Source organism: Cervus canadensis, chromosome 1 (assembly GCF_019320065.1).
Source record: "Cervus canadensis isolate Bull #8, Minnesota chromosome 1, ASM1932006v1, whole genome shotgun sequence".
NCBI lineage: Eukaryota > Metazoa > Chordata > Mammalia > Artiodactyla > Cervidae > Cervus > Cervus canadensis.
The window spans coordinates 7,690,992-7,759,757 of NC_057386.1; the positions used below are offsets into that span (position 1 = coordinate 7,690,992).

At 55.4% G+C, this 68,766-nt stretch overlaps 3 protein-coding genes across 8 annotated transcripts; 2 read left to right on the forward strand and 1 right to left on the reverse strand.

Annotated features, from left to right (window-relative positions):
• The first annotated feature begins 1,124 nt into the window (after positions 1–1,124).
• On the forward strand, positions 1,125–6,476 carry SPHK1 (sphingosine kinase 1). 4 transcript variants are annotated; one of them, XM_043461628.1, is made up of 6 exons: positions 1,125–1,262; positions 4,063–4,260; positions 4,594–4,746; positions 4,842–4,936; positions 5,030–5,145; positions 5,432–6,476. In XM_043461628.1, exons 2-6 carry the CDS (start codon positions 4,251–4,253, stop codon positions 6,234–6,236), a joined length of 1,179 nt encoding a protein of 392 aa, XP_043317563.1. In that variant the 5' UTR covers positions 1,125–1,262; positions 4,063–4,250; the 3' UTR covers positions 6,237–6,476. The 4 variants fall into 4 exon arrangements, with proteins under 4 accessions (XP_043317563.1, XP_043317547.1, XP_043317553.1 ...); XM_043461612.1 differs by lacking the exon at positions 1,125–1,262 and adding an exon at positions 2,597–2,727; XM_043461618.1 differs by lacking the exon at positions 1,125–1,262 and adding an exon at positions 2,806–3,362.
• A 917-nt stretch (positions 6,477–7,393) lies between these two features.
• UBE2O (ubiquitin conjugating enzyme E2 O) lies at positions 7,394–56,821 on the reverse strand. Of its 3 annotated transcripts, none has more exons than XM_043461567.1 (18): positions 56,342–56,821; positions 19,774–19,833; positions 19,560–19,670; positions 17,440–17,537; positions 16,871–16,934; positions 16,121–16,264; positions 15,794–15,903; positions 15,491–15,641; positions 14,815–15,287; positions 14,331–14,485; positions 13,988–14,100; positions 13,766–13,894; positions 13,179–13,268; positions 11,709–12,405; positions 11,367–11,503; positions 9,795–9,998; positions 9,633–9,690; positions 7,394–9,496 (listed from the first exon to the last, which is right to left on the reverse strand). In XM_043461567.1, exons 1-18 carry the CDS (start codon positions 56,750–56,752, stop codon positions 8,838–8,840), a joined length of 3,864 nt encoding a protein of 1,287 aa, XP_043317502.1. In that variant the 5' UTR covers positions 56,753–56,821; the 3' UTR covers positions 7,394–8,837. The 3 variants fall into 3 exon arrangements, with proteins under 3 accessions (XP_043317502.1, XP_043317511.1, XP_043317521.1); XM_043461576.1 differs by having other exon boundaries at positions 15,566–15,641; positions 56,342–56,812; XM_043461586.1 differs by lacking the exon at positions 56,342–56,821 and adding an exon at positions 31,184–32,019.
• Positions 56,822–66,331: 9,510 nt separating this feature from the next.
• On the forward strand, positions 66,332–68,338 carry LOC122442155 (serotonin N-acetyltransferase-like). Its single transcript, XM_043469582.1, has 4 exons — positions 66,332–66,465; positions 66,818–67,054; positions 67,348–67,502; positions 67,843–68,338. Exons 2-4 carry the CDS (start codon positions 66,892–66,894, stop codon positions 68,146–68,148), a joined length of 624 nt encoding a protein of 207 aa, XP_043325517.1. The 5' UTR covers positions 66,332–66,465; positions 66,818–66,891; the 3' UTR covers positions 68,149–68,338.
• The last annotated feature ends 428 nt before the right edge of the window (positions 68,339–68,766 follow it).

A 68,766-nucleotide genomic window follows, 5' to 3' on the forward strand; every position in this document is an offset into this window, starting at 1 on the left:
CAGGCCGGACACCTCCCTTTCCCTTTCGCAGCCTTCCAGGCAGAAAGCCCTTGAGGTCAAGGCAGGCCTCCCGGTCCTGCAGTTCAGCCTGGGAGCTGGAACCTCAGGAATAGGTGAAATGGCAGGAATGAATACATGAATGTTAGTCGCTGAGTCGTATCCAACTCTCTGCGACCCCATGGGCTGTTGCCCGCCAGGCTCCTCTGCCCATGGAATTCACTAGGCAAGAATAAATACTGGAGTGGGTAGCCAAGGAGATGGCAGGAAACCTCTTCTAATAAAAGCAAGTCATTTGCCATCTGGCAACCTTGGCTCCAAGTTTCCAGAGAGCTGGGCCGGGCCCAGTGCATGTCTGCTTGCTTTTTTTTTTAAAAAAAAAGAACAAAAAAGGAGGGATTCTCAAGTGTGTCCTGGGGAGGCTGCCCACAAGGAGGAGGGATGGTGACTGGGGGAGTTGGAACAGCAGTCTCTTTCACCTGTGAGACAGGTGTTGCTTGATGGTTGGTGACCGGGACAGATCAAGCCTCATGCCAGGCCTGTGGCCACAGCAGCTAGTTGCTTAATCAGAACCTGGAGGATGAAGCCTGGAGAGAGCTTCCAGATGCTTCCTCTTTCTCAGAGCGATTGAGCAGCGGGGTGGGTGAGGCAGCTCTGTGGCAAACAACACATGAAGCAGATGGATACTCAAATGCCAGCTAAAAGCCTGGGGTCAGCTGGGCCTCCCGGACTGGGGGCTGGGATCTGGGTTTGCTTCTCAGCTCTGTAGGGAGCTGGTTCAGTGGCTCAGTTAAGCAAGACCCTTCACCTCTCAGGGTTTCACTTCCCCCAGTTATCAAAAGGGGAAAAGCATCTTCCTCTTGCCCAATCCGGTCTCCTGGGCCATGGGTACTGATGATGGTCTCGGAGATGAAATTAAGCTCTTTAGAGAGGGGCTGGGGGCGGGGCGGGGTGGGCCCAGAGGGAGGGAGCCTGGAGGGAGGAGGTGACGGATGAGAATGAAGCGGGCAGAGCAGGGACCTTGGGGGTGGGGACGGGGGCTGGGGGAGAGGCGGCCGGGAGGACAGAGGAGCCTTTGTGCGGACTGGAACCGGGGCCAGAGGGCTCTGCCCTTCACCTCCCTCCCACTGGGCTCCCGGAGGCCGGATAACAACCCAGCAGGCCGCCCCGCCTCCCTCGCCGCTCAGTTTCCAGTCAACCCCGCCCCCGCGCGGCCGCACGACCCGGGGGGCTCCAGCCAGGGAGGCGGAGGGACCCTGCGGCAGGTGGGCTTTCTCACTAGGCTCGTGCACGGCCACGTCCTCGCTTCCCGGGCCTGAGTCCCACCAGACTCCGAGGTTTAAGCAGCGGCTTCTCAGGACTGATGGAAGCGCTCGGGGGGAGAAGAGGGAGGCCGCCCTCCCTCTAAGATACAAGATCCCTGGAGGCTCACGCCGCGTCCCGCGTCTTCCAGGCGCCCAAAGCCCTGACTTTGACCGTAGTCCTGGCTGGAGGAGCAGGCAGGCGAGGGAGGAGGGGGAGAGGAGGGCCCAGGCTCCCGCAAGGAGCCCCCTCCTCCCGCCGGCGCTGGCGTCCCCGCGTCGCGTGACCGCGGCACTGCGGCTGCAGCGCGGCGCTCGGCCCCTGGCGCGGGATTCCTGGGCGGGGGTGGGGAGCCTGGAGGTTCAAGATCAGACCTCGGTGGACTCCGGTCGCGGCGCTGCTAGAGGGTGATGACGCCCCGCTCCCGCTCCCCGCTCGGGTTCCTAGTTTCGCAGAGTTTCTCGACCCGTGAAAGCATCGCTGAGTCACCTTCCCGGAACGCGCTCGGGACGCTCACGACCCAGCCAGGGCTGCCCCCAGAGCTGCGCAGGGCGGAGGTGGCCACCAGCCGGCCGCGTGCCAGGCCAACGGCCCCGGGACCCACGCGTCCCAGCCCGAGCCTCTCCCCTACCCAGGGACACCTGGGCCCCGCCCCGCCAGGTGTTGGGAAACAGGGCCGCCTGGGTCCTCTCGCAAAGGGGTTCCTGGGAGCCGTGCCGGGACTTGCCTCTTCTCGACTTTCAGGGGCGACGGGAAACGAGACGTGTGAATGGGTGTCGGGTGGGGGCAGGTGTGGGCGCGTGAGCACCCTGCAGCCGGGCCTGCACCAGCCCAGCCTCCTACAGCGGTTTGATCTTTTCTAACTTTGGTTAGAAGGTTAGAAACTTGGTGACTTGACCTTGGCAACTTCCTCCTCTGGGTCGCCACACACTACCCCACAGGGAGCTTACTCGAGTGGGTCGTGGACACTTTGTGGTCCGACACTTACTTGCCGGTGATGTATGTTTATCACACCCCGTTGACACACGAGGCCCCGGGCCAGTTTGCAGCTCCCCGCTGAGCCAGTGGGGGCGACGGAGGACACGCCCCCGTGCTTGGCTCCCCAGTCCGGATGGGGTCGCCTAGGCCTGTTTACACAGTCAAGTTCCTTTCAGGTGGGTGAGGGGCGCGGGGCCTGGAGCTCCCGCTGGTTCAGGCGAACCTTGATGTTGTCCTCTGGGAAAAGCACCCAACTTTTGAGGTTCTTAACAAGGCCCCCTCCTCGGACCGCGTCCCCTCCCTCCCCCCCCTCCCCCCGCGCCGCGCTGCTGGCCCTCCCTCCCGGGATGGTTCTTCTGTCTCAGGCTCCACGGCCGTGCGGTCCAGGAGGCTAAAGTAACTCGGGGAGGATGGGAGCAGCTGCAGAGACGCCCCAGCACGGAGTGAGGGGTACCTGGCGGGGCCTGGACCTCGAAATCCGGGTGGGATTGGGGGGAGCGGGCAGCGGGGCGGGTTCCGCCAGGAGACTCTATCCAGGGACAGGTGAGAGTCTAACGACAGCCCTGAGCCACGCGCGCCCGGAGCCCCACTAGGGGGCCGCTCCGATTTTGTGCGCCGCGGCCTGTGATGCGCGTTCACCTTCGCGCGCCCGGGACGCTGCGCTCGCGGCGCGCCGCTCGTGCCGGGCCTGGGGCTCCGCGCCTCGCCAGCGGCCTCCACGTCTCCGCCCGACCGCTGCGCTCGCCTTCCTTCTGGGTCCGAGAGTCCCCGGACCCAGCCAAAGGGCTGCGCGCTTGGCTGAGCCGTGGGCGCTGACCGGGCGGGGGCGGAGCACCGAGGCCAGGGCCCCGCTGGCTTGCGCCGTGCGGGGCGCGGGTTCCACCCCCGCGAACGCCGGGGCCGCGGGGCGTGGCCAGGCCGGGACGCTAGGCACGGCGCCCTCCCCGAAGTTGAGCGAAAAGTTTGAGGCTGGAGGCAGCGAGGCCGCGCAGTCAGCGTTTACTCGGCGCTCCGGTTGCTCCACAGTTGCGAGACTGAGCCCGGGACCGGCTGTGTTCAGCCCTAGGCCACTGTGGGGAACGGAGGTAGCGCTTCCCCAGGAAACTGGACCGACTGGGTAGGGCTGGCCGCCTGCCCTGCCCTCTCGCCCTTCTTGGCTTCCTGGGCGGCCGGGGGAGCTGCCGTGCAGCACATGGCCTCCGTGCCCACTCGGCTCTGGCTGAGGGAGGCGGTGGCTGGCGGCCCGGCTCCGGCGTCGCTTCCTCGAGCGCTGCGCGCGGCGCCGCAGAGCCCGGCCCTTGGAAACGCTCGCGGCGATCCGGGCCGCTCCAGAGCTCGGGGTAGAGGACCCGGCGACCCGGCTGTTTCGGGCCGAGGATCGCTCGCCCCGAACTTCGCGCGCGGCGATGGCCACTCACCACCTGGGATTTTTTAACGCAACTGGACTCCCCTCCCCCTGGCGGCCCCCGGGGAGGGGCGTGAGGACTCGATCCCACGGAGAGAGCACCGGCCTCTGACTCATCGTCGGGCCGGAACCCGAGGTCCTAGAAAAGACAGGCTCTCAGGAAAAGACCCTTTCCCCCTGGGGGGGGGGGGTGCGGTGGGGGCTCAGTTCCAGGACCCGAGCGCCCTTGGTCGCACTGGACCTCGGCTTTCTGGACCTCTCGGAAAACTAGGCAATGCCGGTGCGCACGGCTCCCCCAGCGTGGTCCCAGGACCTAACGGGGCGCCCCCCACCTCAGGGTACCGCTCCAGACTCCACCAGTGCGGTCTCCTCTCCCTCAGATCCGGCAACCGCAGGGAATGACGCGGGTGCCCCCAGAGCCCCGGCAACGGGCGGGGAGGGCGAGCCCCGTCACCAAGACGCCCGCCTGGGCAGCACCGATAAGGAGCTGAAGTCAGGAGCCACCGCGGCGGACAGCGTCCGGACAGCGTCGGGGACCCCTTGGCAGCGGGGGCCGCGGGCCGAGGTCATGGATGCAGGTTTGTGGGGGCCTGGCGGGGAAGGCCTGTAGGGGGATCCCTTCTCTCCCTGGTGAGGAAAGTTGGCCGGAGTCAAGTGAACAAAAGAGGGGCTGGGACCCTGGAGTGAAGCCCTTTTCCCCACGAGACCAGAAGCTGGTGGGAGTTTGAGCCCAGTCAAGCTGGCTGGGTGTGGAGCGTGAAGCTCCCGCTGGAGCACCCCGCTGGAGGCCGCTGCCGCTGGCCAGGCTCAGTTGGATCAATTACCCGTGGATTTCAGGCGCCGCGTTTCCACCCGGGTGCCCGCATTGTGATCCTCAGCCCCTAGAGGCGGGTTCCGGTTTGTGTTTACAGCGGGCGGCTCCCGGAACCCGCTCCCAAGGCCCTGCCACGTGCTGGTGCTGTTAAATCCGCGCGGGGGCAAGGGCAAAGCCCTGCAGCTCTTCTGGAGCCACGTGCAGCCGCTGCTGGTCCAGGCCGACGTCTCCTTCACGCTGATGCTCACTGGTGAGTGTCTCCCCCGGAGCGGGCGCGGGGAGCATCCCCAGCTGGGGAACCCGCGACTCCAACCTCCCACCTTGATAGCCACGCCCTCTGCACAGAGCGGCGGAACCACGCCCGGGAGCTGGTGCGCACCGAGGACCTGCGACGCTGGGACGCGCTGGTGGTCATGTCCGGGGACGGGCTGATCCACGAGGTGAGGCCTTCGCAGGGGAGGCTGGGCCTGGGTCGCGGGGCCGGGGTGGGGTGGGGGAAGCTTCCCAGGCTGAGGCCGCCTGTGCTCCAACAGGTGGTGAACGGGCTCATGGAGCGGCCTGACTGGGAGACCGCCATCCAGAAGCCCCTGTGTAGCCTTCCAGCCGGCTCTGGCAATGCGGTGGCCGCTTCTTTGAACCATTACGCCGGGTGAGAGCCCAGGGTCCGAGTGGGCTTGTTTTCCCTCAGGGCCACGCCTACTGCCAGGCTTTCTTTTATGAGTGTCCCGGAGCAGGAGTGGCTACCACTCGTCTCTGGAGCCCTGAGCCTCTGTTCCGGGGTCCTCTCTCTCTGTGTGTGACTCCAGTTGGCTGTCACCCCCTGCCAACTCCCTCAGGGGCTCAGGGTCACTTTGGCCTGCCCCAGCTCCCCAGGAGGAGGAAGGGGAGGGCATGCGAGGGCTCCTGCCCTCCTCATCCGACGCCCTCCCCTGCAGGTACGAGCAGGTGACCAACGAAGACCTCCTGACCAACTGCACCCAGCTGCTGTGCCGCCGGCTGCTGGCGCCGATGGACCTACTGTCCCTGCAGACCGCCTGCGGGCAGCGCCTCTTCTCCGTGCTCAGCCTGGCGTGGGGTTTCATCGCCGACGTGGATCTGGAGAGCGAGAAGTTTCGGAGGCTGGGTGAGATGCGCTTCGCTCTGGGCACCTGCCTGCGCCTGGCGGCCCTGCGCACCTACCGGGGCAGCCTGGCCTACCTGCCCGCAGAAACGCCGGCCTCCAGGGGGGCACCCGCCCCGACTCGGGCCCCGCAGGGCCCCGCGGACACCCACGTGGTTCCCCTGGAGCAGCCAGTGCCCCCTCACTGGACGGTGGTGCCGGAGCAGGACTTCGTGCTGGTGCTGGCGCTCCTGCACTCCCACCTGGCCAGTGAGCTTTTCACCGCCCCCATGGGCCGCTGTTCGGCCGGCGCCATGCACCTGTTCTACGTGCGCGCCGGCGTGTCCCGGGCCACGCTGCTGCGCCTCTTCCTGGCCATGGAGAAGGGCAGGCACATGGAGTACCACTGCCCCCACCTGGTGTACGTGCCCGTGGTCGCCTTCCGCCTGGAGCCCAAGGACGGGAAGGGTGTGTTTGCTGTGGATGGGGAACTGCTGATCAGCGGGGCTGTCCAGGGCCAGGTTCTCCCCAACTACTTCTGGATGGTCAGTGGCTGCAGGGAGTCCCCACCCTCTCTGAAACTGCAGCCCTCACCCCGAAGGAGGTCTCAGCAGAGGCCGCCCCCAGCAGAGAGCCGGTGACTCCGTGCCTTTATCTACTTGGTTTACTCTCTGCTCAGGCCCCCCACCCCCTTCTCCCTCAGCCAGGACTGGAGAGCCTATCCACACCGCAGGTGGTGAGTTGGGAGGAGGAGGGGGAGGGAGACGCCTGGAGAAGGGTGGGAACGACAGGCTCTGCCCACCGAAGGCCAGATGGAGCGTTGGACTAGCAGCAGGGAAGCCACCCTTGAATCAGATCCGAATAAAGTGACATTCCCAGCCTGCTGGTCTTATCCTAGGGGGTGAGGGGAGCGGGGTCTTGCTTCTGTCCGGGCTCTGGAATTTAACGTGATGCCCAACCGAGGTCCTTCCTGGATAGGGCAGTGTGTGGTACCGGCCCCTGGGAAGTCATTTTGGGAGTGAGCACAGGACCAGAGCTGGTCTAGGCTGCTTTTGCATGGGGTGGGACCCTGCCCCAGTGATGATTATACCCCTTCTGGCCTGGAGCCAACTGCCTCTTTGCACAGGTAGAAAACTGAGGCTTAGAGCAAGTATGTCTTACCTAGGGCCATACAGCCAGAGAATCTCAGCCAAAAGGGAGAATGTCCCTGAGTTAGGGGCACTGGGGAAAATTGGCAAGGGGCAACAGAGGTTAAAATAGCAGACAGCTGTCCCGTTTTTACAAGGAGTCTGTTGTTTCTCCAGGGACGGCTCTGGGGCTCCCCCTGCCTCCCCTGCCCTCCTCCAGTCTGTCCTTGTGGGGGAGCGGTGGGCTGGGTTTTGAAAGGAAGCAGCAGTGAGAAGGGGCAGATTCCAGCCATCCAGAGTGGCTTCGAGCCCAGGCCAGCCGCCCCACCCCCACCCCACCGCCAGCATCTGGAAGGAGCTGAACTGGTGGACCTGGTCAGAGGCCCCTGGGGTCCAGAGCTGCTGCTACTGCCCTGCTGGAAGGTGGCTCCAGGACCCAGGCCCTGCTCAGAGGCAAGAGCACCCACCCACTGAACTTCTAGACCCTCACCTCCCGGCCCCTGTGAGTCCCTGATGGGAGATGAAGAGGCTTGGGAGCGGGCTGGGTGGGGAAGGGGCGGCTGCCTTTAGACGCCTCCCCTCCCCTGGCCTCAGCCACAGGGATCTTTCCTTCCCCTGGGGAGGGTGTGTGAGGTGCCCCCGAGAGGAAGAAAGGCGACAGAACCCAGATGAACGGCAGAGGCAGGTTTAATGGTACCACCTTATCTGTTTTGTACATTGTAATGAGCCAAACCAAAAAAAATGCAAGTAAAAAAAAAAAAGTTTAATCACACAGCACTTTATACAGATATCTTAAGCAGTAGGCATTCACATCTCCACGTGAACAATGCACCGGGAAGCACAGCCCCGCCAGTCACTCCGGGTGATCCTCAAACAAGACCCCGACTCCGGGCTCCGGTTGCCGCAGCCCCGGTCCGGCCCCCGTCCTTCCCCGCGCTGCTGCCAGCCGCGTGCTCGCGGCGGCCAGGTGTGGAGCCAGCGTAAGGCGGACAAGACACGTCATGCTTTGGCTTCTTATTTTGTCTCTTTTTTTTTTTTCCTAGTAAGAGTTAATATTTTGACTTATTTTCTTTCAACCTTAAATATTACATTACATACACCAAAAATTACATAGCTGCAATGTGCTCAGCGGCATCCTGTTCACCTGGAGCTTCACATTATCAAACGATTAGAAAACCTGTAAACCTCTGGGCCCGGCTCTGCAGGGAGAACCCTGCCTGCCACCGCTCTGCTGCATCGAGCCTGCAGGCTGTGTCCTCTCGGCCCGGGCGGGGAGAGGGCTGGCCTGCTCCGAGTTGCGTGAGCTGCACGCTGCCCCCTCCAGCATGAGCACTGGACACCGGAGGAAGAGGCCCTCGTCTGTGCTGCTGCTCCCACCTCCGGGGAACCGGGAGGGGGGCCTTAAAGCCAGAGCTGCGGTCCCCCCGCCCCGAGGGGCAGGAAGGGCAAGGCACCTACAGCTGTGTCTTCCCAGCAGCAGCTCCCTGTCCTCACCCCGCGGCAGTGCTCGAGGGCCACCACCTTCCGGGCGTTGTCCTGCACCCGGCCTGGTGCCCACCTCTCGCAGAGAGCAAGTTCAACAGGCTGGGGCCCAGCCGGGAGTCAGCGGCGGCGGCACCACTCTGGGGAGGGTGGCAGAGCTGGGGGGCGAGGGAAGACCAGGTGGGTGGTGGCGACGGGAGGGCCCGGGACACCAGGAAGCATCAGCGGGACTCGAGAGGGCGGGGGGACCGGGGCGACCGCCGCGGCAACCCACACTTCATGCAAGGCACGTCCACGCGGCCTGCATTCTCCTGTGTCAGCCCCCAGGGAGAGCCCACCCCTGCCCTGAGGGCAAGATGGCAAGGGAGGAAGCGCGGGGGCACGCTGCCTGGTACGAGGGGAAAATCAGCCGCGTGGATCCGATTTCCTTTGCCACAGGGCACCTGCCTGTTGGAAGATTGCTTCGGAATACAAATGGCAGCATCTCAAGAAACTTCCTGCGTGTCAGCAGCAAACTCACCTTGGGAAGGAGGGGGCAAAGGGCGGGGGGGGGGCCTGCACTGGGGACAGAGGAGGAGAGGGAAGGGGGGCGGCCTCTCCCCGTGGCGATGTGCCTTTCTCTGGGGCTGCTGGCTACTTGTCCCCCGCGCTCTCGGGCATGCCCGCCTCCATCAGGGCGGCCCGGAACTGCGTCAGGACTCCCCGGATGCTCTTGACAAAGCCCTTGGAGAGCGGGAAGAGGGGGAAGCCGAGGTCGGGGTAGCCGCTCTTCTCAGGCAGGAAGCTCCGGTAGCTCTTTCTCCTCTTCTTTGGCTTGACGCTGGGCGGCACCGAGATGTCGGGCGGGGCCTCCGAGGCCTGTTCCATGTGGTCCCTGCTGGCTGAGGCTGGGCCCTCCGAGTCTGAGCCCTGGGAGGCCTCCCCGGGGGCCAGCCCCCCGTCCTCAGGTTCCTCTCGGCTAAAGTCCGAGAGCTCGGCCATGGCTGGCAGCTCCGGCGAGCTGCTGTCCTTGGGGAGCCCGTTGGGCAGCGCCTGGGCCCTCTCCAGCAGGGCGTGGGTTTCCAGCCAGGACTCGATGCGGTTCACCAGCCGCCAGCCGCCGGTGCTGAAGTGCTGCCGGATCTCCTGCTCGAAGACCTCGGGCGGCCGCCGGACCAGCTGGGTCATGGACTGCACCACGCGGATGAGGGCCATCTCGTTGTAGCAGCGGCTGTTCTCGTAGCCCTCCTGCAGGCCTCGGTCGCTGTCGAAGCCTGCCTCATTGTAGTACGGCTCGTTCACCAGAATCAGACCTGCAGGAGGGAAGGGGAAGTCCCTCAGGGCCGGCCCGACCTCCACCCCCGAGAGGAGGCCAGAGCTACAGACGGGAGGTAAAAGGGGCCACAGCCAGAGTGACCGTGCCCTCCAGCCCCGCCTTGCCCACCGTACCTTGGATGGAGATGAGCACCTGGAGAAGGCTGGATTTGCTTGTCCACCTCTCTGTCCCCTGAAACACACACACGCACACACACAGTGCAGTTGATCAGCAGTGTCCCAGACACCCCTGGCCCGGCCCGCACCCACCCTCACTGTGTGCCAGCGCTGACCCACCTTTCCAATCCAGGTGCCCAGAAGGCTGACGCACACCTTCCCATTGTCGTACAGGTTGGGGTTCAGGCGGCCACTGCACTGGGAGAGGTAGCAGAAGTGGGGGGGCACGGCCGGGTAGATGTTGGGCAGCTGGATGTCGAACAGGTAGAGGCCATCCTCGTAGGGGGTGCGAGTGGGGCCCTTGATCAGGGCCGAGAAGAGGTCCTAGAGGGGGGCAGGGGGAGAGAGCAGGGAGGCTGATGCGGGCAGCAAGTACCCGCATGTGGCACCTGCTTCCAGACTCTTCCCGGGGGCCACGGGGCTGCAGTGGGAGAGGGAGCGGCCCTAGGATCCGGACACCCGCGGACAGCGACAGAGAAGCTGAACGCAGACATCTCCGTGCAGACCTACTTGGCACCTCTTAACTCCTGGCATGAAAAGGAATTTTCCAAACTGGTTTTTATCTTACCAGGTTTTTCTTTTTTAAATAAACTACTACTTTTAACTTGCATTCCTCAAAACACCACTGTGACCTAGCCCTCCACCTCCCCACAGTGAAAGCAGCAACAGTGACAACCAATAAGAGGAAAGAACATTCCAGGATGGCAAGGCTGCACTGGCTTCGAAGGAAGTAGAGGGATGAGAGGATTTGAACTCGGGGAAAATGCTCTGTCAGTCATTAAGGAGATTCTCCACACACACATCAGAGACCCAGGCTGAGGGCTGGGGCTGGGGCTGGGGTGGGGGCGCCACTGCCGGGTGAGCTGCCAGCTGAGAGTCTGCCAGGGCCGAGCGGACCAGCGCGAGTGCCGGCAGGCCCGTTCCCACGGCATCCTTCTCTGTGGTCCCTTTCTCCAGGGCTGGGCCGGAGGTGAGGCTTCAGACCCAAATTCAGGGTCTTGCACGGTGCCTGGCACAGGACACGGCCCAGCTGAACAAACAAGGTGGCAGACGGACTGCCTCGCTCTTCCTGGGACCAACAAGGAAGCACTCACACACCTCCACCAGTGTGACTCAAACACGGGCCCAGGTCACAAACAAGACCAGCAAACGGAGTGGGACGTGGCCAGGTGAGGTGATACTGTCCTGGAGCTAAAAAGCAATGAACTACATGGTTGTCACTCAACATGGGTAGGTTTCAAAATTTACCCTGTTGAGTGATGAGCAAGTTACAGATGATGACGTGCTAGCCTTGTGGAACAAATCCTACTAAAAAGCCTGTGTTTGTGGCGATGCATGAACGTGTAAACATGGAGGGTCATCTGCAGGAGAACCATGAGACTCCTGAAGTCACTGCCCGCAGGCGGGGCAGGGACCGGTCAAAGGAGAATACACCCTTTCCTGTAACATTCTAGTTTTTCAAAAAAGAAAAGTCAAGTAAAGTATTATATAATTCTAAACCAAGCTTTAAAAGGACGGCCGTCTGGTCTAGATACAGCTGTGGGAGTCTTGTTGGAGCCTCTCCTGCCCTCTGAGGGGCTGCAGGCAGGCGGCCTTGCGGGTGCCCCCCAGGCCTGCAGGCCCAGGGCCCAAGGCTGCAGCCTCCTGGGCGCCCACCCGGACGCCCGTGCCTGCCCACGCCCGCCTACTTGCCATTCTGTCCTCAAATGTCTTGACCATGATGCCGTCAGGCAGCGAGGTGGCCAGTAGTGCCATCTCCTTCCGCACTGTGCTGAAGAACTTCTTGGCTTCTGGAGGCTGGAACTCAATTTTCTTAAAAGAGTGATTTGCTAGAGGGGGAAAGAGCAGGGTCAGTTCCTCTGGTGAGGCCTGGAAACACCACCCGGAGGGGCAGTGGTGGCCGAACGTGATCCCCAGATGGGTGGGCAAAGCCACACCCCCCCCGCCCGCCCTCTTCTGGCACTGGGACTGGTGCCCACTCCAGGGACACGGTGCCATGGCCCTGGGCCTGGAGCGCAGGCCGGGCGAACTCACAGGGTGCGAACTCCAGCACCGAGAAGACCTCGCCCTTGGCGCTGGTGAAGGTGACGCCGGGCTTGCCGCCGCACTGCTGGCAGAGCACCGGGGTCTCGCTGGGCCACTCGGCCTTCACCAGCGACGGCCCCTCGGGCTTCTCCTCCTTGCGCTCCGTCTCCGGCACCGCCTCCATCTTCTCCTCCTCGGCGATGGCCACGTTGTCCAGGGTTTTCTTGAGGTTCTCCTGCAGCTTCTTGATGTCATCCAGGAACTTCTTCTCCCGCGTGGGTTTCTCAGGCTCTGCCGTGGGGGAGGTGGGCGAGCCCGTCAGCAGCTGCTCCACCGTCATGTTTTTGAGGCTCTCCAGGATCTTGATGGCCTCCTTCAGCTCCCGGAAGCTCTTCGGGGGCCCGTCCTTGCCAGCCTTCTCCATCAGCCCGGCCACGGGGGCAGCCATGGCCACGGCCCCCTGGATGGCGGCCGTGGCGGCCTCCTCACTGATCACCACGCCCTTGTCCTCCTCAGGGGCTGCTGGCTGCTCGGCGGCGGGGATGGGGGGCTCCTCTATCTTGGGGTGCTCATCCTCCACCAGCCCATTGTCCGTCTCCCAGCTGTCACTGTCGTCTTCCCACTCGTCCGAGGACGCCCCGCTGGTGCTGCCTTCCACCGAGTCGTAGTCCGACTCCTCGATCTCAGACTCGATGTTGTACAGGTGCTGAGGAGAGACAGGGCGCGGGCTGGTCAGAGGCCCCCTGCCGGGGACCCTGGGCCTCAGAGCTGATGGTGACTGGATGCCCTGAGGCCTCAGCGGCCCTGCCACCCTTCCCCCCTTTCCTGCTCTGGCCTCGAGGTTGGGCCTCTGTGCTAGGTGGTCCCTAGGCCTCTGGGAGGCACCCCTGCCACCCAGCCCAGCCCATGGGTCCAGGGCCCAGCAAATGCCAGTTCCAGCTTCCTCTCCACTGAATGCACTTGGCCCGCTGGACCGTGGCAGACTCTGTTCCCGTTCCTGGAATGGCCTCCTGGACGAAGGGGGAGCCACCCCCTCGTCCATCCTGTACTGGCAGCGGAGAGGGAAGCTGGGGTGTGAGCATCAGATCAAATGAGGGGGCACAGAAATGGAGCTGCGAAAGCCCTGTCCATTCCCTCCTCCTGATCTGTGACAGTTTCCTAGAAGTGTTGGGGGAAGGATGTTTCTTACAGGGTGCAACCTGTGCATTCTCAGCACAGTGAGATAGGGATCCAGCTAGATCTGTGAGAACCTAGACGTGCCTGGCAACCAGGAGCCCGCCGGGTGGGGCGGGATGGTCGGGCCCACTGTGGGCAGCCTCTCCGCTCTCACGACTCTCACCTGGGGCTCTGGGTCTAACACTGACCTTCCTTTCCCCAAGACCCTGCTTCCCAAAAGAAGATTCCTTCGCCAGGAAGACCCGAACCCTCGGCCTGGCTGCCAGAGTCTGGAGCTGAACCATGGGCTCCCGGGGGTCTCACCTGGGGCAGGATGATAGTCTTTGAGTTGTCAGCCCACACCACCTCCACTTTGCTGCTGACGTCCACGCGGGCTACCTGGCCCACAGATGGCTGCAGGGCAAACAGGATGGGGTCAGAGGGGCAGGTCTCCAAGGGTGAGGGCAGAGGCACGGCCGTGAGAATGGAAGCGATGTGGGCGCCGGCCAGAGACCACCGTGAGTACTGAGAGCACGACCCTCTCAGAAACACCCCCAGCACTCGCTGTCCACTGAGCCTGGTCTCTCTGGACGCTCCCCGGATGAGGCTCCAGCCTTGGGACTCTGGTCCCCCTTCCTCCTCTGCCCAGAGTCTGCCTGACCTCACTGCCATGTCCCCACCTGTTCCCTGGGGCCCAGCTCAGTCACCTCCCCAGGCCTCTCCTATGCGCCTACGGCACCTGTCACCACCCTCACGGCACTGAGCGCGGGGCTGTGCGCCCCTAAGAAACAACCCGTGGAGCCCGCGGAGCAGCTGTGAGGACCCTACAGGGGGCGGGGCGGGGCGGGGCGCACGCGCAGGCCTCCTGGCGGCACCGACAGGTACTGCAGCGGAAGCGCAGGACGCCCTACCTCGTCCTGCTTGTGCGGGGCTCCGTCCTCAGTGTTCCCGATTCGGATGACGATGTCCGTCGTGCGGAACCGGAAGTCAGGGTGATCGGCGATGTCGTAGACGCTCACGTCTTCCTCCTCTCCGATCAGCTGGGGCGGGATGGGCGGTCGTGAGCCCGGGGGGCTCTACGTCCAGCTCACCAGAGCCCACCCTGAAGGAGACACGGGGGCGCCCCCGCTCACCTCCACATCATCCCCGCTAGGCCGCAGCTTGAACCACTTCACCATGCACGTGCGGCCCACGTGGTCCCCAGACTGTACCACGCCGTAGACAGCGGGGTCCGGACAGCTCTGGACTGTGGACCCAGCGCAGGGGAGGGGTGAGCTAAGGCACCCCAGTGGGCCACCAACCGCCCCCCGCCACCGGCTGCACGTCAAGCACAGGGGCCCAGGACCCACTGCTTCCCTGGCTTGGTCAGAGGAGGCCAGAAAGGCTGCCCTGGACTACAAAAGCAGGAGCCACCTCCCAGGGGAGGCCTGATGCCAGACCTTGTGACCCTTCCTCCCGAGCTCTGCCCGGCACTACCTCGCTTGTCCACCACGAAGTCTCCGGGGCAGAACTCGTTGTTGTCCAGGTGGTGCACGGGGAAGAGGTCATTGGAGCGGATGTTGCACTCCACAGAGCCATCCTGCCACATCACATCCGCCGAGGTCATCGTGGTCACCACCTCCACGGCCACCCTGCAGGCGGGCCCGTGAGCAAAGGCCAGGGATGCTCCCTCCCCACCCGCCCTCCCTGTGGGCTTGGTAACTTGGAACTTGGCCTCAGGCAGGAGGAGACAGAGTTGCTCCCCTGCAGTCTCCACGCCCAGCGCCTCCTCCCAGAGAATCCCTCAACCCTGGTCTCGTCCTTTCCCATTCTCAGATCCTTCCATCCCACCTGGCCGACCCCGGCACCCCTGAGCCTGCACAGGGCTTGCAGACTGCGTGTGAGCCCGTGTGTGTGCGGGTGCCAGGGAATGGTCGTGGGATGGACACCCAGCCGGGAAAGAGGGTGTCCCTGAGTCTACCTGTCCCCTGGCTTGAAGTCACGCGTGATTTTATTCTTCTTCCTCTTGTGTTTCCGCTTTAAGTTCTTGATTGACAAGGGGATGCTCTTCTTGCGACTCGTGCCGCTGCCGCTCTGGGAGGAGGTGGTGGAGCTGGCGGAGGAGGTCACCGAGCTGGTGTCGTCCGTGTCGTCTGCGGCCTCGTCGTCGGCGTCCTGCTCGGCCGAGTGCAGCCTGTCGTCCCCGCCCTCCTTCAGCAGGAAGGGGGGCAGCTGCTCGCCCGCCTCGTGGGCCTCCTCTGGACCCTCGTCCTGCATCTCCACCGGGCTGGAGGACCCATCGGGCGTCTCCTCGGGGCTGGCGGAGCCTGTTTCACTCTTGGCCTTGGCCGTCCCCTTCTTGCCTGCATCCTCCACGGAATGGTCCCTGGAGCACTGGACGTCCGGGGAGCAAGACGTGATCCTCACAAGCTGCTTCTTCAGGAGGCGCTTCACCTGCCGGCAGAGCGGGAGGGCAGGCGCCATGGAGAGCTGACCCTGGACAGCTCAGTTGAGGGGTGACGGCTGTTCACACCTAACTGGCCTGCAAGGGTTGTCAGGGCTGCCCCCCAAGGCCTAAAGCACAGACCTTCCTGCTGTGGAAATGGCTCAAGGCCAGTTCCTCAAACGCCCGCCAAGCCCCAACCCCGAGGACATACCTTCTTGGCCATAGAGCCCTCCCCCTGGGCGCAGTGTTTTTCTGGACATTCACAGGCAATCTTGGCCGGCTCTACCTTGGCTGGGAAGACATACAGACAGCGCTCCCCAAGCTGCCGCTGAGCATGGTCAAAGCATCCGAGACGCTTCACCCTGGGAGAGGAGAGGGGAGACGGGAGAGGCGGGCGCTGGGCGAGGGGGTCCTCGGCAACCCCTCCCCCTGGCATCTGTGACGCTGGCCCAGAGACTTGCTTGGGGACCACCTCTGGGGGTGCTGGAGCAGGGGGCGCGCTGGGGCCGCTCACCTGCCTAGGTTTTCCTGGGTGATGACAGAGGGCGGGGGGCTGACGCTGTCCGTGCCCCCTGGACAGAAGCTCTTGGTAATCCAGGTGACCTTCAGCTCTACAACCTGCACCTGGGAAGGGGGGCGGGCAGGGCCCCAGTCAGCTGACTCTAATGCCCCTTGCTTTCCGCAGCTGTTCTCCAGAGCAGTTCATTGTAGTTCAGACCCTCTGAGGTCACGGAGGCCTCCTCCCCTCCAGAAGGGCCCAGCGGACCTGCCACTGGCCACCCCCCACTTCGTTCAGCCCGGGCTCCCCCTGTCCTCACTCCCCGCCCTGCCTTCTCCCTACCTCTTCGACCACCACGCGGAACTTGCTCTTGGCGCTGAGCACCGGCTTGACGCCTGACAGCCACTGGACACTGGAGAAGATCTTGGCAGGGCCAATGAGCACCTGGCCTGGGTAGAAGCCATAGGAATCATCGAAGAAGAGACCCTGCAGGATTGGGGGCCAGAGGAGGGTCCCTGTGAGTGCTGCCTCCTCTGGGGTGGGGGGAGCACTGTCCACACCTGCACCCCCTACTCTGCGCCTGCCGTCCACCCCGGGCTTCTGTGCTCCACACAGTCCTAAGACTGCAGAGCAGCACCTCTCAGACCTCAGAGGCACACAAACCACCGGAGGTTTTACTCACTAAAAGGCACGGCTGACCCATTCTGCTTCTAACACGCTCTCGGGCCACAACAATGCTGCTGGTCTGGGGGGACAAAGCTCTAAGGGCAGGGGTCCCCAAACCTGCTTGATCACACACACTCTCCTAGTATTACTTACAAACTGTCATGTACCACTGCTCTAAAATGTCCATTCCAAGAGAAAGGGAGATTTTAAAAGGATGAAATAAAAAGTTAACAAAATGCAAAGGAAGTTCTATGGCTTCCTGCAAACATCCAAGCTTTTACACCTTCTGATACACAACCGCTCCTTCCAGGAAAGCACTGGCCTCTGCTGAGAAGCCCCTGAGCCCCCCTCCTGCAGAGCCCAGGGCTGAGGAATAGGAGATGTGCCCCCACCGACTCCCAGGCTCCTAGGATGGAGCCAACGTACAGAGTCGCTGACATGCGGGCAGACGTCGTAGAGCTTGGCGCCATCCTCTGTGTTCATGGAGCACCTACAAGAGGGGAAGGGGGCTTGGTGGGCGCCGGACCCAGTGCCTGAGTCTCAGGGGAGGCGAGGAAGCCAGGACCCTGTAAGGAGCTGGTCAGTTAGTCTACAGGACTTGTCCGGAGGCATCAGTGCCTCCACGGACCTTAAAATGGGAAATTCACCCTCCGCCCACACCTCAGTCCCTGCACTGGAACAAGGAACTCTCTCAAACAAACAGGACCCAGCCAGATTTCAGCGTTCACCCCATTAACGTGCCTAAAGGAGAACATCAGCCCCTCCTGGGGGTCCTATGTGACGATGAGGGTCTCCTCAAGCCAGGGTAGAGGGAAGACTGGGAACTGAGCCAGAGAATCCAGCCAGGCTGACAAGGAGACCAGCCCGGGGTTGGGCCCTGAGACGCGAGGCCCACAGCCCCTGGCACGGCCCTCTCGGGACCTAGGACACACCCCTGGCCCCTTGCCCGGCTGCCCCCGCCCCACGAGGGCTCCTGCGTGGTGGGGAGACCGCACCTGGCGCCGTTGGACAGTTTCAGGATGATCTGGTTCTTCAGGTCGTAGACCTTGCCCAGCCAGCAGTCGTAGGCGATGTAGTCCCCGTACATGAAGGGCTGCAGACCAGGGAGACAGGTGGTGAGACGACGGAGGACTCTGGTGTCCGGGACCCCCGTTCCTCTTGGCCCCACAGACAGGGCAGGAAGGCTCTGTGTGGGTCGGACCTAGTAACTTTGCAGCAAGCTTCCCCCAAGAGTCCCCAGCAGCTCGCCCCCACAGAGGCAGAGGCTGGACGGCCTTCCGAGGACACAGGACACGTGAGTGGGAGTGGGCTGGGGTGGGTGGTTACACAGTAAAGTGATTTAAATAAACAGATAACTATACGGAGGATATCAAGAGCCAAGTCTCTCCCTGCTGGGGACAGCAGTCACTAACAGGCAGGGGAAGATAGAGGAGCTGGACTGGGGTCAGAGGGGTTACGATGAACTCACACATCTCAATACGTACACAGGATGGGCACAGGCACATTTAGACGTGTGCGCGTGCCCACCCACACACACACACGTGGATTCCCTAGTGCTGCCCTCAATGGGGCCCAGGAGCAATTAGCACACCTAGCTTGCACCCAGACCGTGGCTTCCGAAAGAAACTAGGGCTCTCGGAACAAACGGCTGATTCTAGGCTGGATCAGAAATAATACAATATGGAAAGTAAGGAAGTGTTTTAAAAAAAATGGTGGAGACATGTCGAAAGAGCACAGATGCCAGCTTGAAGGGCTTCCTACTGGCCCAATCTGGGTGGGGTCACTGAAGCAACAAAACAAGCAACGGATTACAGCCAATGAATAAAACAGGAGTCTCTGCATCTGATGTAAAAAATGAAGAAATAAACGGGACAGAAAGTACAGCTCTTCCATATGGTAGAATGCCAAACTCATAACAAAGCAGGCAGTGATGGTGTCGTGAAATCAGCATTTAGCAGCCATCAGAGTGCTGGCTGGGTCAGGTGGGAATTCTTAATGGAGGCTAAGGCTGGTGGATGGGGGTTGAGAAGCACCAGTTTATTGACACAATCCCGGAATATCTCCCCACAAAACCAATATGATAGCTGGCAAAGGGGTGAATTCTGACTTTGTTGGGAGGCGGCTCAGCAGAGCTCAACACGACTGGGGAGCAAAGAGAACGTCCCCACACTGCGGCTGAGGCATGCTCCGGGCCAGGGAAGAGCTGAGCAGTACTTCTGGGGCAGTTCTGCCAAAAGCACGGGGCCCGAGGCTGTCATGGGCACTGTAGATGGCCCCATGCTCAGGGTCACCAGGGACAGGGAGACAAAGCAGGACTGGGAACCGCTCCAGCCTGGGGGAGATCAAAGAGCTGACAACTGAGTGTGTGCTCCTGATGGAGTCCGGGTCAGCAGGGGAAAACGGAGATTGTTGGGACAACTGAGTGGGGTCTGTGGATGGACAGTAACGTGTCAAGGTCCTAATCTGGGGGTTTGAATGGTGGTTAAATAGGAGAGCGTTTCTGTTTTGGGAAAATACACATTTAGTACTCAGGGGGCATACAGCATCATATTTGTAGCTCGCTTTCAGACGTTTCAGAAAAGCGGGGACTTCCCTGGCCATCCGGTTGTTAACACACAGCCAATGTAGCGGGCACGGGATCAATCCCTGGTCAGGGAACTAAGATCCCACATGCTGCATGGTGTGGCCAAAAAAAAAAAAAAAAGGGTTAAAAACAAAGTTTCAGAGAAGAGGAGAAAAGAGAGACGGAGGGAGAGAGGGGTGGGCAAGAGGGAGAACAGACAGGCGCAGGTGCTGACGCGGCGACACGTCACCAGCTGAGGAACCCCGACGCTGCAGGAGACACTGGTTCCTACAACTTTCAGTAAGTTTGGAATCTTAAAAACATAAATAAACTACCGGAAAAAAAATTTGTTTCAAAAACGACAAAAAGTCTTAGAAGAGAAAGGAAACCAGCTGTGTCTGCTGGAGACGTAAAGCACCACCTGACCTCAAGTCAGGATGGCTGACGCGCGAGAAGCACCATCAGGCCGCAAGGAGGGGCCGAGCCCTGGGCTTGGCCGCGCGGCCTGGAGGGAAGCAGAGCCCCGCGACGGGAGGCCGGCGGGGGGCTCACCCAGATGTGCTGCAGGTCCTTGCTGTTGACAGGGTAGACGATGCAGTTGGTGCCGATGAGCTTGACGGCGCAGTCGATGTTCACGTCGATCACGGTGCCGCACTGGCTGTCCTGCGGGCGAGAAGGCATCCAGGCCCGCGCCGGCGCCCTGGGGGCCCCCCAGACCCACCCCGAGCTGCCCCAGGCCACGCCCGCCGGTGGGACAGGGACTCACAGTGGAGCGCATGTGCCGGACCACATCGCGGGGCACCACGGAGCGGTCCTCGAGCTTCAGCTGGAACAGAGAGCAGAGAGGGAGAGCTCGGCGTCCAGGCACACGGGGTACGGTCTCCTCTCAGCTCCGTAGTGCAGCGACGCTTCACTACGTGCAGCCAAGCGCAAAACCCCGAGTCCCCCCGGGCCTTCCCAAATCCCACGCGCCCCTCCCCGGCACCCGGGTCAGGGGACAGGGCCGCACTCCGATCAGGGACAGACCAGGAGCGGCCTCCTGGTCCGCTCCAAGGTGACTGTCAGGCTCACCGGAGGGAACTGATCACACTGGAAAGGGTGGCTAAGCGATAGACAACGGAAAGCCTCACTTAAACCAGAGCAAAACATTCTGCTGTGAGTGGAGTCCTCTCTCCGCCTCTGCCTGCCCCGCGCCCCTGCTGCTGGGTGCTGGGGAGGGTGGGCTGGAGGAGTGTGATGCAAGGCCGGGGAGCACCCCGAGGTGGCTATCAGCCGCACCACCTTCTAATCTGGGCTATCCTGCCCCGCCAGCCGCAGCCTGCTCCTTATCGACAGCCCCGCGGAGGACTGCAGGCTGCTGAGTAACTCAGGATGCCAGCTTCTGGAGCCCGGCCGGCTCCGCAGCAAGTGCTGACCCCTCCCCTGCATGACTGTCCCCCAGCCCCAACCCCCCCACCCCCGCCCAGGATCCCCACAACAGCCTGACGCTTCTCCTCTGAGCCAGCCCACCTTCTGTACTGGCCCGCCAAGCCTGGGGCGGCTCCTCCGGGGTTCTTCACTGTGTCCTGGGAAAGGGGGGGCCCTCTGGGACTGACCACCTCCCTAGCTCAGAACCTCCAAGACCCCAAACGAGGAGCGGGGAGGAGCCGTTCCCACAGACACCCAGCTGAAGACCCCCTCAGGGTCACTCTCGCCACCGCAGAACCGGGGGCCTGGAAAGGCGACCTCCATGAGGCGGCCTGAGGTACTGAAAAGGGAGACATGCTCAAGGTCACCGAAACCCTGGCATCCGTGCGATGTGACTTAGGAAACAAGGAAAGCGGGAGCAACAGGCCCGCCACCAACAGGTGACCGAGACGCTCCCACAGGGAGGGAGCCCCGGGTTAGGCACGGCAGACCTTCACCCGAGAGGAGACGGCACTGCAACCCCTGGGGCTCAGAGGATTCACAAGGCGGTGAAAGCAGACGGCCACCGGGCGCCTGGCTCATAGGAAGCACGCAGCCGAGGCCCACTAAGATCACTCCACCCGCCTCCGCTGCCCCCAGGTGCAGGCTGACGACCCCAAGTTCAGGATCTGAGACCCCAGCGGGCTTCGAGGGGCCACGTGGAACTCTGCCAAGAAGGTACTGGAATGACGGTGCCTGTTTTTCTAATTCAAGCAATCCCGTCCTCTAACCCTCTGGGTCCAAATCCCCGGGTAGGACATGGTATTTTCAGTGCTGTCCCGCTCCATCTCAAACCTCTGCTTCTATTTTAGACTTCAAAAAGCCACAACTACAGGTCTTTCCAAGTTGCCATGGAAACCAGGAGTTGCAGCAAGGGGAAGCCTTCTGGGAGAGGGGCTGTGAGTGAGGGGCGGGAGGCGACCCTGCGCCTGGCCGTGAGGTACAGCGGCCCCACCTCGCATTGGGTCGGTCCCCGAGAGCACCCTGGGGAAAGGATGGGAGTGGCCTGGCGCAGACCCCAAGTCAGTGCAGTCCCGGCGGGGACACGGCCCAGCCCCGCTGCCCCCGCAGGCAGAGGGGACGCTGAGGCCACAGCTCGTGAAAGCTGGCATCACGGTCAGGCCAGGGGCGGGCTTTCTCCTTCCTCCTCTTGTGGAAGCGCTGACAGGATGTGGGGCAGGCAGGTCACAGAGTTCCCAGGGGGTGGGGTGGGGGGCCTGGGGAGCCAACACGTCCCGGGTGGGGCTCCCCGACCTGCACTCGGCCTCCTGCCAGAGCCTGACTCCCTTCCACTGTGAAGCCGGGTCTCCAGACTCTTCTAATCCTGCAGGACAATGACAATGACACAGTGCGTGCCGAGTGGGAGTGGCAGGGATGGCAGGGAGGAGAGCGGGGCGCCGGGGCCACGATTCTGTCTGTGTGCCCTCCCCTGGGGCTCCCAGAAGCAGAACACAGGACGCCTGGGAGGGCAGGACGACCCGCCAGGCTCTCCTCTCTGCTCCACAGCGTTGCCTCCTGGGCGCCGCGTGCCCCCACACCAGGCACGGACCGGGCCTTCCCCTGGTCCTCCTCGCCTCTCCCTGCCCCGGGCACGTGCGCCCGGCATCTCACAGGCTCTGGAGGCCTCTCCTCACAGCGACAGCACACCTGGTGTGTGTCACGCTCCATGCACATGCGGTCTTCAAGCAGTTCATGTGTTTTAACCGGAGAAATCCTCCACAACTCCGCGGAATCAGTACACCATCCTGGCCGTACAGAGAAGGAGCCTGAGACAAAGAGCTGATGAAGCATGCGTGCATGGTCACACGGCTCCCAAGTGGTGCAGCCTGGACTTGAACTTGGGCAGTCCAGCTCGAGTCCATTCTCTTAACCACATAAAAAGCTCCTCCCTTCCGAGAGCTGTAGAGACAAGAACGGAGCAGAACACATTTCTGGTAGCTCCATGCACTCTTCAAGACAGTAATCCTTGTCCTGGTTGTAAAAGCAATAACTGCTCTGTTCATTTCTGGAGCACATGGCAGGCAGCTGTCGTGGTTTCAGACGGCGGATGTTATGAGGGCCCCGGAGCATCCACCAAGGCCGCTAGGTGGGAGAAGCCCCCTGGTCTCTCTCAGCAGAGTGCCCTCTGCTCCTCCCGCCCTCCAGAGATCCAGTACCCAGACGACAGGTGCCAGACACGGGGCTGACACCAGGGGGCGCTCCGCCCGCTCCAGGAAACTGCCAGGTTCAGAGGGAAACTAAGGCAGACACAGTCTCATTCTTTGTTGGGTGCACTCTGATGTAATTTTTAAAGTCACCAGGGTGGGGCCTGAGGTGGAAGGTGGGTGGATCTTTTTTATCATCATCAGCTCTAGAATTCTGAACAAGCTCTGAGGCGGTCAACTATGGTTTAACATTTCTGGAGGAGAGTTGTAGCTGTCAGAGGTTTCTTAACAGAAAAAAAAAGACAACACAACACACCACAATGACCAGTGTCTGAGTGAAGAGGGGCTAACAGGTGGTTTGTAAAATGAACATGCATTACTTTGGAAAGACTGAGGGGCAGGAGGAGAAGACGGTGGCACAGGATGAGATGGTTGGACGGCACCACCGATCCAATGAATATGAACTTGGGCAAACTCCAGGAGATGGTGGGGGACAGGGAAGCCTGGCGTGCTGCAGTCCATGGGGTTGCAAAGGGTCGGATACAACTTGGCGACTGAACAACGGCAACAACAGCTGGTTTACAATCCTGTGTTAGTTTCAAGTGTATAGCACAGAGATTTGTTTTTGTGAGTTTTTTTCTTGGTACATTATATTTATTATAGGTTATTATAAGATACTGGGTATAATAATTAATTCCCTGTGCTTAGACACTTTTGGGACGTGTCTGAGGGATGTGCCTGGTGGAATCCAAGAACACACGTCCTTTGCTTCCATTGCCTCCTCTGGAAACAGGAGTAGCAAACAACATACCTGCTCCCCACGGGGGGCAGGGAATTCCTGCACCTTTGCGGGTGGGGAGCCAGGCTTCGGGGGAGAACAGGCACTGCTGAGACAGGTCCTGCTCTGACTCAGCTTCCGTTCAGTGAAGCACAGGAACAGATAGTTACTCGCGTGTGTGCATGTGCGCACACACACACACACAGATCAGGCGGTGCCATGTGCCACACAGAAAATCAAGGCACTACTGGGCGATGTATGCGGGAGTGACTGGAAGTGGGAGGTGAGCGTGAGTGAGTTATTTTAAGTGGGTGATCAAGAAAGGCCATTCCAAGGTGACATGTGACCAGAGATCTGAATGTAATAAGGGAGGGACCTTGCCAAGCAGACAAGAAAGCTGTCCCCAAGACCCAGTGGCGTGTGCCTGGAGTGTTCAATGACCAGCAGAGGCTGTGACAGCCACAGTGAGCAGGAGGCAAGGCTGGGTGTCTCGGGCCTCGGAGAAAGCACCAGGGAAGGACCCGAGCGTCCACCCTGAGCAAGGCGGGGAGGCTCCTGCAGGCCTCTGCAGTGGGGCGCACTGGGAGAATCACCTGGGGATTGGGCAGAGAAGATGCCGCAGAGCAGGCAGCCCAGAGGTTCTCAACTGTGCAGCTGTGCCCCCAGGGGACACGTGTGATATCTGGAGACATCTGGTTGTCACAGCTGGGGGAAGGGGCTCCTGGTGGGTGGAGGCCAGGGATGCCGTGAAACACCCAACAAACCACAGGACAGCCCATGACAGAAGGATCAGCCCAAAGCATCATCGGTGCGGAGGTGGAGGCACCCTCAGGCTGCTCCCAGGAGAGCCCGGTGGTGTGGACCCCGGGGGTGGGTTAAGGGATAGCCCTCCCTGCTTCCTGAGATCAGAACTAATGGGGTGCTTCAAGTTGGAAAGTGATGTGGTGGCACAGGAGAGAGTGGGGACCCCGTGGGGGGAGGACGACCTGGCAGGGAGGCTGCGCACATCCGTTCCGCCCCTTTCTGGGCTCCCAGGGGCTCTGCCCCTTGCCCCCGGGGCTGCCCAAGGCGCACACGGCTCCCCTGCGCTGCAGCTCTGGGCACTGACGGTGCTGCAGCTCAGGGTCTAGACCCTCAATCACAACACTGCTCCCGGCTGACCTGGAAGAACCTAAATCACGGCATAAAAATGTTCTAAGGAGAGAGAAAGACAAACTAAGGCTGATCAACTGGCTGAAAACACAAGGAAGCTGAAACAAGATGCTACTTTCCAGTGGATCTGAACATCACATCCTGTAGGACTGGGTGGCCCTAGGGGCTGGCATGCTCAGTGGGGGCCAAGCACGTGCCTGAGGGATAAAAGGGGCCTTCGCGCCTGGTCCCTAAGGCCAGCACCCACTAACGGGGCCCCTAGCGTGAGAGGGGAAGCAGTAGGAAGTCAGACAACAGGCAGAGAAGGGCCCTGAAAGGAGCCTGAACATCTGTGTTGAGGCTGGAAGCCGCCCACCCACCACTGTCCTGTCAAACTCTGGAGGCCAAAACACGGGGGAGGAGAGGCGTGTGTCCTTCAGAGCGAGAGCAAGAGAACCATGCAGGCTTCTCCAGGGGTTAGTGATGTGGGCTGCACCAGATCCTCAACTGATAATGGGAGTGGCTTCGAACTCGGGGCTCAAGGACCAGCTGTCTGTCAGCCCCCCACAGAGCCCCTGGCGAGTGAGTGGAAGACGTGGAAGACGGCATGTGTGTTGGGGGGGATGGGCCCACTGTGACCCCGATTTGGGCTGTGGTTGGTGGACTGGGTCAGGCCCTTCCTGGGGTGGGGTGGGGGTGCAGGGAAGTGGCAGGTCCAGCAGACACACTCGGGCGATGAGGCTGTTTACCTAGGTCAGGACTCAAAGAACGATTCCTCAAAGAAATATGATGAGGTCAGACCAGTGCTGGAAATTTCTAAAGGTCTGCTATTCCCAAGGGGTAAAAACAATCCGAGAAACACGATCCCTCCTGCCCCTCGAGCCAGCACAGTGGTCACTGCAGGGTGAGGTGGGGGGACTTCGGGTCCCCTAACCAGCCCCCCTCACTCTCTCAGTCAAGGCCGCAGAGGCTGCAGTGGGTCCCAGTCCTGCTGCCCTTGGGCCCACTTGGCTGAGAACCCGGGCTCACTGCAGAGGCTGCCCCGTGCGCTGCAGAGCGAGACGGGGGCGGGGGCACACTGGCCACCGGCTGAGATGCCCAGCTCAGTTTGGGAGGTGAGACTGGAGGAAACTACTCAACAGGAACTTCACTAAACCTAGGACTAAGGTAACTGAAACTCTTCTTAGTGTTCCTACGGAGCCAAGGCTTGCTAAGATTACAAAATGTGAAACAAGGAATGTACACACTCTTTTAAGGATGTAGAAAGATCTGGTGCAGAGATGGGTGGGGAAAGGAGAAGGGCAGGCCCAGGGATACAGACTCCCTCCTTCCAATACGAATGCAATCTGGAGGCCAGAGAAGCTGTGCTGGCAGACTGGCAGGTTTACCCCTCGGTGCACAATTATGAAAAAGCCTTGGGAATGGATACTCCCTACAGCAGAGATTTTTTTTCTTTTTGCCATGCAGTTTCGCCTGTGCGATCCCCATTCCCCACCCAGGCCCTCGGCACTGAAAGTGGGGAGTCCTAACCACTGGACCGCCAGGGAATTCCTGAGCAACACTGTTTCCAACTGAGGGTTCCGGCCGGCTAGTGGGTTATGAAATCAATTTAGTGGGTCATGGCCAACACTGGGCTCATCACATACAGGAAGGGTGAATACTGTCTTGAGGAAACTTTTTCAGTTGCATAAACAACATACATGAGCCCTGGGTCACGACATAAAAGGTGTAGTCAGTGGTGGGTCACTTTCAAGGTGTCTATGAGTCCCCACCCTACCCAGCTGCCCTGCGGATCCTCTCTGGCTGGGTCCTTTCTGGCTTGGGTTTCAGCCAGTTCTATCAAGTGGAGGGACACATCTCTAGTTAGAAGCTGGTCCAGAGCCAGAACCAAGCAAATGATCAAAAATCCTAGGATCCAAATGTTTACACGTAGACACTGTGGGGCTGGGGAAACTCTTAACTCTTTCTGACCTTACTTAAAATGTCAGGCTTACTTAAAATGCTGGCTTTCAGAACAGTCCCACTGGGAGTGGCAGGAAACGGTACTAACTATGGGCGGGAGCCGGGCTCCTCTGCCAGCTTTCAGTTCTGAATGCATCTGGGGACCTGACTGGCCAGTGAGCCTAGTGAATGCCAGAGTAATGACGTTCTCACAGCAGTTGACCATCATGTGACTGAAAGTCCCTAAAAATCCAGCCATCAGCAAGCTGCCCACCTGAGGATCGAAGGTCTCACTGGCAAACACAAATGGCCAGAGGGCCTCACGTGCCTGCGGGAGAAGAGCTGGAAACGGCTGGGCAGTGGGAGAACAGACCAACGCTGCTGCCCCTCGCTGGAAAATTCTGTCAATCACATGCTACAGAAACCACTCAGCAGAAGCTCCGCTGAATCCAAATACTGAGGTCAATCAATTCAATAGTTTTTTAGTGTTTTCTACAGATTTCAGAACGAGACAAGAGTACAAATACGAAGGTATGTGTCCCAGCTTTACAGAAGTTACATTTAGTTGGAGGGAGACAAATGAAAATATCTGAAAACACTAAAACTTCTGTTGCCAAAGGGCAGGTGGGGGAGGTGGGAAGGGCCAGGCTGCAGAGGAAATGTCCATCAGAGATGTAGGCAAGGGTTACCACCGCCCCCGCCACACTCACACCCTTCCAGATGAAAGCTGTGCTGGCCAGGCCTCTCACTCCCACCCCCCGGGTGGTGGCCCTGTCCCCAGGGTCCCCCTTGCTCTGATGTACACCACAGACCAGAAGCCTGCAATCAGGGCCAGGCAACGCAGCATGACTGCATCACCGCCTGGAAACTGCAGCTGAGGCCTGCCAGCGTGCGGAGACGGCCCAAGGCTCAGCGTGCCCAAGGGGACAGACAAAGGGGACCGAGTCCAGCTGCCTGCTAAGTGACGGGGAAGGACCGGAGAGCTGGGCCTGGCAGCGGACCGGCTGAGGCCCGGGCAGCAGAGTCGTGTCTCTGCAGATGCTGCAGCGTTCGGGGGGAGGGCAGCGCCGGCCTTCAAGAACTCAGCACTGCACCCAGTGTCTTGGCCCCAGCCTGACCAGCCTGGCTCCAAAAAGGACAAAAGAGCCCAGGACTGCTGGATTCCGAAGGAGGGTATGAGATGGGACGCTTCAGAGTGAAAAGAACTCCCTCCTCAAGAGGTAAAGAAGTCAACAGCATGGTTTCAGGCCTGTCCTCATGGCTGGGCTGCTGGGCATCCCTGAGGAGGCCGAGAGCAGGCCCAGAGAGGGCTCAGCGCTGCTCTCCAGACCCCTCCCTCACCCCCACGTGTCTGATGTCAGCTTAGGTCGCAGAACGATGACCCAGGTTGGGAACCCTGTGGGCAGACCTTCACGGAGCTCACACTGTGTGGGGACAAGCCCTGCGTGTAGAGGTCAGAGGTACTGCTGTGGTCTCTCTCACCCCGCAGAGCAGGCTGGCGGCTTGGAGAGGTGAGGGGCCTTCCCAGACCACCGGCGCCAGGACTCCAGGGCCCTGGATCTGCTATCTCCTTCCTCATTTGGCGGGCGCGGCCCTCCTCGTGGCCCCTGAGGCATCTTCCTGGATCTCACTGGAAATGCAGGCTCGGAGGCCCGCGCCAGCCCGGCCACCTTAGAGTCCACTGGTTGACAAGGTCTCCGGGTGACCCAGGGGCACGTCACCTTGTCCCCACGTAACAGCGGCTCAACAGAAGGGCCTGGGGGTGGAAGGAGGGGCCCAGCACAGGCTCCCTGCCCAGTCGGTCCCCCGCATGGTAATCTGAAAGCAGGCATTCGGAGAAGGCTCCTAAAGCGATTTTGATACATAGCCCCAAATCCTGGCTCTTCTGACTGGCATTTTAAAGGCAGCAAGAGAGGAGGAGAAACAGCTGAAAGGGCCTGTGTCTGAGTCCAGCGGGGCAGGCCGAGCCCACCCTCAAGTGTCAGGGACCCCATGTGGAGGAAGCACAGCCTCCCGGGCCGCACACCGACCTCTGCGTGTGCCTCAGACACCTGCTGTCACTATTTCAAGGCGTGGAAGGGATACCCACCCTGGGGCACTGGGTGTCACTCAGGCACCAACTGGCCTGACAACCCTGGCAGAGACTGAATGGCTCCTGGGGGCTGCTATCAACCTCCTGGTTTGATTTTTAAGTCCTAAAACCCTGACTGACCTCAAAAAAACAGACTTCCTGGGGCGGGGAGAAGTGTCCCTCCAGCCCCGTCGGCATAGGGAGGCGAGGTTGTGGCTGCCCACGCCGAGAGCCAGGGCCTCGGAGGCCACGGCATGGCTGGGCCTCGGAGGCCACGGCATGGCTACGCCCCGGCTGCAGGGATGAGTAAGACCCGTCACCTCCCCGGGCGTCCCCCGGGACAGGCAGCCCCCGGGACAGGCAGCCCCTTCCGACTCCAGAGCTCGTCCCCTCAGTGCCTCCGGGAGCCCTGGGGTCTACCTGCCCAGCGCCTGCCCTTGCTGAGGGGCCAGGTGGGGAGTCCATCGGGAATATGTACCCCCAAAGACCTCCGGCCCAAGAAGGCCCTGTGACGGGAGGGAGTGCCGGGGCAGAGCCTGGACCGCGCCCCTGAAGGTTTCTCCCCAGGAACTCAGACCTCAGCTGGAGGAAACAAATATGTGAAATTAACACCCATGAAGACAGAAATGAGACGCAGAAATTAACATACAGGTGCATTTTGATTTAGAGGGTGTTTCTAAAAGGTCTTGTATAAACGGAAAGGATTTCAGTATCAGGGAGCTCTTTCAAAGAAAATCCCAGGAAATCTTGGAGTCTGCCAGTTACCACCTTCTTGTTTATATGGTCACAATTCTCCTCCTCTTTTAATGACAGCAGACACACCCACCTCCAGGGCCAAGAGTGATGCGGACCAAGGGGATGCGGCCAAGAGTGAATCAGAGTGTGTGGGAGATGGAGCGCTCAGCTGGTGGCCCAGCGGCGCTGAGGTGCCTACCCCGGGAGAGGTGAGATCCAGGGACCCAGTGTGGAGGAGACAGCACCCAGTGTGGGACAGGGGTCAGTGCAGGCCAGGAGTTAGCGCGGACGCTCTCAGGCCCCAGGGAGCCGGGGGTGGTGGGGGCAGGGGAAGGAGTGCTCATGGCCCGATCAGGAGCAAGGGCCTGGAGACGGCGTGCAGGGGGTGGTCCCAGAGCTGGCACTCATAGAGTGAGCCTCGCCCCCGGCCCCCACCAGGACCAGGACAGCCTTGGAGCCTCATGGAGCCCCTGTGCTGTCGGAGGAGAAGGGGTGACCAGTGAGCAGACGCCAGCACACGAGACCCTGGCCTGATTTTCTTTTCTGTCTGACTAAGCATGAAACTTCCTTCCTCCGAGCTCCTCTAGGTCTCACACGGGAAGAAGGACGTCTCAGCTGGAATTCATATTGTCACAGGTCTGAAGGAGGACACGGTTCTGAGAGTGAGGGATTCAAAATGTATCTCCACTACTGGACACCCACCTCCAGACGCCAAACCCTAAAATCAGCAACAGCAAGGCAGTGTTTCGGCTGAACACCCACCACTGTGTTCGATCTCTGAAGGGCAACTGGTGGAAACGAACCAATGGCCCCATAAAAACACAGTGGAGAAGTCTAGATATATTTAACCCAGCAGTGTTGAAATAGCAAAAGATTATGAAGAAAAACGGACGCCACCTCGGCAGGTCCCTCGGGAGGAGGACTAGGTTTTAAAGCAACTATCAGAATCCTCAGAGCTCTTTCAAAAACACTGATTCCTGATATATATATAAAACCCCAAACCCACTGAATGAATCCCTAGGTGAAACCAGCAATCTATTTCTTAATGTTCCCTGGGCAAGTCTGATTACCAGCCTGGTTAAAATAGCTCTACTTTCAACCAGTATGTTTCTCTTTCTTCTAAAACAAAAGAGGGCCCTGACTACCCAGGGACATTTGTTTTTAATTTTTTTTTTTTTTGGCTGCACACCAAGGATCTTAGTTCCCTGACCAGAGATCGAAACCCTGTCCCCTGTAGTTAACCACTGAACCATCAAGGAGGTCCCCGTTATTAATTTTTTTTTTAATTTCAAGATAAAAAACCTGGGGGATCAAGATGCAAAAGTGAGGTGGATTACAATAACTAGCAAAGCAAAGTGAGGCTGAGCTCACACCCGCCCCCCAAGTATCCCTGACGCCCTCCAGCGGGTCAGCCCTTGAGCACACACAGGCACCAGGTTCTCTAAATGACGAGGCCCCAACTCTGACCTCTGTTCAGGTGGTCCAGACCCTGGCCTCCATCAGCTTCCAGACAGATGCCAAGAACAAAGCCCCAGACCCTGGGGGCCAAGAGCCCTAGGACCTGACCCAGGCCGGCTGCTGCCTAGATGGCAAAGGGCGGAACCTGCTAGCACGAGTCCCTGGACACCTGGGGGACTCGGTTTTCCCACGGTGGAGACCTCCAGGCAGGAAGGCAGGTCCGGGCCCCACACTGCGGCCACAAGAACCGCGGGGATTTTAGAGCCGGCTGACCGAATGGGTGGGAGCTGGTCCATCGAATTCGGCTCTCCTTGCGGGTAAGAACCCCGAGTCTGAGAAAGAACCACCCTGGCAGGAGGCCCAGTCTCTGCCTGGTCCAGTCCTCAGGGACGACCACCGGGACCCCGCCTCCCAGACGCTCCTGCTCCCTCTTCACCTCCCCCCTTTCAAACCCGCAGAAAAGTGACATCACCTTCAAGATGACGTCATCGCTGGCCGGCAGAGCGCTGGGCCTGTTCCCGCAGTGGCAGGCTGGGGACGCTCCCCCCAGGAGAGCCACGGCTCCTGCGGTCCATGCTCCCAAACGCTGAGAATTGTTGCTCATCAACAGCCACACTCCGTGCGAAATGCATCCTACCTTCCACAGCAGACTCAGACTGACAGGGATCCACTCTGCATTGCTATTTTTAAAAATGCAAATATGGGAGGAAAAGGCAGTAAAAATAACACACCAGAGCCCTGGTCCAAGGCCGAGTCTTTCCTCCGGGGCCAGGTTCTCACTGAGGTGAGGTGGGCTGGGCTGGGCGGTGGGGGTGGTGCAGGGTGGCTGACCTCCTGGGCAGTTTTGTCTTTACTATCCGTGAGGGCTCTGTGCCCCCATCCCACTCACGCCCTGAGCCACCCCGTGGGCAGTTAAGGGGGATCCACATCAGGGGGCCAGGAGCTTCCAGGACTCTCCCCGGAATAACTGTGGTCCTCTGCTTTCCTCAATTCCAAAACTCCATCTTTCCAACACAAACTGGGTGAGGGGCTGCAAACATGTTCTCTCCCCACCCCCTGCCCAGGAAGCAAGAGCTTTGGCCAAGGCACAGAAAGGCAAGGAGGAAGCGAGGAGGCCCCCCCTGGGATGGAAAGCGAGCCAGGGCCTCACATCACTGAGCGACGGTCCCACAGCCAGCTGCTCCCAAAGTGCTGACGGCCTTCTGAACTGGCCTGAGGCCCTCGGTCCATGGCACAGCCACCCAGAGCCCCACAGACAGGCTGGCCCCGCCACGGAGCAGCTGACTGGCCTCACTGCTCACCCGCGCCCACCTCGACAGTCCTTTCTCAGCCACCCCATGTCACCAGAATTAGACCAGGGGCGGATGGGGTAGCCTGCCCTCTGAGCAAAGATTTCTAACAGAACAAATGCTTAATGAGCAGCCGGCTTGAGCTGAGCGTGTGGTAACTGGCGTGGCCGCAAACAAGGAAAGGACTCGCCACCCACTGGAGCGAGGTGAGGAGGAAACACCTGCAGGCACCAGAGACCCAGCTGGGTCCTGCAAGCTCACAACTCCTCCAAAGACAGAAAGGCCGGAGTCATCGTCATTTGAGCCCTCAGGGCACAGAAGGTGACTATTTTCTGTTCTCTGAAGGACGGTAGCAATCAGCATCGATTAACACATTTTGGTGTATGCCCTGGGGTGTCAGCACCCCTGCTTGAGAAGGGCTGGAACCTGCCGGGGATACACGGTATATACCTTTTACAAGAAACATTTCAGCCTTGCTCTCTCCCCAACCTGCATGCATGCTAAGCTGCTCAGGCGTGTCCAACTCTTTGCCCTCCCATGGATTGTACCCTGCCAGGCTCTTCTCTTCTATGGGATTTCCCAGGCAAGAATACCAGAGTGGGTTGCCATTTCCATCTCCAGAGGATCCTGCTGACCCAGGGATCAAACCTGCATCTCCTGCATTGGCAGGTGGATTCTTCACCACTGTGCCACCAGGGAAGCCCCTCCCTCCGACTGGGGCTGTCCTTCTCTCTCTTAATCCCCGGGGCCTCCGCACTGGCCAACAGGCTGCGGACCGGAAGTGTGAATAACCAGAAGATGACTCCAGGCTGGCATCTGAAGAATCCTTCCCACCTCTCACAGGCTGCATCCAGGACCCCCCATCAATCTGAGTGGAGGAAGATGGGGATAAGCGCTCTGCCACAATCCTTTCAAGGTCCAACTGAGTCACATGAGGGTGACAGCAGGCGGCAGGCCTGTGACGGTTCTGAGACGGAGGCCAGGACACGAGTGGCATGTGGCGAGTAATGGAAATGGCAGCTCTCTTGCCCACCCCTGCTTATGCTTTGCCAGCAATTGCAGGGCTTACTTCACCGGTCAGTCTGAGCTGCCCTGAAACGGGAGGGGAAGTGCAGAGCTATGCAGTGAACCGTGCCGGGAGAGGCGGCGACGGGGCACCCAGCGTGAACCCCGCTTTCCTCGGGCCTGGGCTCCAGACCCACCCCTCCTCTCCCAGCGGCTCGGCAGGGACAGAGCCCGCCTTGCAGAAGCCTGGGTTGGCTTCCCTTGACATCTATCACAGGCTGCTCACGCGACCGTGGACCATCCATCCATCTATCCACACACTCCCGCGACAATCTGCACACCTACAAGGATGCCAGACGCTGTGTGTGCCTGGTGCTAACGAAACATCAGGCCGGGAGGAGCCAAGAGGAGGCGGGGGCACGGAAGTGCAACGAGCAGTCACACATGAGGCACCGCCACGGTGACAGTCACGGCTGTTACACGTGCCCAGACAGCTGACTCGTCTTTGCTCGGGCGTCACCCTATCAGGAAGACCTTCTCTGACTGCCCTGCTTCCTTCTCCCACAGCACCTGCCCTGCCCTGGAAGCAGACAGCTTTGGCCGTGGGGAAACCTGTGGGACCTGGGCCGGGGATAGAGGCAGTGTTCAGCTGCACCCCCAGCCACTGGCCCCCCAGGAAGCAGGCAGTGGAGGGTGGCAGCTCCTTCGGGAACTAGGCTGGAAGGAGGGGCTGCGGGCTGGGGAAGGGCCTCTCTTTAAGACTTCAAAGACAGGTCTGAGGCTCTCAAGAGTGCGGCCTGCGAGGTAACCAGGGCGGCGCCTCCGATCTGGCCCCCTCCATGAGGCTGGCGTCCCACAGGCCAGCTGAGTCTGCCAGCTGAGCCTTGTGCCGGCTTGGGCAGGCTGCAGGGCTCGGCTTCAGCCTCATAAATGTTGTGTGTGCCCAGCGAGAGACCCTCTGCTGGCCGCCACCTCTGAACATCTGAGTTTCTGCTCCAACTACAACAGCCGCTGCTCAAGGGCAGGGTCCCGTCACACGTGGACTGTGGTCCTCGGCCTGGCCCAGGGGTCAGCCCTCTACCCCGCCCCCGGGGGGCCCCGTCTAACAGGACGGCTCTGGGAGAGGGCTCCTGTCCCTCTCCCTCCTGCAGATTCCAGCCCGCCTCTCCAATGCCTGCCTGGGTGGGATCTCGTGGTCTGGATCCCAGGACACCCCCTGGTCTAGGTGCAGCACACTTCCCACCAGCTTCTGGAGAAGGCCCGCGGGAGCACGTGTCTCCAGTCCTCGCAGGCCCGGGCAGAAGCACTTGCCAGGTGACTGGCTGGTTGAGACGCTCCCACAGAGTGTAGAGGGCTCTGCTCATCCAAACTGAGGGACTCCGTGTTACCTGGCGCTGTTGCTCTGATTATATTCTCTGTGATCCGTGTGGATGTCCTTCCGTCACCTGTAGCGTTTTCTGTCTACTGCACTTTTTCTTTTCTCTTTTTTCCAGTGAAATGACCTAGTTTTTATAATTCCGAACATTCTCCCTCTATTGGTTTGAAAGCTATTGATCCTATTTCTACCATGAACGTTTTAACGTGTCCGACTGACTCAGAAAGTCTAGAGGAAACCAGTCACCCTCCCACTCTTCCCTAACAGTTCAAAGACCTTCAGGTTCACTCCCATGACCCTCTCCCCATTTCCACTGACCGCCTGTCAGGATTTTAGTTTCCAACTCTCCTCAAATCAGTAATGACTGCTGTTTTACTCGCTGACCATGATCCAGCTCTACCACAAGTTTCTGCTGTCTCTGCATACCATTCTCTGTGTCTCTGTCCTGGGTTTAGTTTCCTTCTTCCTCAAGTCCAGTGAGAGTCTGTGAGTGAATAAACTTGGGTTTCTATTTCTGTGAAAATGCTTATATATTTTTAACTGGAGGATGGTTGCGTTACAATATTGTGTTGGTTTCTGCCATACACCAAGATGCATCGGCCATAGGCATACACATGTCCCCTCTCTCCTGAACCTCCCCCTCCCACCACAATGCCTGTATTCTGTTCTCGCGATAGAATGGCATCCTGGTCTTATCGTCCTCGTGAAGATTATCTTCTACCATGGTCTGACCTCCCTATTACTATGTAGACACTTGCTGAGTTTCACTGTTGAGCCTTGGGAGCGATCTCTGTTTTCCTCTCAAGCTGTTTTTAAGATGTGCCCGAGCCCCGTGGGAACTCCATCAGAGCTGGCCTGGGCCCTCCTCGCGTCCTCCCCTCTGCACCAACTCCCTGGATCTCTGTGCTAACTCTACTTAACTTCTTCAGATCTCTTTTCTGGCTCATACATGATTCTCTCCTGGGGCGCGTCTATTTTGCCATTTAACATCTCTGTTGGGTTTTATATGCAACAGCTAGAGTTTTTATCGTAGAGATTTTACGTGGTTCCTTAAATAAAAAAACAAAAAAAAACCCAGCCTCTTTAAAATGTACTGTATCCTATTCTTTTCTTGATTTCTAATCTTTCTTTTAGCCCTTTGATCACCTTAAACATTATATTACGATCTCTTCTATCAACTGAAGTTGTAAAATGTTGGAAATCCTCCTGTTTGTTGTGACACCTGACTCTTGCTTATGATTTCTGTATGTTTAATAATTTATTGGCATGAGCTGGTAATTTGTGGAAATCATAGGATTCCAGGTGGCCTGAGCTGTGCAAGGGTCATTCTACAAACTTTTTGCTTTTCTTTCTGCAAGTAGCTCCAGGAGTATCACCAGTCTGGTGCTGGCTTGGGGATTCCTGAAACACGTAGGGATTATAAACACAGACCTCAAACTCAGATGTTTCGATTGCTCACAGGAGACTTCCCTCAGTGCCTGAGTGCAGGACAATGATAAACTTCCTCATCATTTCTCGGGCTCCATGGGGGAGATTTTCTCATGTCTGTTTTTTCCCCTTTTACCAGTTAATAGCCCTTTAATGGGGATTTCTATTTCAATTCTATACATTTTTAAAAGAATCCAAAGTTATATTATTGTTGGGCCTGTTTCAGGGCCCAGTAAACATCCCTGGGGCTTTCCTGATGGCTCAGTGGGTAAAGAATCTGCCTGCAATGCAGGAGACACAGGCGATGTGGGTTCAATCTCTGGGTAAGGAAGGTCCCCTGGAGTAGGAATTGCCGATGAAGGTCCCTTCAGTCAAAGCTATGGCTTTTCCAGTAGTCATGTATAGATGTGAAAGTTGGATGATAAAGAAAGCTGAGCACCGAAGATATTGATGCTTTTGAACTGTGGTGTTGGAGAAGACTTGAGAGTCCCTTGGACTGCAAGGAGATCAAACCAGTCAATCCTAAAGGAAATCAACCCTGAATATTCATTGGAAGGAGTGATGCTGAAGCTCCAGTATTTTGGCCACCTGATGCGAAGAACTGAGTCACGGGAAAGGACCCTGACACTTGGGAAGACTGAAAGCAGAAGGGGACGACAGAGGATGAGATGGTCGGGTGGCATCACCGATTTGATGGACATGAGTTTGAGCAAGTTGGGAGTCGGTGATGGACGGGGAAGCCTGGTGTGCTGCAGTCCACGGGGTCGCAAAGAGTCAGACACTACTGAGAGCCTGAACTGACTGAGGAAATGGCAGCCCAATTCCAGTATTCCTGGCTGGAAAATTCCATGGACAGAGTAACCTGGCAGGTTACAGTCCATGGGGTCTCAGAGAGCCAGATACGGCTGAGGGACTGACTCACTCACACACACACACCCACCCCCAGAGCTGCCAGGACATCTGCAGGTTTGAGGCTCCCTCTTTGATTCAGTGTCTTGTTATTTAATTTCTTTCTCATGTGTTCAGTTATATTTAAAATCTCTGTTATATTTTACACCACACTTCTCTGTGACTGCAGGAGGAGTGGCTCTATCGTACCTCAGCCTCATCTACCACGTCAGACTGGAAACCCACTCCACTGCCTTCTGCCTTCCCATGAGGTTGAGAATCCGATGCATCTTCATTCCCAAACTTGCTCAGTGACTGATCGCTTTGGAAGCTTTATCCCCAGGGTTCTGGAATTACACGAATGTGCCAGTTAGGACTTTCCCATTCACCACCCTGGAACCTTGTGATCACCAATTCTGGAAACATTTCTTGTTTCTTTGATACATTTCTGCCCTTTGTTTTCCCTCTCTTTACAGATTGCCTAGATGTCTGATGGTCTATTTCCTGGGAGTCTTTGTCAACGCTTTTTTTCCTTCTAATGTTGTGTTTTTAATTTCTAAGAATTATTTCCTCTTCTGACTTTTATAGCATCCTCTTTCATTTCATTGACAAAATACTGACTCTTATTTCTCTGAGGCTATTCGCTATATGTTTTGAGGGTTTTTCTGTTTGCAGTTATCAGCTGTTTCCTCTGATATATCTTTCTCTTTGCTTGTTCTGGCCTCTACCCTTTGTGCAGGGAACCTTAGGCAAACAGGCAGTGATCCTTGCTGTCCATTCCTATTTTTAAATGAGTCATCAGGGAATTCTTTGTGATGATGGAACAGGCCTGTACCTTGACCGCTATGGTGGTTACGTGAAGCTACATACACAAGCATCTGGGACATGTCAACTTCCTGGTTTTGATACTGGCCGTGGTTACGTACGATGTAACCACTGGGGCAAACTGGATGGACGGTGCAGGGGACCTGTCTGTACCATTTTTTGCAACTTCTTAGGAATCTACATTTATTTCAAAATAAAAAAATCTAAAACCTGAGGCAATAAAAAGATGATGGAAGCTTTGTGCACACAAGCAAGCCTCTGGACCCGTACTGATGGTATTAGCTTAAGCATCCAGCTTCTGCTTTGAGGGCCTACCAAACGCTAGCAACCACAGGTCTGACACTGTTTCTTCTTCCAGAGGGGAGTCCTCCAACCCTGAGCCCTGCCTGGCCTCGGGCTCTGGGATTTCCCCTCAACTGGACAGACTTCCCTGAATCCCCTCCTTTCAGGGTTTGGCTGCCCACTTTGCTCCACCTGAGGTGCCTTGTCCAGAGTGCCTGGTTTGAGGATTTCTCCAGAGCATCAGCCTCTGCTCTTGTGGGCAGAGGAGGTAAGTATTCTCTGGTTGGTACAAGCAGACGGGTAACTCGGGGAGCTTCGTTTCCTCCCACGGAGACTCTCAGCGAACTGCCCCGTCTTCAGGCTCAGACGTAGTCCCGGCACTGAGGACCCCAGGCTTCCATACTGCCCCTGGGCAGGTCTCTGCGGCACGAACATTTCGGTCCTGCTCTGCCGCCTTCTACTGTCCATCTTCCACAGCTTGAAGCCTCCTGTCTTACGTCTTCTCTCCTATTCTTGGTCCTCGTGGGTTTAGACATTTTAAAAATTCTTTTACTGTCATTTTAGAAGGGTTTCTGGAGGAAGTGGAGATAAATTAATATGTTCAATCACCCGTGTTAACCCAAGCATACCATGTCAACCAGAGCTCCTTAACCTGAATTCTGCAAAGCATTTACACACAACCACAGCCCTAAAGGGCTTCCTTGGTGGCTCAGATGGTAAAGAATCTGCCTGCGATGGGGGAGAGCCAGGGTTGATCCCTGGGCTGAGAAGATCTCCTGGAAAAGGGAATGGCTACTCACTCCAGTATTATCGCCAGGAGAATTTCATGGACAGAGGAGCCTGGCAGGCTACATACAGTCCATGGGGTCTCAAAAGTCGGACACAACTGAGCGACTAACACTTTCACTTTTATAGTTCTAAAGAAATCAACCCTGAATATTCATTGGAAGGACTGATGCTGAAGTTGAAGCTCCAATACTTTGGCCACCTGATGCCAAGAACTGACTCACTGGAAAAGATCCTGATGCTAGAAAAGACTGAAGGCAGGAGAAGAGGGTGGCAGAGGATGAGATGGTTAGATGGGATCACTGACTCAACGGACACGAGCTTGAGAAAACTCCAGGAGAGAGTGAAGGACAGGGAAACCTGGCCTGCTGCAGTTCGTGGGGTCAGAGAGAGTCGGACATGCCTTAGAGACTGAACAACGACAACGACAATGGGACGTATGTGAAGATGGAGAGATGGTAACGTGTCAACAAAAACAAGAAATCACAAACTCAAATTAGAAATCTTCAGTTTCAACACTCATCTCCAAGTATGTGCACACTACCTACTAGACACCAGGGCATTTCTGATGGGCTCTTCCAGTACTGGCAACTCCAAGATTCGGAATGGGGGGACAGGAAGAGAAAGCACAACTCCACTTGAAACTCCCTCGGTGCTCTGAAAGGGCCACCTGTCTGCTCCTACAAACGGCATTTGTTTCAAATGTCAAAGAAACTTTAAATTCCACAGATGGCTGTGATTTCCAATCAGAACTGATCCAGGACAAAGCTGGGCTCTGGGAGGGAGGGACTTGCAGTCATTGTCAGGCAACAGGCGCGGGCAATCAACACTTCACACACTTACAAAATGAAATCAGACTCTTACATGCTAACCTCAGAACAACCACTGAGAAAGTCGCAGGGCATAAATAGCAGCACATGTGCCCCTCGGCAGCCAGCCATGCTGCTTGAGGAGGGAGGATCTGTGAAGCGGCGGCAGCCAAGACACACTCGGAAAGCCCAGGGCCTGCAGACAAAGCCCCATGTCACACACAGGCCTCCTTGCACCATCTAGGCATGGCCACCTGCCAAATGGCTCCAGAAACCACGAAGACCAAAGTGCATTCATGCCAAGCAACAAGCACTGCATCACCAGTCGCTATTGTTTATTCGCTCAGTTGTGTCCGACTCTTTGCGACCCCATGGACTGTAGCCCGCCAGGCTCCTCTGTCCATGGAATTCTCCAGGCAAGAATACCGGAGTGGGCTGCCATTTCCTTCTCCAGGAAGGAGATCTTCCCGATGCAGCGATCAAACCTGCGTCTCCTGCATTGGCAGATGGATTCTTTACCTGGAGAACCCCGTCTCATCACCTACCGCATAAGAAATATTACAATCTGTACTACGAGAGAGTCAAGGGGAAAAAAAAGACAGTATAGTCTATGCCTTTGAAAACCTTCAATTGTAAATGGCATACTATGCCTATTTCAAGCGACTGGAACATATGTGAAAGGCTGCCCTGCTGCCCAAGAAGCCCCATTCAACAACCTCATTCTCATTCTAGAGTCATTGTGGAGCACCAGAGGTACAACAATCAGAACTCTGTTCTTAGAAAGATGTAGAACCTAAAGATCTTTCAGTTTACTAAGGGTCTCAAATCCCCTAAAGCTATTTAAACAGGAAAGGAAGCTAGATCCCAGTGTAAAGCAAGACACCTGGCCCAGACCCCAGAGACACAGACAGGGCACCTACCACAGGAGGGGGCCCGCCTGCCAGGGTCTAAAGGACAGACCAGACCCAAATGCAGGGTCTCAGAGGCAAGTCAGCACATCGCCCGAGCTAACAACCGGGCAAACGATGTATCTCAATAGACATGTCTCCCAAGAAAATACATGATGAAAAGACACTCAGCATCATGAGTCACAATGCACATGGCATCATAATGTGACACCACTGCATACCCGCTAGGATGGCCACCACCCAGAGACTGGTACCAACAAGCCAGCAGGGGAGCCCACAGCGGACGACCGCCCGGCCAGAAACAGGAATGAAGCCCTGTTCTGTGCTGTCACCAGGTGGCCCCCTGGTAAAGAATCTGCCTCCCAATGCAGGAGACGTGGGTTTGATCCCTACGTCAGGAAGATCTCCTGGAGAAGGAAATAGCAACCCACTCTGAGTGTTCCTGCCTTGGGAGTCCCACGGACAGAGAAGCCTGGCGGGCTGCAGTCCACGGGGCTGTAAAGAGTCAGACATGACCGAGCACGCACGCAGTTATGTGCTACAACATGAAGAAACTTGGAAACAGGCTAAGGGAAAGAAGTCAGACACAGAAGGCCAACTCTTTATGTTTCCAACTATATGAAACGTCCAGAACAAGCAAACCCACAATGACAGAAAGTGGTTATTACCAGGGGTTGAGAGGAGTGGGGAATGTGGTGTAACTGCTGATGGGTATAGGGTTTCTTTCTGGGGGGTGATAAAAGTGTTCTAAATTTAGACCGTAATGGTGGGTGTACAAACCTCTGAATATACTAAAAACCATTTGAATTGTCTTCCTTAAAAGAGTGAATTTTATAGTATGCGAGCTAAGCGGCTTCCTTCATCATATCTAACTCTTGGCGACCCCATGGACTGTAGCCCACCAGGCTCCTCTGTCCGTGGGATTCTCCAGGCAAGAATACTAGGGTGGTTGCCATGTCCTCCTCCAGGGGATCTTCCCAACCTAGGGATCCGAACTCACATCTCTCATGTCTCCTGCATTGCCAGGCGGGTTCTTTACCACTAGCGCCACCTGGGCATATGAGTTATATCTCAATAAAGCTGGTGGCTGCTTTTTTTTTTTCCCCAAGCAAGCCCAGGTTAAGCTGCCTGGTTGTATGTTCTTGAGTAGAAAATTTTCTTGGAATATGTCTCGAGTCATGGTGTAAATCCCCTAAATCCTCTGTATTATAGATTTTATTTTCCAAGTCAAAAACCAGAAACTGTCTCCACTACAACTAAAATCACCAGAAAACTAAAATCAGCACCGCTGACCCCCTTGGTTTCTACTCAGAGATTAGATGGACGCCCTCCTGTGGACCTCTGTCTCCTAAGGTTTAGTGTTGGTGTCCATTGTCGCTTCCATCACTTAGCCCCTCCGGGTCTTAGTTCCTCGATTACAAAATAAAGCCGTCAAGCCAAATCTAATCACCCCTTCCAGTCCCTTCCTTGCTGCCATGGACCTCAATGCCTTAAAACCCGGATGCAGCCAATATCAGGAATCTCCAGACCTCAGCCGAAGACCCACCTGCACTGATCACGCCCTCATGGCCCAGGGTCACCAGCACAGAAGAGGGGAACCTAAGGTGTGAGTGTCCATGGGAGGCAGGGAAATTGGAAGCCCCTCTATAGAGGAAACACATGCTGACCTTGGGAACTATTGCCAAGGACACAGCCCCAGTGCTTCTGTGAGGGGTGCCACCTGGGAAATGTCTCACTGGAGCCACGGGGAAGAGTCTGAGTGCCAGGATCATGCCTGCCCTGGAGACAGGAAACAGCCCACTGCCCGTGGCTCGGCCTGCTCTGGGCTGTGGAGGGTCCTCTCGAGAGTTTCTTTAGCCTCGGCTTCGGGAAGACTTCTGGGGTGGTCCCGCCTGAACCTTCACGCCTTGTGAGCAACATGCCAAGAGTGGAGACAAAAGGCGCTAGGAAGTTTCTGGGAATGCTTCTTCGTTTAAACTTGAAAAAGAAAAGAAAACCAAACCAAACCACAACTGTCATTCCCCTCCCCTGCTCCACACCCCGCCCATCCCAGGCTCCGCCAAAGGTCTTTTCATTCAAGTACAGCCAATAGCCCCCACCCACATCGGTGGCGCCTCTGGCTACTGAGAAGACCCTGGACAGAGGGCTTGGGGGCAGGTGCCAAGAGAAAACAAACACTGGTCCCGCTGCCCCCAACAGCTCAGTGGTCTCTCCCTATGTGGCACCCAACTCAACACGGCACGCTGCCTGTGCAGAGAGAAAGTGGGGAAGGACAGGCCAGGGACGGGACACTCGAAGTCCATCACTCAATGTCACAAAGCTAACAGAGAGAGAGGGCGAAGCCCACCCAGGCTGGCCTGGAGCACAACCTGGCAAGTGCGGACAGCCGTCCAGAAAGCCATCGTGTTTAAAAAAAAAAAAGAGGGCGGGGCGGAGGAAAATATACATACATGCATGTCAGAACAGGCAGAGAACAGCGGAGACCATTTTGAAATGTACAAAAATCCTGAAGCACTATGTGTGTACCAGCAACTACCAGCACTGGAGGTCAAATACACTTGGAGAACAAACTCACAGAAAAAGAGATGAGATCTGTGGTTACCAGGCGCAATCAGGAGGCGGAGCTGGAGGAAGGTGGTCAAAGGTACAAACTTGCAGTTGTAAGGTAAGTACTACAGACGTCATGTACACCATGACAAATGTGATTAACATGCTACACGTTACATATGAGTTGAGAGTGAATCCTAAGGGTTTTCACCACAAGGAAAACAATTTTTTTGTTTTATTTTGTATCTATGAGACTATGGATATTCACTAAACTTATTCTGATTATCATGTCATGATATATTTAAGTCAAACCGTTATGCTGTATACCTTCAACTTATACAAAGTTGTATGTCAATTAGATCTCAATAAAACATGGGGGCGGGGAGGAAGAAGTAGCAAATAGTTTTAAAAATTTAATTAGGGACCTCCCTGGTGGTCCAGTGGCTAAGACTCCAAGTTCCCAATGTAGGGGGCTTGGGTTCAATCCCTGGTCAGGGAACTAGATCACACATGCCGCAACTAAGACCCCATGTAGCCAAATAAATAAATACTGAAAAAAGAAAAAAAAATGAATTAATTCCGTCTTGCTGCAGAACCATCACAGAGAAATTTTAAGTGGGTTGTTAATATATGCCTAGTCTTGGTAAATATATATGCTTAGAACAGACTATATCTGGTCACAGTGATGGTCTCTGGGGAGAAGAAATGTTAGGAAGGAAACAAACATTTCACGACATCCTCTTTAAGCCTTTTGAATGCTGTTCCATCTGCATATATTATCTATTTAAACACACACACAAGAGCATTAAGATTTCAATTTAAAGGGCAGACAAGCTAATTAGCAACATCCCCCCTCGGACCTGCAATCATATTTACTGTGTGGGCTCCCAAACATGACCAGGAAACTGAAGCGGAGCTAAACGACTCCCCGGTAGCGGCAGCTGCTAGCCAGTGCTATGCTGAGTGGTGCTCAGGGTGATCTCGTCCAGCCCCAGAAACCGTCCAAGATTCTGTCTACGGAGCGAGCTGTGGACACGGAGCCATCACAGGTCTCCATGCCGACTCCAAGACCCAGGGAGCGCTTCCTGCACCCCCGCCTTACTCACTGCCCCCTCGTCCAGCCCTCTGCCTGGGGAAAATGCTCGCCGTGAGCTGAAGGCACGACAGACCGGCCTGCCCGGCCCGCAGAGCTCAGGGCCAACTCCTGGCACAAGAAGGGCTTATTTCTTGGCAACCGGGGCACAGTCAGCTGACTTGAGCTCTAGTCCTCGAGATGCTGCCAACTAGCTGGGTACTCCTGCCTAAGTCACAAAAGGCTTCAGCATCATGCTGGGAAACAGGCATTCTAAGATGGAAGTGTAAGTGGAGACCACTTGGGGGGAGGACAGTGTAGTAAAATGAATCAAGTCTTAAAAAGGTATTCCTACCCCTGGACCAGTAATTTCGTTTAGGAATTTAACCTAAGAAACTTATAGAGGTAGACAAAGATAGAGAAAAAGTACAAGATGTTAGTCCCAGCATTTAAAACTGAAAACATGGCAACAATTTAGCTGAAGAGGCTGATCAGAGAAACAGGTTCATCCACTGGATGGAATTATGGACACTAAGAATCACTCTATCAAAAACTTTTTGTGAAATGAAAATGTTACCAAAAAGAAACATATCTGCCTCTGAACACCCAACTTGGGAGAATATGAAGGCCCCAAGGTATGGGCAACAATTCTAATAAAGAGAATGCAGAAAAAGCATGGGGAATAGCATCTCAAGAGTAGTTTATGGGATGAGCTGATCAACAGTGGAGAGGACCCTGAAGGGCTGAACAAGCCCCTGTGAGGTGCCCACAGCACACCAGCGTGGATTCCACAGAAGGTTCGGAACTGGGACCCCAAGGCTGAAGCAAGGTAAAAGTGGCAAAAGTTTGTCACTGGCGGTGTTTCTAAAATACAATCTAGGGACTGTCTTGGTGGCTCAGTGGAGCAGAATCCACCTGCCAATGCTGGGGACACGGGTTCGGTCTCTGGTGCAGAAGATCCCACGTGCCGTGAGGCAGCAAAACCTGTGCGCCCCAGGTACCGAGTCCATGCACCCAGAGCCCAGCGCTCTGCATCGAGAAGCCCCACCCAGCCGCGAGAGGAGCCCCTCGCCGCAACTGGAGAAAAGCCAACAGACCCGGGTCAGCGAAAAATTAAATAAATAAATAAATTTAAAAAATTCACTTCATAAAATACAACCTGAGAGTAAGTCTTTAGGTTCGAGCCCAAGAGAATCAGTGTACATCAGAGCAGGTGGGGTCACCTGCCCAGCAACAAATGTGACCGGGTTTCCATGCAGACACTGCCTGTCTTGGGAATGGTGTGTTCCAGAACATTGACCAGCAAAGAGAAGACGATTCTCTGGGTTTAAAGCTTCCACTGTTCTGTGGAAATACACAAGTACTGCAGACTTGAATTCCCCTGGACACATGCAAATGGTCCATTTACATGGTCCATTTTAAGTTTGCTAAATGGTGTGGGGCCGGGATTAACACAGTGTGTACTTTTGTAAACAAATATTGATACGCTCATAGAAGACTAGAATAACCATCCACTGCAATGATAAGCAGCAGTTATACTTCAGTGGTGGAATTATAGGTGATTATTTTTAAACCAATTTTTTGTATGTTCTTGCAACTGTGTACTAAGTATGTATAAGTAACTCAAAATAACTTGAGCAATCAGGAAAAAACAAAACAAAACTATCCATCTAAGACAAATAAGAGAACAACCCCACCGATTTTTCTTCAGTGATGATCAGAGAGACTGACCAGAGGCCTCTGAGCCTGCACCTTCTCCGCATGCCTGACCTGGATGCCACACTCCCACGCCCTTGCCTTTACCTGTCCACCCGCCGCCGCCCTCTGCTCTCCTCTGGCGCCCTCCACGGTTACGTGTGGCTTCCAACTGTCTCTTTCTAGAGAGCTTGACCCCTTCTCTCCGGCATCAAAAGCTGTTGAGCAAAATTCTTCAGTACAATGACTCTTAGGGCAAAGGATGAAGTGTGGATTAGATAAAGAGCAAGAGCAATTACAACAGTTTTCCCAACATTCAAAAGGCAATTATGCTAAGTGCAATGTAGAGTTGTAGGTTTGGATCCTAGAACAAAAGGAGGACAGGAGTGGAAAACTAATCCAAACAGAAGTGTGCACTTCAGTTAATGGTGTGGAACCAGGACTAACTTCTTGCTTTTGACAAATGTACCAATTACATAAGATGTCAACCTTAGGGGAAGCTAGAAGGGTATATACCATGATCCTTGCAACTTTCCTATAAACCTCAGGAGAGTTTATTTTTTAAATGTAGACATGAAATAGGACAATGTTAAGAATAAAAGAAGATGGGGACAGACTGAATACGCATTTCCACGGCAGGTATCTCTCTGCATGTGGACACTTCCAGGCACCCAAGACACAGGACAACCAAGACTGAAAGTCCTCACCCTCACTCCCTGGTGCCATTACGGGAGAGGCATCACCTGCTTGAGCACTTGGGAAACCCAGGTCTCTGCCACTTTAGGGAAAGAGAAAGATGACACATTCAAAGCTCACGTCATGACACTGCCTGGCACACAGCCGGCAATCCATGGATACGGGCCGGACACAAGACAGCAATTTCAGCCCTTTTCCTCTTAGACTGGTTGCATTCTACTCACAACAACTGTCATATATTTTCACCCTTAAAAGAAATTAAATCCAATGACACGTCTTAGCGACAGCCGAGTATTAACACTGGTCAGTAGGCCAGAGGGAGTTGTGTGCACTTAGTCACTCAGTCAGATCTGACTCTTTGAGACCCAGGGACTGCAGCCCGCCAGGCTCTTCTGTCCATGTGATTCTCCAGGCAAGAATACCGCAGTGGGTTGCCATTCCCTTCTCCAGGGGATCTTCCGAATGCAGGGATCAAACCCAGGTCTCCTGCAGTAGCTGGGGGATTCTTTACTGTCTGAGCTACCAGGGAAGCCCAGGCAAAAGGGTAGAGGGGAAGAAGATAGGTTTTTCTGCTACTAGGACCTGAAAGCACTGCTTGCTTATCGAGGGCAACTCAATGTCCCTTCCGTCCTGTGGCCCATCTTTTGCCAATCTCTGGCATTAACACTGTTACTAGAAGACTAAGCAGAGGGAACACAAGAATCCTAAATCAGATATATATACACTTAAAACTTGGGGTGCGGGGTAGATTAAAAAACTGAATCTACTACAACAGGCTTTTAAGCACCTATGCTCCTGCTGCTGCTAAGTTGCCTCATCAGCCCAACTCAAAGGGTAGTTAGTTCCAACCAGCAGACTCTGCGTCACAGGGAGGACACTCCACCTGCAGGTCGTCGGGCCCGCCCACCCCGGTCTGACTGTGTCAGGAGAACCTGCGTTAACAGGAGCCAGCTGATCCCACGCCGGCGGCTTTCGCAGGTATGACTGGGGATCATGTACCATGCTCTCCCTGCTCCCCCCAGCCCCACAGGTAAACAGGGTGGTTAGATCCATTTTTAATTGAAGGAGTTACTCCAACGTGTGAGTCATTCGGAATGTAAGCTTTCACAGAAAGCCCTGTTTCTCAAGAAGCACCCCACCCGGGGAGAGAAACTGAGTGCGTCGTCTGAGTGCCACAGGGTGTGAGACGCAGGCAACAGCGCAGGTGACCGGGGTCCAACTGAGGGGCCAGAAGGCTGTGTGCGAGGAGGTGAGGAGCCCTGAAGACAGCGAAGGCAGGGCTGGAGGCTGCAGGTGGAGAGGTCAGCCTACACGCTGGGCTGGAAAGTCGTCCGGCGGCCAGGAGGCGCGTCCGGGCTGGGGCAGTCAGGGCACGAACCAGTGCAGGCCAGGGGACATGCAGGGCAGGCAAGGGGCATTCCCAGCAAAGATCCGGCGGCAGACGAGAACGGGGGCCTGGCGCCAAAGGCACCGGCAACAAAAGCAAACAGAACAGGCGAGTCGGACTTCAGAGAAAGTAAAACAAGTTTTATGCATCAAAAGACTGCCGAGAGAGTAAAATGCAACGCCCACGAAGAGAGAAAATACCTGCAATCAAGTATCTGATGAAGGATTAATGTCCAGAATATAGAGTGGTGGTTTAGTCGCTAAGTCGTGTCCGACTCTTTGCGACTCCGTGGACTGTAGCCTGCCAGGCTCCTCTGTCCATGGAATTCTCCAGGCAAGAATACTGGAGTGGGTTGCCATTTCCCTCTCCAGGGGATCTTCCTGACCCAGGAATTGAACCCTGGTCTCCGAAATTGCAGGCAGATTCTTCACTGACTGAGCTACCAGGGAACCCCTAAAATTCAGCAACAACAGAAAACAATTCAAGTCGAAGATGGGCAGATGACCTGAATAAATGTTTCTTCAAAGAAGACACACAAGTGATCAATTAGCACATGAAAAGATGCCCAACACCGCTAATCTTATCGTTAGAGAAATGCAAATCATAACTACAATGAGGTATCACCTCACACTCAGCACGATGGCTACTATCAAAAAAAAAATACAAATCACAAGTGTAGGGTGTGGAGAAATTGGAACCCTTGTGCCCTGTTGGTGGGAATGTAAAATGGTATCGCTGCAATGGAAAAACAGTTTGGCAGCTCCTCAAAAAAGTAAAAATAGAATTACCATATGATCCAGCAATCCCACTTCTGGGTATATACCCAAAAGAACTGAAAAATGGGATCTCAAAGAGATATCGGTACATTCATTTTCCCAGCAGCATTATTTATAACAGGGAAAAGGGTCAGAATGGCAGCCCCCAAAAGGAGAATTTTAGATGATCCCAAATGTTCTGATGTTTAGAAGATGTACACTTGAGTACCTGGAGGTGAGCGTCGTGGAGTCTGCTCCTGACTCACCAGGGGCTCTGGAGGAATCGTATTTACATACTCTTACAGACACAGATAAAGCAAACTTGGCATGAGGTTAACTGCTGACTCACGGTGGTGGTAATTAGTAATCACTGGCCGAGTCATTCAACTCCTCTGTGTGTTTAAAACCGTCTCATAATGAAAAGTTGGGGAAAGAAATGTTTAAAATTCCAGACTTGCGGGTGGAGAGGGCAGTTAACACTTGCAAAGTCGGAGGCTCTAGATGACAGGATGGAGCCATCAAGGAAGCAGCTGGGAATGCGCGGGTAAGGACCAACATGCAGGTACCAGCAGCCCTTCCCTGGTGGCTCAGACGGTGAAGATGAATCCGCCTGCAGTGTGGGAGACCTGGGTTCGATCCCTGGTTCGGGGAGATCCACTAGAGGAGGGCATGGCAACCCACTCCAGTATTCTTGTCTGGAGAACCCCCATGGACAGAGGAGCCTGGCGGGCTACAGGCCCCAGTGTCCCAGAGTCCCAGACGACTAAGCACAGCAGGCCGGTGAGCGCTGAAGAAAAGCCCAGAGGAGAGGGGACTCTCCAAAATGTCCTAAGAGGAAAGAAGGTAAAAGAGAGAAAAATTCACTAAGCCAGGAGAGTGGAACTCAATGGAACAGAGTTTCCATTAAGAGGGTGATTGATGGACCATATTGACAAGGCTGGCGGGTCAGCAGGGCAGGCACTGAGATAAAGTTGTAAGTGCAGTGACCAGGGATTCCCTAGGCCTTTGTGACCTTTGGAAGAGCTGTTCACACCCTTCAGTGGGAGGCCAGAAGGAGAAAGGCTTTGGGGTGCTCCGGTCATGGGGAAATGGAGGCAGACACCCCTTCTCACCCGGGGGTGCTGGGTGCCCCCAAAGCATGCTGGGGGAGGGTGAGATGCTTTTTCTCCCTTGTCCTGAAGATGACATCATCAGCCTTCAGGGCCCTCAAACTCCCTCAAGTAATTAAACAGTCAGAGCTGCTTTCAGCCCGGAGTATGTCAGGTCCTGACGCTCCCGGAAGCCACACAAGAGACACAGATGTGTGTGTCTGTCTTCCTTCCCACCTGCACTTAGGGGGCCAGTAAGTATAGTCCCATGGACATGCCTGTCAAGGCAGCTCCGCCAGCCCTCATCACAGCAGCATCTCCCACAAAAAAGGATTAAAATTAAAGCTAGGAGGAAGAATCTCATCAGAGCTGCTGAGTGTGAAGGACCAGCTCTCACTTGCAGGATGCAAATGAAGAACGCTCTTCAGACTGCAGGAAATCTCTTCAGGAGCTGGGGGTTTTCATTTTATTGTTGAATAGGATTGACTGCGGTTTGTTTTTTTGTTTTTTTTTTTAAAGCACTACTCAGTATCTTAAATTTTTTTAATTGCTCAGATTGTCACAGTCAGAATGAATTTTTACCAGATATAGCTATGCTATCAATTTAAACCATAAGTGATCTGGTGTCTAGTTCCTTTCATCTTGCTGCAGAAAATAAGATGTTTCAGTCTTTCAAAATATGCAAACACACCAAAAACCCCTCAACCAGTCAACTAGATTTAACCCCCAAAGGACACGAATCCCAGGACTTACTGCTGAGCTGAACCCCTCTGAACAGCTTATCATTTGCCTCAATGTTTAAATCATAAAACCTTTTCACAATCCTGCTTCAGAAGAACACAGTGGACCTGCGGACCCAACGGACCAAGAGATCCATTCAATGCAGTCAGCCTGGGTCGAAGGACATGAAACCCTCAACCGCAGGGTGTAGCTGAAGAGCAAAACACGGGCAAATAACCTTGGAGTAGATACATTCAGAGGGTCATCCACTAACATGATTCAGTTCTATTCTGAACTACAAAAAATTTCAGTAAGCGTTTTGCTCTTCGCTGTTGGTAACCACGCGTGTCAGGTGGCTCCTAATAGAGCCCCCTGAGGCTGGCAGAAATGTCAGGGAGAGAAGCAGTTCTGAACGTGTGTTCCAGCTCAGTCAGAGTTGCCACTGTGGGCTCAGGAGCATGAAAACCTCGTTCTTCTCAGGGCTTGGCATCCAGCCCCCAGGCCCCTGGAGCCTCAGGGAGGCGCTACGGTTAAAAACACCAAACTGCTAGTCGACGTGAGTGACAGCAGTGAGTGACAGCATCGTGTAAAGTGAAAAGCACTCTGGAAACGTCCTGCTGGCCATTCCCCGCCCCTTGAGCATCTTCCCACTCCAATCTGGGCAGCAAACTCCGAAAGCTTCTTTCAATAGGAACAGGAGCACAGATTAAGTCTTCCAAAGGTTAAGGCTCTTTTAAAAGAGAACCCGCTCATCACCGAAATCACCGTAAATTCAACTCCCGTAAATTCAACTCCGGGGATGGGGAAAGCACCAGAAGACCTTTAGTGTCCTAAAGCAAAAACAGGTAGGGAGCAGAGTCAGCCTGACAGGGGAAGGGGCTGGATCCAGGAGGAGAGACTGAAAGAGTCCACCTGAACCTGACTGGTGACTCAGCAGCACTCCCAGCGGGAAGGTGATGATGGCAGCAAGTCGGGGCAGGAGGTCAAGCTGGATTTCCTGACACCGTCCTTGTCTAACACAACACAAGAAGGCCAGTTACCTGCAGGCAGGGAATCAGACTTGCATAGGTTTCTTTCACTCAACATCTAGGGGTATTCGAAGGTTCTCTAGAAATAAAGTGTCTTCTGACAGTTGTTTGGATAACGACCAAGGGGCTAGGGAATGAATGACAAATGTAGGCGGGAAGCAGCCTGTAGCGCAAACAGGGTGTTTCCCCCACACTTCTGCTCTTGGCCAAGATGGCCTCCCTTGTGGTCACTGGCCCACCTTCCCCCCATCCCAACACCCTGCCCTTTCTCCTCGCCTGTGGTTCCCTCCCACTCCACCAGGACATCCAAGTGTGAAAAGACTGGATGATTAATGCCAACCACAGGGCTAGTGAATCATGTTTGATGGGAGTACTCGATTCTAGTAATGACCTATGAAACTTCAGGTGACGGCAAACTATATTTACCTCCACTTGGATTTGGGTTCCTCCACTATTATCAGTGTGACTGGATAAGTTACACAACTATTCTGTTCCTCGGCTTCCTCCTCTAAAACAATAATAATAGTACCTAATTCCCAGGGGTGTTGTACACATAAGGGAGCAATACGCATAAAGCACTTATCGAATGCCCAGCACATAGTAACACAATAAGAACAGGCATTATGTAATCTTTACATACAAAAGCAATACTCTGCCATCCTTGTAATTCATAATCTCATTTCCTGTCTTTTGGGTATTTCAACATCTGCCCCTAGATTCTGGAAGATATATATACCTACACATACACATTCATTCCATCCCCCTGCTGGAGGCTGGTAGACTTTGCCAGGTGTTACTTTCAATGTCCATTACTGTTTTCTTATGAAGTGACAGAAAAGTGAAGATCATGAGTATTTATAGAAGAGGCTTAAAGAAGAAGTCAAAGGTGTAATCCACCAGGTCATAAGCTGCAACATCATCAAACAGGAGTTCCTACAACACTGGAAAAAACTGCACCTCTGGCTTCTCTGTGGAGAAGCATCGCCCTGTGACACATGGACGTGATCTCCTGAAGGGGCGGGGCTGGCCCTGTCTGATGGACATCAGGACAGTGTCTGCCAACAGCCAAGAGGCTGCTCCGGGCACCACCCAGCCAAGCTTCTGGTTATTCCACTTGTGCAGGCTCAGTTCAGTGGCTAGAAAGACAGACCTCGTATTTTATTGCAGACAGAGAAAAGGAGGCAGTGATGAGGCCAAGGTCATTCAGAGTAGGTGACAGCCAGCAAGAGCACCCAAGAGTTTTTACTTCCAATCACAGGACGCAAAAACATGTCCCTCATCTGGTGAAAGTGCCCTTGAGTTAGGCGGTGGGCCAGACAGAAAAACCAGGAAGACACTGAGGCCTAGGAGTAAGAAACCAGAAGCCAAGGGACAAAGATTAAAATCACAGAACAGTGGTGAGATGCCACAGCGCTGTGATCCTACCTGAATAAAATGCAATTAGATGCACTCAGTCCTGCACCTTGGTTAACCTTACATAACTTCTTCCTATTACATCACTAAGAACAATTGCTTTTAATGGGTCCAGCACTGGACCAGCGAGGCAAGCAAATCTCACATGCTATGATGCTACACCTAAATAGCTTTCCCCATGGAAATACTGGCCTGAGTAGGAGCCAAAAATAAACCCAAAAGCCAATTCCAGAGGGACCTGTCACCAGGAATGCCATACACACAAACACACACCACCTCACAAAAGGAGGGTGATCATGAACAGACAGACCGTGAAAACCGTGGCAACTAAGAGCAACAGACAACGCAAAAGAGACGGGAAAGCAAAGGAGTGGAAATAGGAAGGCCCTAAACCTGCTCAGACAACAGCAGCTGGCACGCTTCCTCACAGGGGCTGCTCTGTCCAACCATGACAGGTGGAGACCAGAATGACCCACCACGTTCAGCCAATGCTCAAGAAGGGCAAGAGGCTGTCAGCACTCGGCTTCATCCCAAAAATCTACTCAAAGGATGACCACGGATGGGAAGGGCGAAGTGTCCACACAGGAGATCCACGGCCAAATGGGACGAGTCTCAAGTGGATAAATCAGCTATCACACTCAAGGGGTCAGGAGCTCAAGGAAAGGAAGGAGCACAGATTGCATGCCTCTTTTAAGTCCTAAAGAAGCTTTTAACTTTGGCTGCTTGAAGCCTCAGGAGTCAGACCATAAATCCTGCAGTTTCCAGGAAGAACGACTTATTTTTCTGTTGATAACTTTCATGGTAGTGGCCAGGAGGGGATAGGACTTGTTGACCAGCCTCTTCATCTCTTTCTCAATTTGCTCGTTAAAAACTTAAATTAAGAAACTAAGAGTACTCATTGTCTGCCATATCAACATGAAAACTACAACGCTCCACAGCCTACCAAACAATTCACATTAAAAGGACACTAAAATGGCAATAGGTGACAGCTTTAAAAAGAAAAGCTTCCCAAGACGGTCACTGCTGTATCCGATCAATAACTGGGTTCTCAAGTCTCATAACCAGATTAGTGATGGAGTAGGAATCAGAACCTAAAAGCTCAGTCTCGGTCTAATGGTCTTTACAGCACAGTCACTTCGATGGGTATATAAGGAGTGGGAAGTGAGAGGGAAACTCTTCCTAAAGCATAATGTCACACGGTCCCAGGCCCCACCCCACCACCCCAGTGGGTGCTCAGGAGCAACACCTCAGGAACAGAACGAGTGAGACAGTCCGCTGACCAGGGTCATCTGTGCCTGTGCTTCACGGTAACAGAGAGCTGCTGCTGCTGCTAAGTCGCTTCAGTCGTGTCCAACTCTGTGCGACCCCAGAGACAGCAGCCCACCAGGCTCCCCCGTCCCTGGGATCCTCCAGGCAAGAACACTGGAGTGGATTGCCATTTTCTTCTCCAATGCATGAAAGTGAAAAGTGAAAGTGAAGTCGCTCAGTCATGTCTGAGTCTTAGCGACCCCATGGACTGGAGCCCACCAGGCTCCTCCGTCCACGGGATTTTCCAGGCAAGAGTACTGGAGTGGGGTGCCATTGCCTTCTCCGAATAGAGCGCTACCTACCAGGTATAAACTCCCCTCCTCCCCGCCAATAAACCTATTCTCAAATCCTGATAGAAGCACTAGGTCCTGCCATCCATGAAAGGGCTACGCCGTGTCACCCCATCCTAGAATTCCTATGTCCCTGAGCTTTTGCCAAGCTCAGAAGCGGCAGAAACTACAATGGCAAAGAAAACATCACCACTGGAGCCACGATGGACTTCACCAAATTCAAAGCAAGTCACAAGAGGGCAGCTTCAAAATATATCCAACCTGGGACCTTAAACTTATTTTCTATTTAATTCCAAAATAGATTATTTTAAGTCAAACTTCATATAATTACACATTATGGGAGGAGACAGACTGAGCCTAACTGTAAACAAAGTTAACCACCGAAGTCAAGATGAACAGGAACAACAACTGATAAACATGGCAGCTCCCAGCAGTGAGCCGGGCCTGCCTCCCTGAGTCCCAGGGCAGGAGGCTCTGACAGAGTCCAATAAGCTCCATCCCAGAAGTCACAAACCTCTAGAGGAAATGGTCAGGGAAAACATTAAGAACCAACGGAAAGATGCTGGCAACCCGTCACCAGTGTGACAACCTTCGCTAGTGTGATAACACACAAACACAGCGTATAGAGCAAAAAATCTTGAATTCACAATACTGGTAGTAATTTTTAACCAGCATCCTGAGGCAAAAGGTCATCTATTCCACATACTTTTGCGTGAACTTATCATTTTCTCTCTGACTCAGAGAAGCTACCTCCTGATCTGTATTTTTCTGAGGGGAAGCAGGGGTCCTGTGCACGGATTTCTGTGCCCGTGGATGCGCATGTACTGGCCGGGAAAAAGACCCTGCTGGTATCAGCGGTGACTTCTACCATCAAGAAATGGATCACAGGCTCTTCTGGAGAGTGGGGACTTCTTCCCAGTCAGACGGATCATCACAGACCCCTTGTGCAGGTCGCCTTCGTCTCCCACTGGGTCAGAAACCCAGATTAACTTCTAAAGTGCCCTCCCCTGAAATCAGACCACTCAACATCCCGGGCAGCTAAAACAGTCCAGGCCTGATTCTTGCCAAGAAATGTTTTCCTGCAGGAGAGAAGGAGGAGGAGATGAAAAAGGGGTAAAAGATACAAGAGGCGTGTATGTCTGTGAATTACTGATAGGAGTTCACACTCGGGGAAAACAAGACGTGAAAAGTCACCAAACCAACCCTGGTTCAGGGTTTAAGTTTTATGATGATGAACGGGGGAGTCTGCTATGTGCTTAATGGCCTCAGGTAAGACAAATCTTTCAGGTTCCCAAATGGGTGGCTCCCCTCCATCCAGGGTTCTATAGTATTTTTTTTTCCCAAGAAGTCCAACTGTACTTAAGAGAGTCATCAATTCCAATCAGCAGCTGCCACATCCCTCCCTGCACCCCCAGTGCTATTAATATCAGGACTCCGATTGTTAATGATTTTACTCAAAGTTCCCCGCAGCAGTTAAAACCAGGTAACAAGCTAAAACACAAAGGGGCTGGTTTTCTTCACCCATAATAACGCATTCTGCAATCCAGTGAACTTCCTGGGGTTTCATGTCGGCCGAGATTTTCACCTCTATCTTTTGTTTTGGAATGCCCACAACCCCTCCCTGCACGGACCGGCACGGCCTTCCTTTCTGGATGCACAATGCAGTAGGTAGCTGCTCGGGGGTCAGCAGAACGCCGCACTGGTGTAAAGCCGAGAGCGTGCCTGCCCCAAGAGTTCCCCCACCGGACTGGGTTCACAAACAGGATCTTGAGGCCGACACCGCAGCAGCCTGGCACGGGCTTGCCAGTCTTTCGCGTGGGGGAAGCCCGGGGCCCGGTGGCCCAGGGCTGGTGCAATGACTTTGCACCGGAGCGTCCCCGCCGCGGAGGCTTGTCCTCCCACCTCGGCCCCACTGCAGTGTGGCACCACTACCCGGCAGCGCCCTGAACGCCTCCCCTCCCGGCCCAGGGCTCGAGCGGCCGACTCGGTCCCCCGCCGGCCCCCCGGCCCGGCCCCCGCCCGCCGGCCCGCCGCACCTTGGTCTCCTTCACGTGCTGCTTGACGCCCTCCGGGTACCACTGGACGCGCACGTAGCCGCGGCGCAGCGGGCTGGCCCGGCCCTCCTCGTGGCCCGCGCCCCCCGCCTCCGAGCAGCCCGAGCTCCCACGGCCCTCCTCCTCGCCCTCCGAGTCCGAGTCCTCGCCGTGGATGAGGCGCACCAGCCCGAAGTGCACCGAGCCGCGGTAACGGCCCGACACCAGGTCGTGGGAGAAGAGCAGCCGCTGCGAGCCGGCTTCGGGGCCGGAGTCCGAGGATGGCCCGGAGCCCGAGTCCGCGGCGGGTGCCGGCGCCGGGGCCGGGGCGGGGGTTGCGTCCGGGCTCGGGGGCGCGTCCGGGACCTGGGCGGGAGCCGGGGCTGCGGGCGCGGACGCTGCGGGATCCGCCATAACTGCGCTGCGCGAGTCTCGGGCGGCGGCAGCGGCGGCGGCGGCAGCGGCGGCGAAAAAGGCACGGGGAGGCGGGGCCTGCCGGCGCCGGGGGGCGAGGCCACGGCGCGCTGACGTGGCCTGCGTGCCGCCGTCGTCAGGGAACAGTGATGCGGTTGCTAGGGGCTACTGCCTGGTCGCTAGGGGACGCTGGAGATTCTGCCGCAGGCGAGGGGCGGGGTGAGAAAGGATGGCCTGCACGAGGGCGGGGCGGGGCCCGAAGGAGTAAAAGGACGGAGAGAGGAGGCAGGGGTGGGGACCCAGGAGCGGGAAGTGGAGTGCTCACCGAGGAAGAGGGGAGGGTTCGAGGTGGGACGGAGGATGGTCCGGAGACCGTCCGCAACACTTAACGAGCTCCCTGGACGTCTCCAGTCTAGTTCTAGGCACTGGGAGGGATACAGAAAGAACAAGATACAGCCTCTGTCCTCTAGGTGTTTACAATCTAGTTGGGAAGACGAAACATACACACATTAAATAGCTTAAAAGCAACTCCAAGGCAGCTTGTAATCAAGGGTAAATATAGAGTGTATCTAGAGTACTGCATTAGGGAATTCCTTGCAAAGCCTGGAAGGTCATGACCCCTTAGGGACTGGTCAAGGAATCGGTGAAGGAGTCCCAGAGAAAGATCGGAAACAAAAGCAAGTGTTAGTGGCCTCTGTGATTTGGCTTTAAACTCATTTAGATGACTTCAAAGCTCCTTGAGGCTTATGCGTGGCAAGAAGGAGAGGGGTAATTAAGAGTGTAAGCCATCGATTCCAATTTTGGGCATAGACACTTACTAACCTTATAAAGTTGGCAAGCTGATAAACTTCTTTTCACCTTAATTTTCTCATCTGTAAAATTGGGGAGGTAATAGCAGTACCTCTGTCATCTGGCAGTTGAGAGGATTAAGTGAAATAGAACAGTGCCTGGCGTGTAGTTCCCCAATAAAGGAATTTTTTAAGTATTACATTATTATAATATTTCAAACCCCCTGCCTAGACTAGCATTCTAGACTGGCAGAATTCTTAGACTTACAATCTGCTCCAGATTGCCATTTTAAAATATTAAAAGTAATTATAAAAAAAGTAATTATACTGATGTGTCTCTCCTAAGTAACTTCCAAAAGATTTAGATACATTCTCAGAGGACAGATTATTATCTGTATTATTCTCAATACTCAAGATAATACTAAAGATATGGCCCTCACCTTTCTCAGTTAAAATCATTTTTTTTCACAATTTTCTGCAAGACCATCAGTGGTAAATTAGCAAGATGAGTCAGTATTTCAGTATTAGGTTCTTCAAAAAAGGCATTGGGTAGTTTATAGGCTACCGAGGATATAGAACTACACTCATGGGAAAGTTATGAGCATTCATGAAAGGAAAAACATTTTTTTTTTATTAAAAAAAAAAAGAGCACACAAGAAGTGCAGTGGCAACCTGAGTACTTGAGATGCCCTGAGTTAAGTACTTACAGAGTATGGATATAATACTGGGCGTGGGATGGATGTCTCTGGATGTACATCTTGGAAAACTCACATACTAAGGTATAGGGAAAAAAGACTTAAGGGGAAATGAGGATATGATGGAGAGACAAAGCTTAATTCCCATATCATGGCCTTCCTATCCCAGACCACAGTGCAGAATATCCATCTGGAATTATTGCTGTTAAGGACACAGTTCCCTACTCCTTTCCCCATAAAGACTTGGGAGGCTTAGTAGCAGTGACATAGTAGCTTCTGTTCCATCTACCATGTCCCTTTAGCTCTGTCTCCTTGGCCCCTGATCACCTAACATTTGTTGATAACCTATTATTGACCCGCACTGTGGCAGACACATTCATATGATCTTATTTGTTATCACAATTCTGGATACAGGTGTAATTAACTCTGTTTTACCAGTGAGAAACAGGGCCCAAGGAATTCAGTGCCTTAAGATAATAAGGTAGTAACTGGTAGAGTCAGGTTGGAACCCAGGTTTCCTGACTCAAGTTAAGGGTCTTGTCTTTTTTTTGGCCAGGTCACCAGGCTTGTGGAATGTTAGTTCCTCAGCCAGGGATTGAACATTGGCTCTCAGCAGTGAAAGCTCAGAGTCCTAACTGCCAGGGAATTCCTTCAGGGTCTCTGTATCCATCAAGGGATGGGGGGTGAGCAAGACCTTAGAAGGGGCAGGGCAGATCTTTGTTTGATGTCAAAAATCTAAGTGAGTTTTGCACTCTACTCCAGCTTATGCCAGTGTTTGTTTTAATATAATAAGAATGTCCTTTCCTCCCTAATCGTTGAGTAAAATTAGCACTCCAGGAAGACGTGCCATGTTTATTCTGCAGCTTCTTATAATAATGGCTAATAATAGCTACCATGTATTGAGCTGTAACTTAATGCCAGGTACTATGATAAGTGTTTTACATAGATTACCCATCTTTACATAGATTTAACCTGTGAGGGAGGAAGTATCAGCCCCACTTTGTGAAGCACCACCCCAGACTGTGCTGTCCCCTCTCCCCCACCACTACCAGGAACATGCTAGGTTGTAGGCAAGAGCCCTTGATTTCAAATGCTGATCCCTCCCTTGCTCAACCTGTTTCAAGCTGGTGGATCCTTGCACTTATATGTGTAACCTGGTGCCTAGTAAGCACTGGCACTCATTAATGGTACCATCTTGGTGGGTATATCAAAGGTGTGAGGTTCCAAACTTCCATCGGGCCAGTTTCCCATCCTCTCCTCCATATGCCTGAGGAGTTGAAGCTGGGGTGGGGAGAGCAGCCCTCTCTGGCCCCCGCCTGCCTGTGCTATCTCAAAGCCCTATCTATCGCCCGCAGTTTGAGCTGCATCTGAGCCCTTTTCCAAAGAGAAGCTCAGTACATCCCTCCCCACCTCCTAGTGACCTTCAGTGACCTCACTCAGCCCTGAGATGCTCCGAACAAGGTGTGAGACTTGACTCCTTCCCAAACCCCAAGCCCCCAGCCATAGTCTCTTGCACTTCCAGGCTGGCTAGTAGGGGGAGAAGGCAATGACACCCTACTCTAGTACTCTGGCCTGGAAAATCCCATGGATGGAGGAGTCTGGTAGGCCGCAGTCCATGGGGTCACTAAGAGTCAGACACAACTGAGCGACTTTGCTTTCACTTTTCACTTTCATGCATTGGAGAAGGAAATGGCAACCCACTCAAGTGTTCTTGCCTGGAGAATCCCAGGGACGGGGGAGCCCGGTGGGCTGCCGTCTATGGGGTTGCACAGAGTCGGACATGACTGAAGTGACTTAGCAGCAGCAGCAGTGGGGATGATCCTGGATGGAAGTGACTGCCTGATTTTTATTTTCATTATTGTTGAATGGGGAAAAACATAAAATAAAACAGACCTGTATTCCCCAGCAGAGAATCCCCATTCTCTCGTAACCCCAATACTTAGCCCTTCATGGAGAATAGAGATAATTCTCAGGAGAATTTTGCTAATTTACGAATGTGCTGCTGGAAACTTAGCCAGCCTGGCCACTCCCCTTGCTAAGGGGCTGGCTGGGTGCAGGAGGCAATGGGCCTGGCAGCCCAGTGAACAAATCCCTGTGAAGCAGGCTGTGTCTTTCCCTGTCTTAACCGGCCATGGCCGCCTCTCCAGAAACCTTCAAGTGAGCGTGAGCCCCACGCTGCCCCCTGCCGGAGCCCTACCCTGCCTGACCTCTCCAAACCTCCTCGTAGGAGGAAATCCAGATGGGCCCAGAGAGGGCCCTCCCACCTTGCAGTGAGTGTTTGGGAGCTCTAGGCTGCCTGCAGCACTGGGGTCTTTGGTTGGGAAAGGCGGGGCAGGAAGGGTGTGGCCCTGGGGACCCCTCCCACACCATCAGTGGCTGGTTGGAGAAATGCCTTTGAGGTCCACCAGTGGCTTGCTGTAGAATCTTAGGCTCTTCACACTTCTCTGGTGGCCCAGTGGTTAAGTATTTGCTTTCCAGTACAAGGGATGTGGGTTTGATCCCTATTTGGGGAAGTAAGATCTGACACCCTGCAGGGCAACTAAGCCTACGTGCTGCAACAAAGACCCCGTGCAGTCAAAAAAGGTTTTTTTAAATTTATTTTTAATTGAAGGATAATTGATTTGCAATATTGTGTTGGTTTCTGCCATACATCAACATGCATCAGCCATAAGTATTCATATGTCCCTTCCCTCCTGGGTCTCCTTCCTATCTCCCGCCCCATCCCACCGCTCTACGTTGTCACAGAGCCCTGGTTTGAGTTCCCTGTGTCACAGCAAATTCCCACTGGCTGTCTGTTTTACATTTGGTAGTGTTTATGTTTCCTGTTACTTTCTCCATTCGTCCCCATCCTCTCCTTCCCCTGCTGTATCCACAAGTCTGTTCTCTATGTCTGCGTCTCCATTGCTGCCCTGCAGATTGGGGTGTGTGTATGTGTTAGTCACTCAGTCGTGTCCGATTCTGTGACCCTATGGACTATAGCCTGTCAGGCTCCTCCGTCCATGAAATTCTCCCAGCAGGAATACTGGAGCGGGTTGCCATTTCCTCCTCCAGAGGTTCATCAGTACCATCTTAAAAATAAATCTTTAAAGGCTCTTCTTGTTCCTGGAGCCTCAAGCCTTCTTGCTTTGATACCCTGGGTGAACTAACTGCGGAACATGCCCAAGGTCACCCTGCAGTACAATCAGAATGAAGACCCGGAGCAGCTGGTCTTTCGTCATTCTCACTCCTGACCATGAGGATGGGTTGCAGTCCACTGGGTAAAACCCTTTGTGCTGGGGGCGACAGTGGAAAGGGTGAGCTGTGAGTGAGAGCCCAGGATTGGCAGGCTCATCCTGCGTCCCTCCTTCCTGAGGATTCAGGGCCTGAGGACAGAAGATCTGCCAGCTTGCAGAACAGGAACAGGGCTGCTGTGGCTTAACCGTGCCATGCTCTTCACCACCAACGCCCCACCACCAAAGCATGGGCGCTTCCTGGATGACCAGCCATGGGTGCAAAGTGGCATCTTCTCCCTAAAACCCCTTCCTTCTCCCGGAGTCTTCATCCAGGTTAATGGCAGGGACACTTACCTGGGTACCAAGTTGGCCACCTGAGGGTCAACCATTGATATGGAGCTCCCTAAGTCAGCTAAGCCCAGAACATTGTCCCTCTGCCCTCCCTTTTCACACGCAAATAGCCCCTGGCTGCTTCACAGGATGGGTCGGATGGGGCTGGGGTGATGGTATGGTGCAGTGGTTAAGGCTGAGGTTCTGGAGTTAAATGAACTTGGGTTTGAAGCTTGTGTTGCTGCTGACTCACTATGCGACCTTGGACAACTCATTTTACTTCTCTGAGCTTTGGTTTCATTTGGGAATGATAGCAATACCTACTAGATAAGGCTGTTAGAATTTAACTGACATGAAGAATTGGAGATGCTTTGCCCGTGCCTGGACTCTGTAGGAGCCTGATCAACGTTAGCTGCTGCTATTAGTTCATCTCCCCCCTCACCACCGACTGACATGTAAACCCTACCATCTGACTTCTCAGCTTAGTGTCTTCGAGTGGCTTTCCATGGTCCATCAGGGCGTGGTACTCGGGGCCCTTCATGAATTCCTTCATTAATTCCTCCCAGCTGCCTCCCATCATGACTTCCACCTCTGCACCCAGTACACACCCTCTATGCTGCAGCCTCAGCTGCTCACACCACTATCCTGCCTTTCCGGTGCCTCTGTGCTTTTGCTTGTCATTTTTTATTCCTCTACTTCAGCCCATGGTTTTGCGTAAAGAACTCCTTTTCATCTTATGACGTCTTCTAAGGGCCCCCTTGTGCCCACTTATTCCTCCACTTACCTAGTTATACTTGCCTGATTGCATTTATTTCACTCTATTAGGACCATTTGTTTGCATGCCTGTCTCTCCTGTGGGACTGTGTCTTCTTTGTACCTTTGTATTCCAGCATCTAGCACAGATCTGATTTGTAGTAGGTGCTCAAAGGAGTTTTGTTACGAAACAAACTCACAGACATAGAGAATGAACAGGCTTGTGGTTGCTGAGGGGCAGGAGGATGGATTGGGAGTTTGGGGTCAGCAGGTGCAAACTCCTACATATAGAATGGATAAAAAACAGTCCTATTGTATAGCCTAGGGAACTATATTCAATACCCTATAATAAACCATAATGGAAAAGAATATGAAAAAGAATGTATATCTATGTATAACTGAATCAGTTTGCTGTGCAGTGGAAATGAGCATAACATTGTAAATCAACTATACTTCAATTAAAAAAAATTATCTATGTTGAATGATAACAAAACAAGCCAACCTCTCTCAAAGGCCCCGAATATGCCAGCAGGTCACTGGACACCTCTGTCTTTGCTCAAGTCCCCAGTTCTCCATTTTTCCTAGACATACACCCCACTCAGGCACACTCACCCTACACACACACACATACATATGCACGTGTATACCCACATGTACACACATACATATGTGCTGCCCCTTCCCCAAGATTTTGCTGTCTCATTAAACTTTAGTCTCTAGATCTGGGCTGCCCTCTGCAGTAGCCCCTAAGCACATGTGGCTCTTGAGCACTTGAAATGGGGCTGATCTTGGGCTTCCCTGGTGGTCCAGCGTCTAAGACTTGGTGCCCCCAATTCAGGTGACCTGGGCTTAATCCCTGGTCCAGGGAACTAGATCCCACATGCCACAACTAAGAGTCTCCATGCTGCAGCTAAAACTTGGAGAAGCCAAATAAATAAATATTTTATAAATAAATAAAGTTATTTAGGCATCATTTAAAAATTGGCTGGTCTGAACTGACATGTGCTGTAAATGTAAAATACACACGACCTTTTTGTCATCCTTCATCTGTATTTTGTATTTGTTCTATAATATATAATCATATAATATAGAAACAATAAATTTTTTTTAAAACAAAAGGGTCCTCAAATATAGATTCACATATAATTGGCACCGTACCACACCATACCACACCGTACTCTTTTTACTCTTTGTACTCTTTGTACTCTTTTTTTATAATTCAGGATATTTTATTGCATCAAGATACAAACAGTATAAAAAGGAAAAAAACAGAATATGAAATATGTGTAATAATTTTATATTGGTTACTGTCGACCATACTTTCTATCTACTGGGTTAACTACAATATCTTACTAAAATCGAGTTAACCTGTTCCTTTTGGCATCTTCTCATGTGTTTACTAGAAAACTGAAAATCACCTATGGGGCCCGGGCTCCCAGGCTCTTTCTGTTGGCCAGCTGGGCTCCAGATCCTTGGGGAGCTGTAGGTCCCTTCTTTCTCCAGGAGGTGGCGATCTCTCTCTGCTTTTGACACCTCCATTCCAGAAAGGTCTGGAAGGTTCCTGAGGAAACTGTGTGCCATGGCAGATACTGAAAACCCTAAAGAAGGACAGGCCCACATTCAGCCTATCTATCCAAAGGAGGCTTCAAAAGAAATCCACAGGAAGTCGAGCTAAGTGTCATCCTCACCAGCAGAAGAATCAACACCTAGCTGATAGAATCCTAGTCTATGTATCTCTCGCTGCCACACATTCAGGGCAATCTCTGTTTTCCAGGGGTTTATAAGCTGCTGGGAGCTTGCCCAGTGAACCTCCTGCACGCAATTCTCCATCTTGGTCTCCATCCCCTGGAGAACCTGCTAGTGACAGATTAAGGTGGGAAACGTCAATTTTTGCTTAGTCACTCAGTCGTGCCCGACCCTTTACAACCCCATGGGCTGTAGCCCGCCAGGCTTCTCTGTTCATGGGATTCTCCAGGCAAGAAGATTGCCATGGGTAGCCATTTCCTCCTCCAGGGGATCTTCCTGACCCAGGGATCGAACCCGCCTCTCCTACATCGGCAGGCGGATTCTTTACCACGGCGCCACCTGGGAAGGCTGGCAAGGTAAATGTGATTAGGCAAAATGTGCTCCGTGCCCGCCGTGCAGGGCAGATCTTAAGTGCAGGGGAAGAATGAGAGAAGGGTGCCACCCTCAAAACCACCAAGAAATGCAACTCTTAAAGTTTCACCAGTGCCTGAACTGAGCGCTGTCTTCCTTGCCTGTCTGGGCCTTTCAGTTGCTCTGGTGGGAACACTGGTGTCTCAGAGGCATCACTGGAGTTTGTCATGGGTCCCACCTTTTGGTCGCCCCCGGGTGATTCCCCGGGGTCCTGCAGTGGGAACCGGGCAGCAGTCACACGGTGGCGGGGAGCAGGTGCGGCCCACCCTGAGCCAGGCCCTCCAGGTGCAGCTGAGCTGCGGTAGGCTCTCTGCTGGGGGTGGGGGGGGACTGGGTGAGGGGAGGCTTCAGGCCCTGGCCGTGCCGGCGGGTCATTATATCTTTCGCCAGTGCCCTCTGCCCCGCGGCTGCCTCTGCCTCTGTCCCCACCCTCCTCCACCCCTCTCTCCTGGAAGGACTCGTCAAGGTCATTGGGGGTGTCCTTGTTAGCAGAATCTGAGCTCCTGTCTTCATGCTTGGCTGCAGGAGATGCTGCTGATTGTCCAGTACTTGGGTTCTGGGATGTGTCCTGATCTGGGGTCTGCTGTCTCCTCACCTTTCTTCCTGTTAATGGCTCATCCTGCGCCCCTCCCCCAACTCCACCCAGAGAGAACATCCCCCAGCTCAGTCCCAGCATCCCTTTGGGGACACACAGCCCCTCAGAATGTCTTTCCTATACTGAGACTCCGATGTCCACTCCGTCGTGTGGACAGCTGTCTGTTCTGGTCATCTCACTGCTACAGAGCATTAGTGGGGTGGGGGCTCAGCTGGCTCAGAGGGAGGCTCTGCTGGGCAGGTGGGCAGTCAGGTCCCATGGCCCTCTGGGGTTCTCCACGTGCCCTTGACATCCTGGTTCCACCGTCATAGAATGTTCTGGAGCAGGAGCCCACCACTGCCAAGGATCTGCCTGGGACCACAGAGCCTGTGGGAGAGACCTGGAGGGCAGCCACAGCTGGTACCAGACGCGTGTAGCCCTGTCTTGTAGGCTGGGAGGCCCCAAAGGAGACCTGGTGGAATAGGTGACAATGGGACCCCTAAAGGGGAGCAATTAGGGAGAAGAAGCGAGAGGTGAGCTGAGTCAGAGACGGGGGAGCCGTGATTGCAGGACCCTGTCAAGGGGGCTGGTGCTGGAGGGAGTCCGTGCCATAGAGACTAGAACCCCATCATCAGGGGCCTGGGACGCAGCCCCCGAGCCAGTGTCCCCACATGGAGACATCTGATGATGTTGACTTTGCATCCCATACCCAGCCTTGTCCTCTTGCCTCTGGTTCTGCAGTTCTGATTAACCACTGAGCAAGTCCTCTAAATGATGGCACGCTCGGGCTGCCAGAGCTGGGAGGACCCTCAGAAACCGGCTTGCCCAGGGGACAGAGCGTGAATGCCTGTGCCAGTCAGCTGGCGCCAGGACACGGATTAGACTGGACCCACGAGGCTTAGCCCCGTGCTCATCCCCCCACACCCTGGGGCCTCAGCCAGCCACTGTAATCCTCCACATCCACGTGCCATCTGAGGTTTCAGCCTCAGCCCGCAGGGACAGGGCTCGGCTCGGTGGGGTGGGGGGGCAGAGCCCTGCTGGCTGCATCTGCCTGCAACGTGGGGGTGGGGCAGGCAGGGGATTAGAAATCTCTGAGATCAACATCACAAGTGTCTGGATTTTTCTGGTTCTGAGGCTGTGGACAGCCCCCGGAGTGGTGGCTCTGAGGGGGGAACATTACAGCTTCTGCAACACAGGAGTCCTGGTAAGTGGAACCCTGGACCCTGGGCTCCCAGAATTTGAGAGCAGGAGTCCCCTGCCTGGGGCTTGGAGATGGGGGCAGAGAAGGAGGCAGAGGGCAGGCAGGGCAACATGCAGCTCCTGGGCGTTGTAAGGGAGGGACGGCCGCCCCTAAGAACTGCGTATCAACAGGGGGTCAGGGAGTGAGAAAGGGGCCCAGGCAGCCTGTGAGCAGGCACAGGGCAGGAGGAATTGATGCCCTAGCGCCCAGACTCCCCCCTCCAGGTCCCCTACAAGACAGGCAAGATGCGTCATCGCCCTGGATGGCCCCTTGGGAGATGAGGACCAGCCCCCTGACCATCACCCCTCTCCAACAGGTGTGGAGGGACCCTCCTCGTCACAGGGGCCACTTCTGAAGCTGGGGACCCCCTGGGTGGCAGCCGCATCCAGGATGTCCATGCTGAGCGTCCATTGCCTGAAGCCCTCGGCTCTGTACCTGACGTCTGGCATCCCAGGGTCCCCAGGCCGCCAGCGGCGCCACACACTCCCCGCCAACGAGTTTCGCTGCCTCACCCCAGAGGACGCTGCCGGCGTGTTTGAGATTGAGCGAGAGGGTGAGCAGCACCCCCGGCCCCCCAGGGTCTGGGACTCTGCTGAACTCTGCCGCCGTTGCCCTTGGGGAGAAGACCCTGGAGTCCCCTGTCCTTGGCGGACGGGCCCCCAGAGTATCTGATGGTGTGTTTCTGTGCGTGTGCAGGAGCACATGTGTGTTTCAGGCGAGTGGGAGGAAGAGCAGCCCTGAATCCTATGCTTCCCAGGGGAGGCTTGGGGACCCGGGGAGCCCACCCAGCATCTGAGAAGATGCTCAGTGGACGGGGGGGTCACCCACTCGTGCTTCCTGATGCAGCTTTCGTCTCTGTCTCCGGCAACTGCCCCCTGAATCTGGGTGAGGTCCGGCACTTCCTGACCCTGTGTCCCGAGCTGTCCCTGGGCTGGTTCGTGGAGGGCCGCCTCGTGGCCTTCATCATCGGCTCCCTGTGGGATGAGGAGAGACTTACTCAGGTGAGGATGGGGTGACCTGCCCTGTCCCGGGAAGGCCTCAGGAAAAGAGGCCACCACTTCCCATGGAGGCAGAAGGTGGGGGAGGAGCGGGAGGCTGGGATGTCTTCCTCCAGATCCAACACAGGAGCTCACGGTGGGTCCTCTCCTGGCAAGACAGCCCAGTCCTTCAGGGCCTCAAGACCCTCATGAAAGGGGCCACAAAGGGGCTGGGGTCATAGCTCCTAATCTGGGTAGAAGGGGGCCTGATTGGAGACTCTCGGGGGCGGCTGCTCCTGGCCCAGCGCGGGTGGTGTTGGGGTGCACAGAGGTGACCCTGACTCGTGTCCGTCTCTCGCCCCAGGAGTCACTGACGCTGCACAGGCCCGGGGGGCGCACCGCCCACCTGCACGTGCTGGCCGTGCACCGCACCTTCCGGCGGCAGGGCAAGGGCTCCGTCCTGCTCTGGCGCTACCTGCACCACGTGGGCGGCCAGCCGGCTGTGCGCCGGGCCGTGCTCATGTGCGAGGACGCGCTGGTGCCCTTCTACCAGAAGTTCGGCTTCCATCCCGCGGGCCCATGTGCCATCGTCGTGGGCTCGCTGACCTTCACGGAGATGCACTGCTCCCTGCGGGGCCACGCCGCCCTGCGCCGGAACAGTGACCGCTGACCCCCCGGGGAGCCCATGGTCAGGGGCTCCTACCCAATCCCCGGTCGGTCCCCTTCTCTGCCCTGCCGTCCCCCTGCTTCGCTTGGTCTGAAGGGAGATGGTGATTCCCAGCGGATGGTGGAGCAGGGGGAATGGGTGAAATAAAGAGAAGGCGGGGCGGCTGCTCCCAGCCCGGGTGCCCTCCTGGGGCACAGTACTTCCGTGTTCTTCTCTGTCCATGCCAGGCCCTGCAGACCCCCTGCATCCAAACTGCGCCCACACGTGCTGGGTTCGTGAACTGGGGACAGTGGGAGGCACCCTGCAGCCTTGCTTCTGCGTCCTCACCAAAGGAGCCCCTATCCCCCCAGACCCAGGGCTATCCCTTCTGGTCCTCATCCCTGGAGTGGGGGCAGCCAGGAGCAGGGAAGGGCAGGGGCCACCTCTCAGCTCCCCCACACCCCAGGTGCCCCGGGTCCTCTGCCCACAGTAACTTCCATCCCATCAGGTGGGGGGGTGAAGGATTGAGGGAAGGTGCCGCGTCCAGCACAATGGGTGAGACAGACCTGAAACGGGGGTGAGCGCGTACTGAAAGGACAGACACATATAGTTTGGCCAGGGGGGAGTCAGGGGGCCCTCCTG

Coding starts and splice junctions, on each gene's coding strand:
- SPHK1 (XM_043461602.1), top strand. CDS start 3,957: ATGCCGGTGCGCACGGCTCCCCCAGCGTGGTCCCAGGACCTAACGGGG. Junction 4,747..4,841: donor CTTCACGCTGATGCTCACTG/GTGAGTGTCTCC, acceptor CCCTCTGCACAG/AGCGGCGGAACCACGCCCGG. Junction 4,937..5,029: donor GGGACGGGCTGATCCACGAG/GTGAGGCCTTCG, acceptor GTGCTCCAACAG/GTGGTGAACGGGCTCATGGA.
- UBE2O (XM_043461567.1), bottom strand. CDS start 56,752: ATGGCGGATCCCGCAGCGTCCGCGCCCGCAGCCCCGGCTCCCGCCCAG. Junction 14,486..14,814: donor GACTTCAAGCCAGGGGACAG/GTAGACTCAGGG, acceptor GCCCGCCTGCAG/GGTGGCCGTGGAGGTGGTGA. Junction 12,406..13,178: donor AGACTATCATCCTGCCCCAG/GTGAGACCCCCG, acceptor GTCTCTCCTCAG/CACCTGTACAACATCGAGTC.
- LOC122442155 (XM_043469582.1), top strand. CDS start 66,892: ATGTCCATGCTGAGCGTCCATTGCCTGAAGCCCTCGGCTCTGTACCTG. Junction 67,055..67,347: donor GTTTGAGATTGAGCGAGAGG/GTGAGCAGCACC, acceptor TTCCTGATGCAG/CTTTCGTCTCTGTCTCCGGC. Junction 67,503..67,842: donor ATGAGGAGAGACTTACTCAG/GTGAGGATGGGG, acceptor CTCTCGCCCCAG/GAGTCACTGACGCTGCACAG.